We start from the raw sequence: 72089 nt of genomic DNA, 5'->3' as shown, positions 1-72089 counted from the left end.
ATTATCCCCAATAGCCTCTCTGTGAAAGTTGAATGTAGAAGTGTGACCAAATAGCCTCTGTGTGAAAGTTGAATTTAGAAGTGTGCCCAAATAGCCTCTCTGTGAAAGTTGAATTCAGAAGTGTCCCCCAATAGCCTCTCTTTGAAAGTTGAATTTAGAAGTGTGCCCAAACAGAACTTAGAAGTGTGCCCAATAGCCTCTCTGTGAAAGTTGAATTTAGAAATGTCCCCAATAGCCTCTTTGCGAAAGTTGAACTTAGAAGTGTGCCCAATAGCCCCTGTGAAAAGTTGAATTTAGAAGTGTCCCCAAATAGCCTCTCTGTGAAAGTTGAACTTAGAAGTGTCCCCAATTGCCTCTCCGTGAAAGTTGAACTTAGAAGTGTGCCCAATAGCCTCTCTGTGAAAGTTGAATTTAGAAATGTCCCCAATAGCCTCTTTGTGAAAGCTGAATTTAGAAGTATCCCCAATAGCCTCTCTGTGAAAGTTGAATTTAAAAGTGTGCCCAAATAGCCTCTCTGTGAAAGTTGAATTCAGAAGTGTGACCAAATAGCCTCTGTGAGAAAGTTGAACTTAGAAGTGTGCCCAATAGCCTCTCAGTGAAAGTTCAATCTAGAAGTGCGCCCAATAGCCCCTGTGAAAAGTTGAATTTAGAAGTGCCCCCAATAGCCTCTCTTTGAAAGTTGAATTTAGAAGTGTGCCCAAACAGAACTTAGAAGTGTGCCCAATAGCCTCTCTGTGAAAGTTGAATTTAGAAATGTCCCCAATAGCCTCTTTGCGAAAGTTGAACTTAGAAGTGTGCCCAATAGCCCCTGTGAAAAGTTGAATTTAGAAGTGTCCCCAAATAGCCTCTCTGTGAAAGTTGAACTTAGAAGTGTCCCCAATTGCCTCTCCGTGAAAGTTGAACTTAGAAGTGTGCCCAATAGCCTCTTTGTGAAAGCTGAATTTAGAAGTATCCCCAATAGCCTCTTTGCGAAAGTTGAACTTAGAAGTGTGCCCAATAGCCCCTGTGAAAAGTTGAATTTAGAAGTGTCCCCAAATAGCCTCTCTGTGAAAGTTGAACTTAGAAGTGTCCCCAATTGCCTCTCCGTGAAAGTTGAACTTAGAAGTGTGCCCAATAGCCTCTCTGTGAAAGTTGAATTCAGAAGTGTCCCCAATAGCCTCTTTGCGAAAGTTGAACTTAGAAGTGTGCCCAATAGCCCCTGTGAAAAGTTGAATTTAGAAGTGTCCCCAAATAGCCTCTCTGTGAAAGTTGAACTTAGAAGTGTCCCCAATTGCCTCTCCGTGAAAGTTGAATTTAGAAGTGCGCCCAATAGCCCCTGTGAAAAGTTGAATTTAGAAGTGTCCCCAAATAGCCTCTCTGTGAAAGTTGAACTTAGAAGTGTCCCCAATTGCCTCTCCGTGAAAGTTGAATTCAGAAGTGCGCCCAATAGCCCCTGTGAAAAGTTGAATTTAGAAGTGTCCCCAAATAGCCTCTCTTTGAAAGTTGAATTTAGAAGTGTGCCCAAACAGCCTCTCTGTGAAAGTTGAACTTAGAAATGTCCCCAATAGCCTCTTTGTGAAAGCTGAATTTAGAATTATCCCCAATAGCCTCTCTGTGAAAGTTGAATGTAGAAGTGTGACCAAATAGCCTCTGTGTGAAAGTTGAATTTAGAAGTGTGCCCAAATAGCCACTCTGTGAAAGTTGAATTCAGAAGTGTCCCCCAATAGCCTCTCTTTGAAAGTTGAATTTAGAAGTGTGCCCAAACAGAACTTAGAAGTGTGCCCAATAGCCTCTCTGTGAAAGTTGAATTTAGAAATGTCCCCAATAGCCTCTTTGCGAAGGTTGAACTTAGAAGTGTGCCCAATAGCCCCTGTGAAAAGTTGAATTTAGAAGTGTCCCCAAATAGCCTCTCTGTGAAAGTTGAACTTAGAAGTGTCCCCAATTGCCTCTCCGTGAAAGTTGAACTTAGAAGTGTGCCCAATAGCCTCTCTGTGAAAGTTGAATTTAGAAATGTCCCCAATAGCCTCTTTGTGAAAGCTGAATTTAGAAGTATCCCCAATAGCCTCTCTGTGAAAGTTGAATTTAAAAGTGTGCCCAAATAGCCTCTCTGTGAAAGTTGAATTCAGAAGTGTGACCAAATAGCCTCTGTGAGAAAGTTGAACTTAGAAGTGTGCCCAATAGCCTCTCAGTGAAAGTTCAATCTAGAAGTGCGCCCAATAGCCCCTTGAAAAGTTGAATTTAGAAGTGCCCCCAATAGCCTCTCTTTGAAAGTTGAATTTAGAAGTGTGCCCAAACAGAACTTAGAAGTGTGCCCAATAGCCTCTCTGTGAAAGTTGAATTTAGAAATGTCCCCAATTGCCTCTCCGTGAAAGTTGAACTTAGAAGTGTGCCCAATAGCCTCTATGTGAAAGTTGAATTTAGAAATGTCCCCAATAGCCTCTTTGTGAAAGCTGAATTTAGAAGTATCCCCAATAGCCTCTCTGTGAAAGTTGAATTTAAAAGTGTGCCCAAATAGCCTCTCTGTGAAAGTTGAATTCAGAAGTGTGACCAAATAGCCTCTGTGTGAAAGTTGAACTTAGAAGTGTGCCCAATAGCCTCTCAGTGAAAGTTCAATCTAGAAGTGCGCCCAATAGCCCCTGTGAAAAGTTGAATTTAGAAATGCCCCCAATAGCCTCTCTGTGAAAGTTGAACTTAGAAGTGTCCCCAATTGCCTCTCCGTGAAAGTTGAATTTAGAAATGCGCCCAATAGCCTCTGTGAAAAGTTGAATTTAGAAGTGTGCCCAAATAGCCTCTCTGTGAAAGTTGAATTCAGAAGTGTGCCCAAATAGCCTCTCTGTGAAAGTTGAATTAGGAAGTGTGCCCAATAGCCTCTCTGTGAAAGTTGAATTTAGAAGTGTGCCCAAATAGCCTCTCTGCGAAAGTTGAACTTAGAAGTGTCCCCAATTGCCTCTCTGTGAAAGTTGAATTCAGAGGTTTCCCCAATAGCCTCTTTGCGAAAGTTGAACTTAAGTGTGCCCAATAGCCCCTGTGAAAAGTTGAATTAAGAAGTGCCCCAAATAGCCTCTCTGTGAAAGTTGAAATTAGAAGTGTCCCCAATTGCCTCTCTGTGAAAGTTGAATTTAGAAGTGCGCCCAATAGCCCCTGTGAAAAGTTGAATTTAGAAGTGTGCCCAAATAGCCTCTCTGTGAAAGTTGTATTTAGAAGTGTGCCCAAACAGCCTCTCTGTGAAAGTTGAATTTAGAAGTGTGCCCAAACAGCCTCTCTGTGAAAGTTGAATTTAGAAGTGTGCCCAAACAGCCTCTGTGAAAGTTGAACTTAGAAGTGTCCCCAATAGCCTCTCTGTGAAAGTTGAATTCAGAAGTGTCCCCAATAGCCTCTTTGCGAAAGTTGAACTTAGAAGTGTGCCCAATAGCCCCTGTGAAAAGTTGAATTTAGAAGTGTCCCCAAATAGCCTCTCTGTGAAAGTTGAACTTAGAAGTGTCCCCAATTGCCTCTCCGTGAAAGTTGAATTTAGAAGTGCGCCCAATAGCCCCTGTGAAAAGTTGAATTTAGAAGTGTCCCCAAATAGCCTCTCTGTGAAAGTTGAACTTAGAAGTGTCCCCAATTGCCTCTCCGTGAAAGTTGAATTTAGAAGTGCGCCCAATAGCCCCTGTGAAAAGTTGAATTTAGAAGTGTCCTCAAATAGCCTCTCTTTGAAAGTTGAATTTAGAAGTGTGCCCAAACAGCCTCTCTGTGAAAGTTGAACTTAGAAATGTCCCCAATAGCCTCTTTGTGAAAGCTGAATTTAGAAGTATCCCCAATAGCCTCTCTGTGAAAGTTGAATTTAGAAGTGTGACCAAATAGCCTCTGTGTGAAAGTTGAATTCAGAAGTGTGACCAAATAGCCTCTGTGTGAAAGTTGAACTTAGAAGTGTGCCCATTAGCCTCTCTGTGAAAGTTGAATCTAGAAGTGCGCCCATTAGCCCCTGTGAAAAGTTGAATTTAGAAGTGCCCCCAATAGACTCTCGATGAAAGTTGAATTCAGAAGGGTCCCCAATAGCCTCTCTGTGAAAATTGAATTCAGAAGTGCGCCCAATATCCTCTGTGAAAAGTTGAATTTAGAAGTGTGCCCAATAGCCCCTGTGAAAAGTTGAATTTAGAAGTGTCCCCAAATAGCCTCTCTGTGAAAGTTGAACTTAGAAGTGTCCCCAATTGCCTCTCCGTGAAAGTTGAATTTAGAAGTGCGCCCAATAGCCCCTGTGAAAAGTTGAATTTAGAAGTGTCCCCAAATAGCCTCTCTTTGAAAGTTGAATTTAGAAGTATCCCCAATAGCCTCTCTGTGAAAGTTGAACTTAGAAATGTCCCCAATAGCCTCTTTGTGAAAGCTGAATTTAGAAGTATCCCCAATAGCCTCTCTGTGAAAGTTGAATTTAGAAGTGTCCCCAAATAGCCTCTCTGTGAAAGTTGAACTTAGAAGTGTCCCCAATTGCCTCTCCGTGAAAGTTGAATTTAGAAGTGCGCCCAATAGCCCCTGTGAAAAGTTGAATTTAGAAGTGTCCCCAAATAGCCTCTCTGTGAAAGTTGAACTTAGAAGTGTCCCCAATTGCCTCTCCGTGAAAGTTGAATTTAGAAGTGCGCCCAATAGCCCCTGTGAAAAGTTGAATTTAGAAGTGTCTCCAAATAGCCTCTCTGTGAAAGTTGAATTCAGAAGTGTGCCCAAATAGCCTCTCTGTGAAAGTTGAATTAGGAAGTGTGCCCAATAGCCTCTCTGTGAAAGTTGAATTTAGAAGTGTGCCAAAATAGCCTCTCTGCGAAAGTTGAACTTAGAAGTGTCCCCAATTGCCTCTCTGTGAAAGTTGAATTCAGAAGTTTCCCCAATAGCCTTTTTGCGAAAGTTGAACTTAGAAGTGTGCCCAATAGCCCCTGTGAAAAGTTGAATTTAGAAATGCGCCCAATAGCCTCTGTGAAAAGTTGAATTTAGAAGTGTGCCTAAATAGCCTCTCTGTGAAAGTTGAAATTAGAAATGTCCCCAATTGCCTCTCCGTGAAAGTTGAATTTAGAAGTGCGCCCAAAAGCCCCTGTGAAAAGTTGAATTTAGAGGTGTGCCCAAATAGCCTCTCTGTGAAAGTTGAATTTAGAAGTGTGCCCAAACAGCCTCTCTGTGAAAGTTGAATTTAGAAGTGTGCCCAAACAGCCTCTCTGTGAAAGTTGAATTTAGAAGTGTGCCCAAACAACCTCTGTGAAAGTTGAACTTAGAAGTGTCCCCAATAGCCTCTCTGTGAAAGTTGAATTCAGAAGTGTCCCCAATAGCCTCTTTGCGAAAGTTGAACTTAGAAGTGTGCCCAATAGCCCCTGTGAAAAGTTGAATTTAGAAGTGTCCCCAAATAGCCTCTCTGTGAAAGTTGAACTTAGAAGTGTCCCCAATTGCCTCTCCGTGAAAGTTGAATTTAGAAGTGCGCCCAATAGCCCCTGTGAAAAGTTGAATTTAGAAGTGTCCCCAAATAGCCTCTCTGTGAAAGTTGAACTTAGAAGTGTCCCCAATTGCCTCTCCGTGAAAGTTGAATTCAGAAGTGCGCCCAATAGCCCCTGTGAAAAGTTGAATTTAGAAGTGTCCCCAAATAGCCTCTCTTTGAAAGTTGAATTTAGAAGTGTGCCCAAACAGCCTCTCTGTGAAAGTTGAACTTAGAAATGTCCCCAATAGCCTCTTTGTGAAAGCTGAATTTAGAATTATCCCCAATAGCCTCTCTGTGAAAGTTGAATGTAGAAGTGTGACCAAATAGCCTCTGTGTGAAAGTTGAATTTAGAAGTGTGCCCAAATAGCCTCTCTGTGAAAGTTGAATTCAGAAGTGTCCCCCAATAGCCTCTCTTTGAAAGTTGAATTTAGAAGTGTGCCCAAACAGAACTTAGAAGTGTGCCCAATAGCCTCTCTGTGAAAGTTGAATTTAGAAATGTCCCCAATAGCCTCTTTGCGAAAGTTGAACTTAGAAGTGTGCCCAATAGCCCCTGTGAAAAGTTGAATTTAGAAGTGTCCCCAAATAGCCTCTCTGTGAAAGTTGAACTTAGAAGTGTCCCCAATTGCCTCTCCGTGAAAGTTGAACTTAGAAGTGTGCCCAATAGCCTCTCTGTGAAAGTTGAATTTAGAAATGTCCCCAATAGCCTCTTTGTGAAAGCTGAATTTAGAAGTATCCCCAATAGCCTCTCTGTGAAAGTTGAATTTAAAAGTGTGCCCAAATAGCCTCTCTGTGAAAGTTGAATTCAGAAGTGTGACCAAATAGCCTCTGTGAGAAAGTTGAACTTAGAAGTGTGCCCAATAGCCTCTCAGTGAAAGTTCAATCTAGAAGTGCGCCCAATAGCCCCTGTGAAAAGTTGAATTTAGAAGTGCCCCCAATATCCTCTCTTTGAAAGTTGAATTTAGAAGTGTGCCCAAACAGAACTTAGAAGTGTGCCCAATAGCCTCTCTGTGAAAGTTGAATTTAGAAATGTCCCCAATAGCCTCTTTGCGAAAGTTGAACTTAGAAGTGTGCCCAATAGCCCCTGTGAAAAGTTGAATTTAGAAGTGTCCCCAAATAGCCTCTCTGTGAAAGTTGAACTTAGAAGTGTCCCCAATTGCCTCTCCGTGAAAGTTGAACTTAGAAGTGTGCCCAATAGCCTCTCTGTGAAAGTTGAATTTAGAAATGTCCCCAATAGCCTCTTTGTGAAAGCTGAATTTAGAAGTATCCCCAATAGCCTCTCTGTGAAAGTTGAATTTAAAAGTGTGCCCAAATAGCCTCTCTGTGAAAGTTGAATTCAGAAGTGTGACCAAATAGCCTCTGTGTGAAAGTTGAACTTAGAAGTGTGCCCAATAGCCTCTCAGTGAAAGTTCAATCTAGAAGTGCGCCCAATAGCCCCTGTGAAAAGTTGAATTTAGAAGTGCCCCCAATAGCCTCTCTGTGAAAGTTGAACTTAGAAGTGTCCCCAATTGCCTCTCCGTGAAAGTTGAATTTAGAAATGCGCCCAATAGCCTCTGTGAAAAGTTGAATTTAGAAGTGTGCCCAAATAGCCTCTCTGTGAAAGTTGAATTCAGAAGTGTGCCCAAATAGCCTCTCTGTGAAAGTTGAATTAGGAAGTGTGCCCAATAGCCTCTCTGTGAAAGTTGAATTTAGAAGTGTGCCCAAATAGCCTCTCTGCGAAAGTTGAACTTAGAAGTGTCCCCAATTGCCTCTCTGTGAAAGTTGAATTCAGAGGTTTCCCAAATAGCCTCTTTGCGAAAGTTGAACTTAGAAGTGTGCCCAATAGCCCCTGTGAAAAGTTGAATTAAGAAGTGCCCCAAATAGCCTCTCTGTGAAAGTTGAAATTAGAAGTGTCCCCAATTGCCTCTCTGTGAAAGTTGAATTTAGAAGTGCGCCCAATAGCCCCTGTGAAAAGTTGAATTTAGAAGTGTGCCCAAATAGCCTCTCTGTGAAAGTTGAATTTAGAAGTGTGCCCAAACAGCCTCTCTGTGAAAGTTGAATTTAGAAGTGTGCCCAAACAGCCTCTCTGTGAAAGTTGAATTTAGAAGTGTGCCCAAACAGCCTCTGTGAAAGTTGAACTTAGAAGTGTCCCCAATAGCCTCTCTGTGAAAGTTGAATTCAGAAGTGTCCCCAATAGCCTCTTTGCGAAAGTTGAACTTAGAAGTGTGCCCAATAGCCCCTGTGAAAAGTTGAATTTAGAAGTGTCCCCAAATAGCCTCTCTGTGAAAGTTGAACTTAGAAGTGTCCCCAATTGCCTCTCCGTGAAAGTTGAATTTAGAAGTGCGCCCAATAGCCCCTGTGAAAAGTTGAATTTAGAAGTGTCCCCAAATAGCCTCTCTGTGAAAGTTGAACTTAGAAGTGTCCCCAATTGCCTCTCCGTGAAAGTTGAATTTAGAAGTGCGCCCAATAGCCCCTGTGAAAAGTTGAATTTAGAAGTGTCCCCAAATAGCCTCTCTTTGAAAGTTGAATTTAGAAGTGTGCCCAAACAGCCTCTCTGTGAAAGTTGAACTTAGAAATGTCCCCAATAGCCTCTTTGTGAAAGCTGAATTTAGAAGTATCCCCAATAGCCTCTCTGTGAAAGTTGAATTTAGAAGTGTGACCAAATAGCCTCTGTGTGAAAGTTGAATTTAGAAGTGTGCCCAAATAGCCTCTCTGTGAAAGTTGAATTCAGAAGTGTGACCAAATAGCCTCTGTGTGAAAGTTGAACTTAGAAGTGTGCCCATTAGCCTCTCTGTGAAAGTTGAATCTAGAAGTGCGCCCATTAGCCCCTGTGAAAAGTTGAATTTAGAAGTGCCCCCAATAGACTCTCGATGAAAGTTGAATTCAGAAGGGTCCCCAATAGCCTCTCTGTGAAAATTGAATTCAGAAGTGCGCCCAATATCCTCTGTGAAAAGTTGAATTTAGAAGTGTGCCCAATAGCCTCTCTGTGAAAATTGAATTTAGAATTGTGCCCAAATAGCCTCTCTGTGAAAGTTAAATTTAGAAGTGCCCCCAATATCCTCTGTGAAAGTTGAACTTAGAAGTGTGCCCAATAGCCTCTCTGTGAAAGTTGAATCTAGAAGTACACCCAAAAGCCTCTGTGAAAAGTTGAATTTAAAAGTTTCCCCAATAGCCTCTCTTTGAAAGTTGAATCTAGAAGTGTGCCCAATAGCCTCTCTGTGAAAGTTGAATCTAGAAGTACACCCAAAAGCCTCTGTGAAAAGTTGAATTTAAAAGTGTCCCCAATAGCCTCTCTTTGAAAGTTGAACTTAGAAATGTGCCCAATAGCCTCTCTGTGAAAGTTGAATCTAGAAGTACACGAAAAAGCCTCTTTGAAAAGTTGAATTTAAAAGTGTCCTCAATATCCTCTCTTTGAAAGTTGAATTTAGAAGTGTGCCCAAATAGCCTCTCTGTGAAAGTTGAATTCAGAAGTGTCCCCAATAGCCTCTTTGCGAAAGTTGAACTTAGAAGTGTGCCCAATAGCCCCTGTGAAAAGTTGAATTTAGAAGTGTCCTCAAATAGCCTCTCTGTGAAAGTTGAACTTAGAAGTGTCCCCAATTGCCTCTCCGTGAAAGTTGAACTTAGAAGTGTGCCCAATAGCCTCTCTGTGAAAGTTGAATTTAGAAATGTCCCCAATAGCCTCTTTGTGAAAGCTGAATTTAGAAGTATCCCCAATAGCCTCTCTGTGAAAGTTGAATTTAGAAGTGTGCCCAAATAGCCTCTCTGTGAAAGTTGAATTCAGAAGTGTGACCAAATAGCCTCTGTGTGAAAGTTGAACTTAGAAGTGTGCCCAATAGCCTCTCTGTGAAAGTTGAATCTAGAAGTGCTCCCAATAGCCCCTGTGAAAAGTTGAATTTAGAAGTGCCCCCAATAGCCTCTCTGTGAAAGTTGAACTTAGAAGTGTCCCCAATTGCCTCTGTGAAAGTTGAACTTAGAAGTGTCCCCAATAGCCTCTCTGTGAAAGTTGAATTCAGAAGTGTCCCCAATAGCCTCTTTGCGAAAGTTGAACTTAGAAGTGTGCCCAATAGCCCCTGTGAAAAGTTGAATTTAGAAGTGTCCCCAAATAGCCTCTCTGTGAAAGTTGAACTTAGAAGTGTCCCCAATTGCCTCTCCGTGAAAGTTGAATTTAGAAGTGCGCCCAATAGCCCCTGTGAAAAGTTGAATTTAGAAGTGTCCCCAAATAGCCTCTCTGTGAAAGTTGAACTTAGAAGTGTCCCCAATTGCCTCTCCGTGAAAGTTGAATTTAGAAGTGCGCCCAATAGCCCCTGTGAAAAGTTGAATTTAGAAGTGTCCCCAAATAGCCTCTCTTTGAAAGTTGAATTGAGAAGTGTGCCCAAACAGCCTCTCTGTGAAAGTTGAACTTAGAAATGTCCCCAATAGCCTCTTTGTGAAAGCTGAATTTAGAAGTATCCCCAATAGCCTCTCTGTGAAAGTTGAATTTAGAAGTGTGACCAAATAGCCTCTGTGTGAAAGTTGAATTTAGAAGTGTGCCCAAATAGCCTCTCTGTGAAAGTTGAATTCAGAAGTGTGACCAAATAGCCTCTGTGTGAAAGTTGAACTTAGAAGTGTGTCCATTAGCCTCTCTGTGAAAGTTGAATCTAGAAGTGCGCCCATTAGCCCCTGTGAAAAGTTGAATTTAGAAGTGCCCCCAATAGACTCTCGATGAAAGTTGAATTCAGAAGGGTCCCCAATAGCCTCTCTGTGAAAATTGAATTCAGAAGTGCGCCCAATATCCTCTGTGAAAAGTTGAATTTAGAAGTGTGCCCAATAGCCTCTCTGTGAAAATTGAATTTAGAAGTGTGCCCAAATAGCCTCTCTGTGAAAGTTGAATTTAGAAGTGCCCCCAATATCCTCTGTGAAAGTTGAACTTAGAAGTGTGCCCAATTGCCTCTCCGTGAAAGTTGAATTTAGAAATGCCCCCAATAGCCTCTCTGTGAAAGTTGAATTTAGAAATGCGCCCAATAGCCTCTGTGAAAAGTTGAATTTAGAAGTGTCCCCAAATAGCCTCTCTGTGAAAGTTGAACTTAGAAGTGTCCCCAATTGCCTCTCCGTGAAAGTTGAATTTAGAAGTGCGCCCAATAGCCCCTGTGAAAAGTTGAATTTAGAAGTGTCCCCAAATAGCCTCTCTTTGAAAGTTGAATTTAGAAGTGTGCCCAAACAGCCTCTCTGTGAAAGTTGAACTTAGAAATGTCCCCAATAGCCTCTTTGTGAAAGCTGAATTTAGAAGTATCCCCAATAGCCTCTCTGTGAAAGTTGAATTTAGAAGTGTGACCAAATAGCCTCTGTGTGAAAGTTGAATTTAGAAGTGTGCCCAAATAGCCTCTCTGTGAAAGTTGAATTCAGAAGTGTGACCAAATAGCCTCTGTGTGAAAGTTGAACTTAGAAGTGTGCCCATTAGCCTCTCTGTGAAAGTTGAATCTAGAAGTGCGCCCATTAGCCCCTGTGAAAAGTTGAATTTAGAAGTGCCCCCAATAGACTCTCGATGAAAGTTGAATTCAGAAGGGTCCCCAATAGCCTCTCTGTGAAAATTGAATTCAGAAGTGCGCCCAATATCCTCTGTGAAAAGTTGAATTTAGAAGTGTGCCCAATAGCCTCTCTGTGAAAATTGAATTTAGAAGTGTGCCCAAATAGCCTCTGTGAAAGTTGAACTTAGAAGTGTGCCCAATTGCCTCTCCGTGAAAGTTGAATTTAGAAATGCCCCCAATAGCCTCTCTGTGAAAGTTGAACTTAGAAGTGTCCCCAATTGCCTCTCTGTGAAAGTTGAATTTAGAAATGCGCCCAATAGCCTCTGTGAAAAGTTGAATTTAGAAGTGTGCCCAAATAGCCTCTCTATGAAAGCTGAATTCAGAAGTGTGCCCAATAGCCTCTCTGTGAAAGTTGAATTTAGAAGTCTGCCCAAATAGCCTCTCTGTGAAAGTTGAATTCAGAACTGTCCCAATAGCCTCTTCGCAAAAGTTGAACTTAGAAGTGTGCCCAATAGCCCCTTTGAGAAGTAGAATTAAGAAGTGTCCCCAAATAGCCTCTCTGTGAAAGTTGAATTTAGAAGTGCGCCCAATAGCCGCTGTGAAAAGTTGAATTAAGAAGTGTCCCCAATTGCCTCTCTGTGAAAGTTGAATTTAGAAGTGCCGCCAATATCCTCTGTGAAAATTGAACTTAGAAGTGTGCCCAATAGCCTCTCTGTGAAAGTTGAATCTAGAAGTACACCCAAAAGCCTCTGTGAAAAGTTGAATTTAAAAGTGTCCCCAATAGCCACTCTTTGAAAGTTGAATCTAGAAGTGTGCCCAATAGCCTCTCTGTGAAAGTTGAATCTAGAAGTACACCCAAAAGCCTCTGTGAAAAGTTGAATTTAAAAGTGTCCCCAATAGCCTCTCTTTGAAAGTTGAACTTAGAAGTGTGCCCAATAGCCTCTCAGTGAAAGTTGAATCTAGAAGTACACGAAAAAGCCTCTGTGAAAAGTTGAATTTAAAAGTGTCCTCAATAGCCTCTCTTTGAAAGTTGAATCTAGAAGTGTGCCCAATAGCCTCTGTGAAAAGTTGAATTTAGAAGTGTCCCCAATTGCCTCTCCGTGAAAGTTGAGTTTAGAAGTGTGCCCAAATAGCCTCTCTGTGAAAGTTGAATTCAGAAGTGTCCCCAATAGCCTCTTTGCGAATGTTGAACTTAAAAGTGTGCCCAATAGCCCCTGTGAAAAGTTGAATTTAGAAGTGTCCTCAAATAGCCTCTCTGTGAAAGTTCAACTTAGAAGTGTCCCCAATTGCCTCTCCGTGAAAGTTGAACTTAGAAGTGTGCCCAATAGCCTCTCTGTGAAAGTTGAATTTAGAAATGTCCCCAATAGCCTCTTTGTGAACGCTGAATTTAGAAGTATCCCCAATAGCCTTTCTGTGAAAGTTGAATTTAGAAGTGTGCCCAAATAGCCTCTCTGTGAAAGTTGAATTCAGAAGTGTGACCAAATAGCCTCTGTGTGAAAGTTGAACTTAGAAGTGTGCTCAATAGCCTCACTGTGAAAGTTGAATCTAGAAGTGCGCCCAATAGCCCCTGTGAAAAGTTGAATTTAGAAGTGCCCCCAATAGCCTCTCTGTGAAAGTTGAACTTAGAAGTGTCCCCAATTGCCTCTCCGTGAAAGTTGAATTTAGAAATGCGCCCAATAGCCTCTGTGAAAAGTTGAATTTAGAAGTGTGCCCAAGTAGCCTCTCTGTGAAAGTTGAATTCAGAAGTGTGCCCAAATAGCCTCTCTGTGAAAGTTGAATTAGGAAGTGTGCCCAATAGCCTCTCTGTGAAAGTTGAATTTAGAAGTGTGCCCAAATAGCCTCTCTGTGAAAGTTGAACTTAGAAGTGTCCCCAATTGCCTCTCTGTGAAAGTTGAATTCAGAACTGTCCCAATAGCCTCTTTGCGAAAGTTGAATTTAGAAGTGCGCCCAATAGCCCCTGTGAAAAGTTGAATTTAGAAGTGTGCCCAAATAGCCTCTCTATGAAAGCTGAATTCAGAAGTGTGCCCAAATAGCTTCTCTGTGAAAGTTGAATTAGGAAGTGTGCCCAATAGCCTCTCTGTGAAAGTTGAATTTAGAAGTCTGCCCAAATAGCCTCTCTGTGAAAGTTGAATTTAGAAGTGCGCCCAATAGCCGCTGTGAAAAGTTGAATTAAGAAGTGTCCCCAATTGCCTCTCTGTGAAAGTTGAATTTAGAAGTGCCGCCAATATCCTCTGTGAAAATTGAACTTAGAAGTGTGCCCAATAGCCTCTCTGTGAAAGTTGAATCTAGAAGTACACCCAAAAGCCTCTGTGAAAAGTTGAATTTAAAAGTGTCCCCAATAGCCACTCTTTGAAAGTTGAATCTAGAAGTGTGCCCAATAGCCTCTCTGTGAAAGTTGAATCTAGAAGTACACCCAAAAGCCTCTGTGAAAAGTTGAATTTAAAAGTGTCCCCAATAGCCTCTCTTTGAAAGTTGAACTTAGAAGTGTGCCCAATAGCCTCTCAGTGAAAGTTGAATCTAGAAGTACACGAAAAAGCCTCTGTGAAAAGTTGAATTTAAAAGTGTCCTCAATAGCCTCTCTTTGAAAGTTGAATCTAGAAGTGTGCCCAATAGCCTCTGTGAAAAGTTGAATTTAGAAGTGTCCCCAATTGCCTCTCCGTGAAAGTTGAGTTTAGAAGTGTGCCCAAATAGCCTCTCTGTGAAAGTTGAATTCAGAAGTGTCCCCAATAGCCTCTTTGCGAAAGTTGAACTTAAAAGTGTGCCCAATAGCCCCTGTGAAAAGTTGAATTTAGAAGTGTCCTCAAATAGCCTCTCTGTGAAAGTTCAACTTAGAAGTGTCCCCAATTGCCTCTCCGTGAAAGTTGAACTTAGAAGTGTGCCCAATAGCCTCTCTGTGAAAGTTGAATTTAGAAATGTCCCCAATAGCCTCTTTGTGAACGCTGAATTTAGAAGTATCCCCAATAGCCTTTCTGTGAAAGTTGAATTTAGAAGTGTGCCCAAATAGCCTCTCTGTGAAAGTTGAATTCAGAAGTGTGACCAAATAGCCTCTGTGTGAAAGTTGAACTTAGAAGTGTGCTCAATAGCCTCACTGTGAAAGTTGAATCTAGAAGTGCGCCCAATAGCCCCTGTGAAAAGTTGAATTTAGAAGTGCCCCCAATAGCCTCTCTGTGAAAGTTGAACTTAGAAGTGTCCCCAATTGCCTCTCCGTGAAAGTTGAATTTAGAAATGCGCCCAATAGCCTCTGTGAAAAGTTGAATTTAGAAGTGTGCCCAAGTAGCCTCTCTGTGAAAGTTGAATTCAGAAGTGTGCCCAAATAGCCTCTCTGTGAAAGTTGAATTAGGAAGTGTGCCCAATAGCCTCTCTGTGAAAGTTGAATTTAGAAGTGTGCCCAAATAGCCTCTCTGTGAAAGTTGAACTTAGAAGTGTCCCCAATTGCCTCTCTGTGAAAGTTGAATTCAGAACTGTCCCAATAGCCTCTTTGCGAAAGTTGAATTTAGAAGTGCGCCCAATAGCCCCTGTGAAAAGTTGAATTTAGAAGTGTGCCCAAATAGCCTCTCTGTGAAAGTTGCATTTAGAAGTGTGCCCAAACAGCCTCTCTGTGAAAGTTGAAGTTAGAAGTGTGCCCAAACAGCCTCTCCGTGAAAGTTGAATTTAGAAGTGTGCCCAAATAGCCTCTCTGTGAAAGTTGAATTTAGAAGTGTGCCCAAACAGCCTCTATGAAAGTTGAACTTAGAAGTGTCCCCAATAGCCTCTTTGCGAAAGTTGAATTTAGAAGTGCGCCCAAATAGCCTCTCTGTGAAAGTTGAATTTAGAAGTGTGCCAAAACAGCCTCTCTGTGAAAGTTGAATTTAGAAGTGTGCCCAAACAGCCTCTGTGAAAGTTGAATTTAGAAGTGTCCCCAATAGCCTCTCTCTGAAAGTTGAATTCAGAAGTGTCCCCAATAGCCTGTTTGCGAAAGTTGAACTTAGAAGTGTGCCCAATAGCCCCTGTGAAAAGTTGAATTTAGAAGTGTCCCCAAATAGCCTCTCTGTAAAAGTTGAACTTAGAAGTGTCCCCAATTGCCTCTCCGTGAAAGTTGAATTTAGAAGTGCGCCCAATAGCCCCTGTGAAAAGTTGAATTTAGAAGTGTCCCCAAATAGCCTCTCTGTGAAAGTTGAACTTAGAAGTGTCCCCAATTGCCTCTCCGTGAAAGTTGAATTTAGAAGTGCGCCCAATAGCCCCTGTGAAAAGTTGAATTTAGAAGTGTCCCCAAATAGCCTCTCTTTGAAAGTTGAATTTAGAAGTGTGCCCAAACAGCCTCTCTGTGAAAGTTGAACTTAGAAGTGTGCCCAATAGCCTCTCTGTGAAAGTTGAATTTAGAAATGTCCCCAATAGCCTCTTTGTGAAAGCTGAATTTAGAAGTATCCCCAATAGCCTCTCTGTGAAAGTTGAATTTAGAAGTGTGACCAAATAGCCTCTGTGTGAAAGTTGAATTTAGAAGTGTGCCCAAATAGCCTCTCTGTGAAAGTTGAATTCAGAAGTGTGACCAAATAGCCTCTGTGTGAAAGTTGAACTTAGAAGTGTGCCCAATAGCCTCTCTGTGAAAGTTGAATCTAGAAGTGCGCTCAATAGCCCCTGTGAAAAGTTGAATTTAGAAGTGCCCCCAATAGACTCTCGATGAAAGTTGAATTCAGAAGTGTCCCCAATAGCCTCTCTGTGAAAATTGAATTTAGAAGTACGCCCAATATCCTCTGTGAAAAGTTGAATTTAGAAGTGTGCCCAATAGCCTCTCTGTGAAAATTGAATTTAGAAGTGCGCCCAATATCCTCTGTGAAAAGTTGAATTTAGAAGTGTGCCCAATATCATCCCTGTGAAAAGTTGAATTTAGAAGTGTGCCCAAAATCCTTTCTGTGAAAGTTGAATCTTGAAGTGTGCCCTATAACCTCTCTGAGAAAGTTGAATTTAGAAATGTGCTCAATAGCCTCTCTGTGAAAGCTGAATTTAGAAGTGTGCCCAAAATCCTTTCTGTGTAAATTGGAAATCGAAGTGCACCTAATACCCATTCTGTGCAAACCTGCACATGATATCCTTCCTGTGCAAACCCAAACCTAAAGTATACCCAATATCCCCCCGTGCAAAGCTGACCTTACAACTGTGCAAAGTTTAACTCAGAAGTTCTGTCTAATTACCATCTCTGTGTACAGTTGAATTTAGAAGTCTATCTAATGGCCCAACATCATCCCTGTGTAAAGTTGAATCTAGAAGTGTGCCTAAAAGCGTCTCTATGAAAAACTGGAATTTAGAAGTATCCCTAAATACCCGCTCTCTGCAAAGCTAAATTTAGAAGAGGACCTAATAGCGCACCTTGCCCGAATTTGGAAGTGTGCCTAATAACCTGCCCTAACTAAATTCAGAAGTATCCCTAATGCCCTCTCGGTGCAAATTGAACTTGGACGTTTGCCTAATCTCCTCTCCGTGTACATAATATCCCTCCCTGAGCAATAGTGTGCCCAGTAGCGTTGAGTTACTAGCTGAATACTGAAGCATCCCTAATATCCTATCTGTACAAACCTTAAATTTAGAAGTGGGCCTAACAGCGCCCCTATTTTGAATCTAGAAGTGTGCCTAATAGCGTGCCCGTTGAATCTAGAACTACAATTAGAAAGCCCTCCTTAACTGCACTTAAAAGTCGACCTAAAACCATACCTGGGGTGTTACTATATTCAATTTCTCCCTAACAGCTTACCTGTATTCCAGTTTACTAGAAAAGAGCCTACCCAACAGCGTAACTGTGCTGTACTTGCAACTAAATAGACCGCCTAATCAGCATATCCTAAGGTCTAGCTACACTTCAAAAAACGGCCTAATATCTGCAACCTAGTACAAACTAGTACACTAAAACCTAGAATAAGTGAATAATATCACCCTGCTTAGTGGAACCCTGAAACCAAGACTAATCTCACTTAGTGATAGCCGAACTTATAAAGTACAATAAAGTGTAAGCTGCACCTGAAACTACTCCCAATAGCTCGTGCTAACCATGAGTGCACCCGCTCCACCAGGGTTTGCCGGAAACAGCCACCATGGACCGCCTCCACTCTCCGGTCCGCCTTGCCTCCCGTCCCGCCCTTCCCAAATCATCCCACCCTCCTTCCCATCCCGTACCCTTCCCCTTTCCAAACACCAAGCCAGAGGGGCACAATAGCGAGTCAACCACTCTAAGACCACTGATCCCCTGAACCCCATCACCCACCAGCCGACATTGATCATGCCCGCTCCCCTCACTATTATACTGGGCACACCCGGCCTGCAATCATCCACCCTCCGCCTTTCCCACAAACCCCCACCATCTTCCCCTCCCGACCACACCCTTTCCCCTCCCTAAAAACTGCACGCCTAGCCCTAGCAAGCACAGAAGCCTCAGCCCTCTCCCCCTCTGGCCCCCCTACCCTCTCTCACACGCCAATCACAACAAAGTCACTAAAGCGGAAACGTACCTGGTCCCCCTCAATCTCTCAGCACTCTTCGCCTCCCCTGTCTCGACCCACCACCTCTTTCCCCCAATCACCACCTTCCCCCGTGGCTCACCCTTCCTGAAACCCCTCTCCCTCGATTTCTCACCAACTGCAACTGAAACCCCTAACCGCCCACACCCCTCCTTCAAATCCCCCGGTCCAAACCCAATCATCCTAACACACTCATCCACCCACTCCCACCCGAAACCCGCCAACCTTTCTGCTCGCCCACTTTTTCCATCGATCATCAACCACCCTACCCCTCTCCCCCCTCTCCAGTTTACACTCTCTCCGCCACCACCCCCATCGCTGCAGCTCCGACACCATCCTCACCTTCCGAAGTGAATTGCATCCTATTTAATGCTCAATCCGTAGCAAAAAACAGACACTGCATCTTTGACCCCCTCGCCTCTGACAAACCAGACCTGGTTTTCATCACCGAAACTTGGTTCTCCGATGACTTTGCCCCAATCGCCAATGAAGCCTTCCACCCTGACTACTCCCTCATCCCACTTAACCGTCCCTCCAGAGGAGGGGGAGTAGCATTCGTCTTCAAGTCTCACTTCCACGCCTCAATCATTGACAACCAACCCTGCATTCCTTCCTGTGAATCACTCCTCCTTAAACTATCCCTCTCCCCGTCGCTCTCACACAGCTTCCTAATAATCTACAGACCCCCTGGCTATGATAGACAATTCTCAAACAACCTCTGCGACTCTATTGCCACCCTTCAACTAAACCACCCCAACCTCACCCTTCTTGGAGACTTCAACATATGGCTCGACATCCCCACCAACCCTATGACACACTCTCTGGTTGACGGTCTAGACGCAATTAAAACGCAACACATAAACAGCCCGACTCACTATAAAGGACACACTCTTGATGCCATTTTTAGCACCCACAACCGGATACATCTAAACCCCCCACCCTTATCATCTGGTCCGATCACTTCATTGTTTCCTTCGCCATTCTCTCACCCGACCCCCTTCCCCATACTCGAATCTGAACCTCCGAAGCTACGCAAATGTTGGAAAAAACTAACAATCGTTCCTGACCTAGCCGACGCACTCCTCCAATCTCCACCATCCACCTGCCAACTCAATAAACAACTAACCCCCGATGCCTTTGACTCATGGCTCAACACCTCACTAATGCGGCGCACACCCTCTTGTAAACCATCTGCCCGCCGTGGCCTCTCCCCTAGATGGTTCACACCTGAGCTTAAGATCACTAAACAACTATATAAATACCTAGAACGCAAATGGCAGAAAGACAAAACCCAGGAGAGCAGTGCCACCTTGGCCCGACACCTTCATCAGTACAAGTCTGAAATCTGGAAAGCAAAAAAAGCCCACTACAACTCCCAAATCCTAAACTGCAAAAACCCCAGCAAAGAACTTCACAAAATCATCTCCGAATTCACCAAACCAGCATGCACTACGACTGTCCCTACCCGCTCGCAATCACTGTGCGACTCACTCTCTCTCTTCACTTTTACGCCACGGCTCTCAAAAGAACAAATGCTCTAACCATCAAACTGGCTCTCTTACATCCACCAGGCAACCCTGCCCCCATTCCGGCCAACCCACCGCCTGCGACCACTATGCAACCAACGTTTGAATCCTTTAGTCCAATATCACCAGACCAATTTCTCAAACTTCTATCTGCCCACAAACCATCCGGCTCTCCCCTAGATCCTTGCCCGGCCACAACCCTCAAAGAAATTTTTGCTTCCACCTGCGCAGGAGAACACACAAGATCCATCATAAATGACTCCCTTTCCTCGGGTATCTTTCCCGACGCATTCAAAATGGTTCATGTCAAACCTCTATTAACAAAACCTTCCCTCAACCCTCTCGAGCCCAAAAACTACCGCCCCATCTCAAACACCAGGTTCCTTGCCAAACTCATTGACCGAACCGCCTACTCCCAACTAAATGCCTTTGTCGAAGCCAACAATCTCCTAGACCCCGCACAATCAGGTTTCAGAGCCCGTCACAGAACAGAAACCACCATAACCTCATTCTGGGATGACATTAAAATAACGGCTGACTCCGCGGGATGCGCCGCATTAATCTTTCTTGACCTATCTGCCGCCTTCGACACGATCAATCACTCAATCCTCCTTGACCGCCTCCACTCCTTAGGAATTCATGGAACCGCTCTTAAATGGATAGCTTCATTCCTCAAAGATAGGTACCAAATAATGATACTCTCCACCTATTCCTCCCAAGCCCGTTCAGTCGACACAGGAGTCCCACAAGGAGCATGCCTATCTGCCCTCCTGTTCAATCTCTACTTGATCACCCACCCACCAATAATTCGTTCACACAACATCCTGTGTTACAACTACGCTGATGACACTCAACTAATTCTAAAACCCCTGAACTCAAAACCCAACTCCCGAACCAACCTCGCCTCCTGCCTCCTTGACATAGAGCTCTGGATGACCCAAAGCCACCTCTTGTTAAAGCCCTCCAAAACTGAAATCATGGTATGTGGCAACTCCGAACTTCTTCCACACCCATTACCCTGGCCATCCGCCATGGGCAACTCACCGACCCCCTCTAACGCAGTGAAAAACCTTGGATGCACGCTTGACTCTGACCTAATACTCTCGCGCCAAGTCAATAATGTCTCAAAGTCATGCCACTACCACATCAAAACCCTTAGGCGCATCTTTCCATATCTCTCCTTTCCCAACAGACTCTCTGCGGTCCAATCAATTGTTATCTCAAGACTCGACTACTCAAACCCCCTCTACCTCGGACTCCACGCTTACCAACTGAATAAACTTCAAAGGGCACAAAACGCTGCAGCCAAATTGCTACTTGCGCTCGGCCCAAGAGACCACATCTCCCCAGCCCTTAAGACTCTGCACTGGGTTCCAGTTGCCAGAAGCGTGACTTTCGCAGTGCATAAAACCAGACCTCAATATCTCCAAGACAAGCTAAAACCCTATCACCCTCAACGCACTCTAAGATCAAGCTCAGCCGGCCTCCTAGTCATACCTAAGACAAACTCAGTCAGGTTAGGCGGATCATCATTCTCAGCCTTGGCCCCCACGCTGTGGAACGCACTCCCACCCCATATCGGCCTAACTGAAGATCTAATGTCTTTCCGCAAACTACTGAAAACCTGGCTCTTCCCCTAGAACCAACCCGTACGCAAAATAACCCAAACAGAATAAAAGCATCTCAATGACACCAATCCAACAACCTACCAGATGCAAGAAACCGACATCTAATAACCACTAATATAAACGAAAAATACAAACAAATTAGAAGGAGTAAAGTAGATCAAAGCAATGAAGTGGATAATAAGAATAAATCGTACAAAAACAGTAACGAGATTTAAATCAATGAACTGGATGTAATGCATGATGAATGAACGAGGTGAATGGAGTGGATGAAATCGTTAGAATCGATGAAACGTGTGAAACGGATGAATGCGCTGAGCGGATGAATGCGCTGAGCAGATGAATGTGTAGATCGGATGAGTATGTAGGTATGAGGAGTGTATAGAACAGATGAGTATGTTGAGCGGATGAGTGTGTAGAGCGCTTGGTGTGTAGAAAGGACGAATGCGTAGAGCAGATGAGTGTGTAGACCAGGTGAGTGCAGAAGAGTGTGTAGAACGCTGGAGCAGATGAATGTGCAGACCGGATGAGTGTATAGAGCGGATGAACGTGTAGAGCGGATGAATGTATAGAGTGGATGAGCGTATAGAGTGGATGAGCGTATAGAGCGGATGAGTGTATAGAGCAGATGAAGGTATAGAACAGATGAGTGTAGAGATGAATATATAGAACACGATATTGATGTTGAATGCGTGGAAAGCACGAGTACATAAAGCAGATGAGTGCATGGAGCGGATGAGTGCGGAGAACAGATGAGTTCAGGGAGCGGATGCGTGCAGGGAGCGGATGAGCGCGGGGAGCGGATGAGCGCAGGGAGCGGATGAGCACAGGGAGTGGATGCATAGAGCGGATGAGTGCAGGGAGCGAGTGAGTGCAGGGAGCGGGTGAGTGCGGGGAGCGGGTGAGTGCTGAGAGCGAATGAGTGTGGAGAGCAGATGAGTTGTGGAGAGCGGATGAGTGTGGAGAGCGGATGAGGGTGGAGAGCAGATGTGGGTGAAGAGTGGATGAGTGTGGAGAGCGGATACGCGCAGGGAGCTGTTGAGTCAGGGAGCGGGTGAGTGCGGGGAGCAGATGATTGAGTAGGGTGGGTGAATGCGTAGGGCAGATGAAGGTGTAGTGCACGCGAGGGGTTAAAGTGGACAAACGCCTAGAGCGGATGAGTTACACAGACCGGGTGAGTGCGTAGAACGGATAAGCATGTAGAACGTGTGAGTGCGGATGAGTTACACAGACCGGGTGAGTGCGTAGAACGGATAAGCATGTAGAACAGATGAGTTCATAATGCATGCAGAGTGCGAGGAACGGATAGATGAGCAGAGCGGGATGGAGGAGCTGAGAGGAAGAATGTGTAGAGTGGAGGACTGCATAGAACAGACTAGTAGGTAGGGCCGGCAAATATATAGAACAGAGTAGTGCATATGAGCGAATGAGTGCATATGAAAAAAAGGGGTACATAGAGGGGATGAGTGCATAGAAGGGATGAGTGAGTAGAGGGGATGAGCGCGTAGAGGAGACGAGTGTGTAGAGGAGAAGAGTGCGTAGAGGAGATGAGAGCGTAGAAGGGATGAGTGCGTAGGAGGGATGAGTGCGCAGAAGGGATGAGTGCGCAGAGGGGATGAGTGCGCAAAGGGGATGGGTGCGTAGAGTGGATGGGTGCGCAGAGGGGATGGGTGCGCAGAGGAGATGGGTGCGCAGAGGGGATGGGTGCATAGAGGGGATGAGTGCATAGAGGGAATGACTGCGTAGAGGGGATGTGTGCTTAGAGGGGGTGAAGGCATAGTATGTGTGAGGGCATAAAGCGGATGAGTGCCTGGAGTGAAGGAGTGCCTGGAACAAAGGAGTGCCAGGAGCGAAGGAGTGCCTGGAGTGAACGGACGTGCTGCATAGAGCGGACGAGTTGCGTAGAGCGGATGGGTACATAGAGCTGCTGAATGCGTAGAGCATGGTGCAGACAGGAGTGCATGCGTGGGGCTGACAGGAGCGCATACGTGGAGAAGACAAGAGTCCATGCGTGGGCCAGACTGGAGCGCGCGGGGAGGACTGGAGCGCGCAGGGCGGACTGGAATGCATGAGTGCGTAGAGCGGACCGGAATGTGGGGAACAGACTGGGTGCATGGAGTGGATATGAGTGCCTGGAACGGACCGGAGCGCATAGAATTGCGTGACGTACATAGTATGGTTTGGAATGCAGAAAACATTTCGAATGACCATATAACCCATCATATCACACCACCACGCTTACTCTCTCCTTTACACCACTCAACTAGAACACAGAGATACTATGAAACCATTCGGTATAACTGTTCTCATACCAACATCCGCCGCATACTCCACATCATTCTAAGTAAACACTGCTGGTTACACACCCCCAGCCATGCGTTCTCCTCAGGCTTAACGCAGCCACATCCGGTCTGGATAAATCCTGCCAGAACGAACACATACTCCTGATCTCTCAACCACCACACCTACTGCTAAGAAGCAGCTATTACATGAATACCGCACAAGCTGCACACATACCCGGTACCCACACGCCACGCACCTTTGAATCTCTCTACTCCTTCTACTGATCTGCACTTCGGTTCCCAAGGGTGTTCAACCTACCAGCGCCTTCAGACCATACCAATGGTATATAAGGCGCTATATAAATGCAAAATAACATAACATAACATATGCATACAGGCCTTCTGACACAACACAATCTCCTTAGTGGTGGTCATTCTTCTGCCATGGATCATATGGCTGCCAATCAGGCAGCCGTGAAGTTAGTAATCGATATGTGCATCATTGTACGCGAGGAAGAAGATGCACTATCAGTTTTATTTTACAGTTGGTGAAGGGAGTAACTGTGGTACTTTTCTGGTATCTTTTTTAGATTATAAGGTTCCCCCTCTCTTTTTCTCTTTTTTATGTTGCAGGTTTTTATGACATACGATTGTTGACGCTTTTTGACCCCTGCCACACGTTGTTGAAGAAACCTTTTATAGAAAAATGTGTTTCCCTGAAGAAAGTTCAGCCATTCAAGGGCAAGAAGAACTGAAACATGTTGGGAATATGTGGTTTTATGACACGTTTATTATGTTTGAGGTTGTAATGTATTGTCATCAGTGTCTGTTTACTGATTTAATGTTGGTGGTTTTATGAAAAATGAAGTGATTAATATCCATTAGAGATAGCCACTTTGTGTTATGTAAGGGTCGTTATAGAATTTATAAATGTTTATGATTATTAATAAATGATCAGTGATAAACACTGTTACATACTGCACTGGATCCATTATTTCAGGATACTAGCGCCGGATCATCAATTGGAGAGGGAGACCCGATCTATGAGAATACTAGGATTTATTCTAACAATATTTGAAATAGGGGAAGTGTTTTGAACCTATTAAAAATCACGTGAGGAAGGTGACCATTAACCCTTGTGCACACTTTTAGAATGAATGATGACTGATACATTGATGGATGACACGGGTATGTCTGATTCCAAGAATTCCATTAAGTGGAATTCTACTAAGTTAACGAGAGCAAATGAAATGCTCTAAATGGATTCGGAAAACATTTGCATGTAAATCACATTGGTAATTTCAGGAGGATGGAATTATTCAAAAATGTTTTATATGAAATAAGTAGGAAGATGGACGAGAGCAGGAAAAACAAGAAAATAATACATGGCTGGCATTAGCAGGCCACGCTCAAATCTAGGCTATTCTGGGGGAATTGTCGACGCTAGAAGAGGAAGGACCTCTACAATATGTGGCGTGCCTAGAGCTGTCTGGGAGGAACACGCCACTAACTCCTTGTTCTACAATATGTGGCGTGCCTAGAGCTGTCTGGGAGGAACACGCCACTAACTCCTTGGGGAGTAGCCAACATTCACTTTTGCTGGATGCATGATGGGAATGTCAGACCCCCATTATAGAATTTTAAAACATTGTAAGCTAGGAGAACAGCAAAGAGAACAGCTCTCGAGCTGTAGGTTCAAGAACCTACTAGATAAAAGAATATTATTATTCGGCAATTAGCCAATATGTGAGGGAATAGGAACTTTGCTGGGTAGATAGCCTTTGATTGTACCAAAGTTCCACAGCACGTTAAATGTGGCTGCATGGAAGGCCTGCAATTAGGAGCAAACCACTGGACATCAGTGCCGGGGCTGCCTTATTTTCATCTCACCCCTAGAGCTTTCAAGGGCTTGGTGAAAAGACTGGTGAACAGTTATGACACGGAACAAGCAACTGTTTGTTTAGCCACAAAGGTCAATAGTGGGGTGTATTTGGAAGATTATATGGGAATGATGGGGTCACGCCAATTCATTAGGAACTTGCTACTTGTCGAGACCAATGAGCTAAAAATTCTGGGGGCTCAAAGGGATGCTTTGCCCCAGGACTGGCAGTGCCCCCCTCGGACCACGGTGGCAAGTCAGCTGGAAGATTCCCGGGACAAATCATCAATGGATCTAATAAACCTCTCTACGTATTCCATGGAGGAAGGCAAAGCCTGAAGCCCCGAGACTGAACGCTCCCCAAGTAATGGTCCCCGAGGACATGAAGCGACAAGGGCAGCCCGTAACTCGATAGAAGCCATGGCTAAGGAGAGTGGCCGGCAAGTGGAATATCCAAAGGGCCAGGCAAAATGGCCATCAAGAGTCACTGTTCCGTAAAAGGCCTTGAGGATCACAGGCACCTAGATACCCCTCTGGAAAAGAGGCATGGCGATGATGGATCAAATTTGGGCCAAAGTCCTTATGGAAGCCCTGTGGTCGCATTGAATTCAAAACACTGGAAGAGAAAAGATCCCTGTCCAGTAATGCTATAAAAAGTGGGACCCAAGCTAAATATCAATCGTCATTCCGCCAAGTCAAGTTTCAATCTCCATCGGTAAAGGCGGATTGATACGCACCTCCAGCATCAAAGGGATTAACTAAAACTCGGATAAGTGACCTCAGACTTTCGCTGGAGGAAATATTAATTATTAAGGATGAACGAGTCCTGAATAGAGCAAATGTTATGCGTCTTATGAACACTATCCGGGCCCTTAATGAAATAAACTCTAAAGATCTACTGCTGGTGGAATTCTCAGACGAACACCGGCTGGACAAAATCTTACTCCACGTCTCATCAGCGAGTAAATAAGACATTGTATTAAGGCAATGGGCAAAGTTGTTACCACTAGGTTTTAGACTATTGGATTAAGACCAAAATAGCCAAAAACGTACTGATCTCCCCCAAAATAACTCAAGTAAACAACCTCAAGGGGAGCGGGTTGCCCAATATCGGAATAGCCCCGCTCGCCGTATGAAAAAGACAGGTCCAGATGAAAGATTCTTCTCCAGATAGAGCTCGCGGGTGACGCCTCCTCGTCTATCGACTTCCTCCCTGTCCTATAATTTTACCGTTAACAAGGACAAAAGAGACCGTCAGTCGACCCGCCACAATTTGGGTGAGGATTGGGGCTGGCTTGTGGGTGTCCTGGCTGGTGGAAATACCAGCTCATGGCATGGGGAATTTGGGGGTATGAGCAGATACAGGCCCCGATCAATCAAGTGAGAATTTGCAGCTGGAACACACAGGGCTTCCTGCACTTGTTCGGAGAGGGTTTCCCAAACCTCCAGGAGCTGGATATATTTTGCTTTCAGGAGACGTGGCTGAGGTCCCCACCACTCTTGGAGGGATTTTCAGTAACATTTAACCTGGCGGAAAAGGGCCTGAATGGGAGACCAATGGCTGGTCTTCTTATAGCCCTCCGTGTAGAAAGGGGCTATGCGATCATCTCCGAATTTCAACCTTTCCCTTTGATCCAGTCAATAATAATATGGATAGGACCGTCTCCAGCTGGAAGTATCAAGAACATCTTGGTGGTGAATCTGTATTGAAATATGGCATCCAAGTGGGGTGATAGGTTCATGGGTACAGTCTTCAAATTAGAGGTCCTAGTGTGCGGAGACTTGAATATCCATTGCTTCGATAATGTCTTTAACCTTATTGAAGACCTTCCGCCTTTGGCCCCTTAGCAAGTGGTGAGAGGGTTATATTGGAGGAGAGAACTGGCTGAAAGGAACATACATCTGGTGAACGGCCACATTATGGAAGACTGCCCCCCAAGGCCAACATGGAAGAGAGGCTTGGAAGCTAAAGTTCTAGACTAAATGTTTGCCTCAGAATCACTATTTTCTGATATATCAAACTTGGTGGTCTGGGGAACTGTGAAGAGTGACCATAACATTGTAGTTATAACAGTGACTAACTGGCAAACAAAGGATTGCAAGTGGCAAAACGACAACCTGCAAAGTGAACCGGGAAGAAACAGGCTGAGTTCGAGATCGCTTCCATCTGCCGCTCCTAAAATTCTTGCTACCAACCAAGCTCTATCCTAAGAACCATTTAAAGCTTACAATACTACGAACTTAACATAAAATAAACATGGTTCTAGCATACGTTATAAATATGACCCAGAAGTCACTAAAAGGAAAAAGGCCTTGACTAAGGAAATAAGATCAAACTCTAAGTCAAACGGCAGAGGCCAGGGGAACGCCTGAGTTGACTCAAACAAGTGTTTCAGAACTGGCTTAAGTCATACAAACATCTGATGCTGCAACAGGAGGCGGAAAGTATGTTACAACCTTTATCCTCGAAAAATACAGCTGAGATATGAAGACTTATAAACCACCTTGTGATCACCCAAGATGCTCTGCTGCTTAATCCGATATCAGCCAAAAGAATTGAAGATTCATTTCAAGCAAGTATTTGCCGGCCCGGAAGAGAGCCAGCCACAAGCTAATCCAGGCTCAGGGGGTGCTTGGGACTTTTTCAACAACCCAGAGTGAAATCTATGACCAGATTTTGAGGGACAGTAATTCAAGAGCGGCAGGCCCGGATCGAGTGTCGAATTTGCACCTGAAAGAAGACCTGAAACAGTGGGCCGTTAAATTGGGGCTCTGGTTCGAACAAATTAAAAAGGATAAGAAAATTCCACCATGCTGGACATTCTCAACCATTGTGCTGATCTTTAAAAAGGGCGATAGTGCGCTTCCAGCTAACTATAGGCCCATCACTCTTTTAGTCTTCAGTGGCAAAATCTTTGGGTCACTGCTTATTAAAGCCCTTTTCAACTGGGCCACATTAACATATCATTATGTCCTTTGGCAAACAGGATTGATTAGGGGCATGGGGACATCTGTAAATCTCTTCATTCTAAACATCTTTAAATCAAAGGCAAAGGCGAGGAATGTCCAAGAACTGTATGTGGCATCAATTGACTTGATACTATTGACCGTCATCGCCTGTGGACAAAGCTGGAATATTGGTGCTGCCCATCCGACATATGAGAGCCCCTGAAATGACAACACTGCCGAACTACACTTCGAGTGAGACTTGACCAAAAGGGCCACTTGAGTGACCCAATTCTAATTTTCAACTGTTTAAAACAAGGATGCCCACTGGCGCCAGCTATCTTCAACCCGTTCATCTCGGACGTAGAGTCCGCTTTTGACGTGGTGAGATGTTTTCCACCTACTCTGGCTGGGGTCCCAGTTGGAAGATTGCTCTATGCCGATGATCTAATCTTGCTTGACCAGACAAAGGTAGGCCTGCAAAGACAGCTGGATGCCCTATAAAAGTATGTGGAGCTGAATGGGCTTAAAATCAATGCCAAATAATCAAGGATTCTTATGTTCGGCCGAAAGAAGAAGAAAGGTGGTGCCTCAGAAGCATGGTTCATCAAAGGTAAAAACATCTGAGAAGTTTCAGCACTCACCTACTTGGGGCTCTGCTTAAATGATAGTGCTGTTGATGCTCAAAGGGAACTATCCCTGCAGAGCAAGACAAAGAATGTAGCCGCCCAAGCCAGTATCATTCTGAATAGATACTATACATTTTCCTTGACCCCGGCAATCGTTTTTTTTCACTTAAAAGTGACTCCGATTTTGACTTATGGGGTGGAAACACCCTTCACACTATTTGCATTAGTGTGGGGAAAACTTGAAGGCTTATTTTGGAGGAAGGTACTACGGTTGACGAACTGTGTGCCAATTCAGGTCAGGGTGGATTTGGGGTTGACATCCCTATATTCCATTGCGGTTTGAAAACCCTTTCATTGTATAAGAAATGTTGTATTTGTATTTGTTTATTTGTAACGCGCACATCAGGCCCGGAGGCAACAGGGCGCCACTTATGCAACGTTACATATAGAGCATATATACATACATAATTTACACAGGACGTGGATATAGGATGGAAAGCAGCTATGGCAAGGCCTTCTGACGCCCTATTGACCACTTGGAGTTCCCTCTGTAATTACATTCTAGCTGACCTGGGGGAAACAGGGGAGTCGTTATGGTTGCACCCAGCCCGTGTAAAAAGAAAGCTCTACGACTTCGACTGGATTCAAGCGTTGGAGACCAGACCCAAGTCAAAGATCTATGGCAACAATTTCAAGGACGTTAGAGCATGGGGCTCATTGCCACCTTACATTTAAAAATGTCCTTGCAAACATAAGCGTGATAATTTCCTGTGGGTGAGAATGAATTAATACCCTACCAAGGAAGCTACAGAGGTCAGGAAATCAGCAGACCTGCAGGTGTTTCGATGTCGACTGTGTGACTGTGATCGAGAAAGATTATTCCATCTTACACTAACCTGCCCTGGTTACAATGAGCTCCAGTCAAAAAGCCTGGCTAAGCACCTCTGCAAATTTACAACTATTTCGACTGGGGATTGGTGGGGAATACTGATGTTGAGTACACCAATTTCACTGACTTTAGCTTTGCTGGCCTTCTTGAAAGAACTTTTTGAACGATTGGCTGTCAAGTAAACCAAAGTTGAGCTGTTCATTGAAGTTGAAGGTACCCCTAATTGAATGGTGACCTTGAAGTTTAAGATATCTGCTACAACCCCTCGACATTGAGTATAAGCTCATATGGTTCGGTTTACTTAGGAAGAGAGATGGAGGTCATGAATCGGGAACCAGTTTTCAATTTTTTACGACTTTTTACAAACTTCATTTCTCTTTTATTTTAAAATGACATTGTTTTTTTTTTTACTCTGTTTTCTTGTAACTAAGGTTTAAGTTTGAAACCAAATGCTAAAAATTTAAATATGTAATGGTCCCACATATATTGCGGCATATCCTCATAGTTATATTGTGGTAAGCTACATCCCTATTAAATGTAACTAAGTGGAAACTCTAGAAAGTATAGCTGCTCGAAGGGGCTTGAGCAGGTCATCCAGTGGCTGTAGTTTAAGTGGTGATTGTATGCCTGAGACTATCAAGCATTTGTTGATGCAATAATTTAGAAGTTATACGTCAACAATTTATGAGTAAGTACTCCTTGGTATCAAGGTACAAAAGTATTGATGACCTATGGGTGGATTCTATGACTGGTAATGATTGTAACTTAATATATTACATGGTTAAGTTTTATGACTTTAAAAGGGGTATTTTTAATAATTGAGCACTCGCCAACCAATGGATTTGGCACACAATAAAATGCTTTTTATTTTGAATCCACTAGGGATTCTTTTGCGTAGGCGTCCAACCCGTCTCGCACCCAACCTCCACAAACACCCCGTGTCACAATGGACTAGGAACCAGGGTGGTGTCTATCAATAAGATATTTATTAATTTATAATATAATTTAAAGAAAAAGAAGATCAAACATTTTCACAGCCGCCAATGATGTGGCAACACAAAATGCAATCATCTCTACAAAACCAGATATACTGTTACAGTGAATTCCACTTTTTTAATGGCAGAACAGAAAAAGAACAATTTACCACAAAGAAGTGATAGCACCAGCAGTTAAGCACCCCCCCCCCAAACATCAATTAACTTGATTCCTTTGAATGGAAGGCAGTGGCAAGGAGTAGGACTACAGGGGGAAATCGGATTTGGGTGAAGCCCACCACCACAAGATGGAGAGCCAGCAAAGAAAAGGAAAACCCATTTTTGGAGCAAAATGGAAGTATGGGATTTTGCTTATTTCTCACAACTGCTACCGGACAGAATAGAAGAACATTCATATTGCTTACACTTATGAGCTAGGCAAAGTTTTAGAACATACTAATAAATACACCAGGGAAAAATAGAAATGAAGTAGGAAAATCGGTTTTGGGAGAAAGCAAATGCTAAGGGAAAATACAGTGGCAAATGGAAATTTGTTTATACTGAGGCTTACAATAGCAGGCAGCGCAGGGAAGGGGTTTAACTTACAGCAGGCACCTCCGTTTTCAGTGAGATTCAGTGGCTCATAACAGGTAGACTTCTAGGCAAAAGGGATTGCTCACAATGAGAACAATGATTTGGGTTTAATAAAACAGTTTAATAAGACAGATGCAAATAGGAATTTGTTTGGTAATGCACACAATACATGGACAAATTCAGTTTTTAGTTACAAGGAGATTAATTCTTTTGAAGCAACACTTTAATGACTATAATAATTAAATTAAAAAACAGGAACAAGATGGTTGATTTTGAATTGCAACAATCTTGAACTGTGGATTCCAATGGGGGAATTAATTGATTTACTTTTATAGAGGAGGTCCCAAATACAGCCCGCACTCCAACCGTCCATTGTGAAGTACCAAGAACGTTCACACCGAGATATGCGACATATGATGAGCAAATAAACCAGCAGAAAGGCGCAGTGGGGCTCTGTCCAGTACCTATCAGAAGAACAGCACCTATTGAAGTACCAGTACCAAAGAAACCATGGATAGTAAGGTACCCTTTGAGGAAGCCATATCAACCAATACAACAAAATGAAGATCGTCTAAGGACAGTCCCGGAAGAAACCAAAAAGGTCTTAATGAAAGATGAATGGCGACGTCACGAGAACCCGGACCCACATATATAAGAAAGGACGAACAGAGAATGAGGTAAAGAGACGAAACGCCATGAGACAAGGAAATAGTGAACCTAAAGTGAAAGGACAATGTCAAATGTAAGAAGCTTAAACCACGAGCAAAATGAAGCTATTCAACCAAGGTTACACGTGTACATATGCTTGGAACCGCAAGAAAGCTAAGAGAATCGGGTGGCTTGCTATGCTTAGAAGAAAGATAGTGTGGCAAGCGCCACCATACATAATCTACCTCAAAGAAGTACGTTATATAAGTATACTTATAAGAAGCACAAGAAGCAGAATCAACCAAAAGGTTACTAAAAGGCCACATGAGAAGAGTTTCATGTTTCATGAAATCGAGACTACAGCTGTCAAACTAGAAATTATATCGTGCCTCCTATTGCTATGAATATATGTATATTGGCCTAGCCAAGCTGCTAACAAGCTGCTTATAAACTACATGTGAATAAACTCGCATTGCAAGGGCTGAACTTAGAAACCATGTAAACTGTCATTTTGGGTCAAGCCGCCATTTTAGGTTTTCTTGCTCTATAAAGACACCATGTGAGCTAAAATGGTAGCCTATGTTATTCAGAACAGAACTCGATTGTCATGACCTCTGTACTGCTAATGTATAACTTGCCTGCAGGCCACTTGTTAGGGTCATGAGCTGAGACCTTGTCTTTCTGCTGATCTGTGTGCAATGGATTACCTGTATCACCGAAACTGATCTATAATTGAATGAGAACACCTGCTTAACTATATTGTATAAATTAAGTCCTGCATTGTAATGTTAGGCCTAGATCATACACTAATATACATATAGATGAGCAGATGAACTAGATTTGACCTGGCAAGGGACCCTAGAGCAGTAACTTATTTATGGAATGGTTAACCCAAAGGAGGGCTGAACAGCAGGCTTGAAATGTATAAAAACCTGACTGTTTCAATGAATATTTGCACTTACTGAGCACACCTAACCACGCCGGAGTTCGCTGTGTAGTACTGAGGGTCGATAGCTATCTGAATTTTGTTCTGTTCTTTTGTAACTGGATTCAGTATAAAATAAAGTACTTTGTATGTTCCTTTGTAACCTGTGTTTGGTGTGTTTCCTTTTTGGTTACCCTGCCTCATATTATTTCCTTGTTTTCACAGTTGGCGCCCGGAATAGGAACCCTCAAGATTGATGCCGGATTATTGAATGTTGACGCACGCTATCGGACCGGGATCGGACGGTGTGACATAACGGGCCCGACTGATCGAGACGCAACACCTCAACAGTGCTGCACGATCCGTTCCCTGGACGATAGCCGTGTGGTCTGAGACGGCATCTTGACGAGGGTCAATTTTTTGAGGCGGGCAGATTTGCCGAAATCACCATACACAAGGTAAAATTTGTTAGGTAAGTCCTTTGTAAACCGATCGGTTCTCCTTAGGTTTGGTCAGGTGAGTCGTTACCCGACTCTTAATTCAACCCTGACAATTTGAATTTGGCGCATTGTATCTGCAGACACAATTATTGACCAGGTAACACCGAGTATTTGAGAAATGCCTGGGAAATGGTCTAGCTGCTTTAGGGCATTATTCCGCAGCGATAGACAATCTTTGGAATTTAGCCGTCCGGCACCACAGGAGGGGTCACCGGCATGTACTATGTACTGTAAGCATGGCATTGGAAGTGTAGTATTTAATAAAATTTGGCACAGACAAACCAGACATGCCTCTGAACTTCAGTGGCCAGTCAATGGTAGTTTTGAGATCCCTCGTATTGAATATTTAGAGTCAGTCTTGTTAAAAAAGAAGGCCAGACCTGCAGCATTTGATGTTTTGCAAAATTGGAAAAGAGAAGCGTTGCAGCAGCTTAAAAGTAGGGAAAAACATGTGCGCCGTCATAAAACAAATGTTTCTGATGAGTTTATCGACAAATTGTTAAATGAACGAAGGCCTGGTGCCTCTGCACCACCTCTGTATGTTCCTCTTCCTCCTGCTGTACCTCTTCCTGCTGTTATTCCTGCTCTTCCTGCTCAACTTGTTGCTCCTCTTCCTCCGGTTGTTGTTCCTCCACCTGCTCCTCTGCCTCTTCCCATTGCACCAGTAATAGTACCTCCATTGAATTTGCCTGCACCCTCACTCCCAAGTAGTTCTGTACCGCTTGTAGTTGATCAGGGTGCAGGATCGAGGATTGTTACTCGTAATACTGTTCCTACAGAAAAGAAACAGGATTTGTTTGCATGGGCTAAGCATTGTATGGAGAGAGATGATCGAGCTAATGTTCTTGCCACACTTTCTAATATGGATAATTGTCCTGAGAAAAATGTTTTCATTGAAGGTTTAGGGATTCATTTATGTGTAATGTGGGGTAAATTAAATAATGCAGACCTCCCACAAGGGTTGAGAGACCTGAATACTTTAGCGTTTTCAAGAGACACTGTGGAGAAGGTACATGAGCATGTTGAGAGGATATTTGAGTATAGAAAGAAGTTGGAAAGGTTACGGAATGAGGATGACGAAGAAGAAAGTATGTATGTACACAAACGATTTCTTCCGTGTCGTAAATCGACATCTGAGGAGGCACGAATTTGTACAAAAGATGCGATTAGATGGATTTCAGACATATCGATAACTCCAGTTGAGGTATATGACACATACAGTCAATATACGCTAGAAATGCAGAGGAAAGTGATACAGGTAATGGTAGAGTATCTGCAGGATGAATGTTTAAAGAGAAAGGTTAGTTGTCCCACAGAGTTATTGAGCATTTATAAGAGAGCTTTTTCACTTGACACTTCTTCAACTGCTTTAGCGCTCGACTTAGCTCTGTTGCTTAGTAAGCGTTCGGAGTTGCCTACATCTCAGTTGCCTATGGGAGAGGTTCCTCCGACATTTGTCCCAAAGGTTGAGATTCCTGCTAATGCTGCAGCAGGTACACCTGCTGTGGACATTCCTGCACATTATGTATCGCAGTTTGTTCACGTCCCGTTTTCACGACAGGAAGTGAATACTATTAGACAAACTATTCCTGACATTAGGAAAAATCCGACAGGGTTCTATAAAGAGATAGAGTCCGTTTTGCAGTCCTCAGTGTTTACCCTAGGTGACATTGATTTGCTATTCCCTGTATTCCTGCCTGTAGATTTGTGGAAACAAGTTAGAACTATAGACGATGTACCAGGGTTGGGAGATACATGGGCTAACATAGTTAGGCTTGATTGGGAAAGGCCAGCTGGTGAGAGAACACCTCAAGTGATACTAACTTTGCCTGACAGAATCATTGAAAAACTGAAAACTATAATCCCCGAAAAGAGAATTATTTGGGACAAGCTTACGGCCTGTGTCCAAGGAAAATCTGAGGGTGCTACCGAGTTCTTTAATCGGTTCGAACAGGTATTCTCGGATTTCAGTGGACAAGACTTAGGCACAAAGTCTGGGAAAAGATTATTTGTGGACAAATTTGTACGTGGATTGCTGCCTGACATCCAGTCACAAATTATGTCTTTTGAGAGCGCTTGGCAGGCGAAATCCCAATCAGAAGTACTGCACATGGCTCAGTACTACGACAACCGTGTCAATAATGAAAAAGATAGAGTCGAGAAGAGAAAAGGTGATTTGAAGATTAAAGTATTGTTACAGCAAATTGTTAGAGGCCCCAGAGGGGGTAGTTCGCAGATTAGAGGTCAGTATGTTCCACAAGGGAATGTGCCCTTGGGTCCTTTGAATATTAACCAGTGTGCCTATTGTCGCCAGGAGGGTCATTGGCGTGCACAATACCCCGTCCTTCGACAGAGGTCGAATAACACATTTGGAAATATGGGTAGACGATCCAGAGGTCGCCCGGGTGTAGGGGGCCCTGGTAGAGGCCAGTTTTCGCAGGATCCCCAACAACCTTTTTCACAGGATAATCAGACTTCAAGTGTGGATACAAGAAACATATTTGATCATCCTTCTGCTGCATATCTATCTGAAGAGCTTACTTTTCATGATATTTTGTTTCATTAGGATTGCCCGAAGCAGGGTTTCGAACCTACACCTATTCCCGTTAATCAGAAAGGTCCCTACATTGAAATGGTAGTGGGAAATAAGAAACATCAATTTTTGATAGACACTCATTCTCGGGTTCCAAATATTCCACTGTCAGGGCAAACCAATGTTTCTGTAGGGTTTTCTGGCACACCAGTTGTTTGTCCGGTTTCTTCACCGGTACCTATTTCTTTGGGTCCCTTTACGGACCACTGTCCATTTCTCTTGACTTCGAATTGTGGAGAGAATTTGCTGGGGTTGAATATGTTGAAGGAATTAAATGCAGTAATTCATTGTTCTTCTGATGGAGTGCGTTTGACGATTTCACCACAGCAATGTTCTGTTTCGCAATTCTTGACTAGACCTTTGCCGCCAGAATTCAGTAATGTACCAGCGTGTTTGTGGGCAGTTGATGACAATGATGTCGGTGTTTTGCAGATTGAGCCTGTTAAAATAGTTTTGAAACATGGAATTAAGCTGCCCCGTATTCTACAGTATAAGATCTCAGTTGATGGCGAGCGAGCTTTGAAGAGCATTGTTTCCGATTTTGTGCATCGTGGGGTGATTGAGGAGATTGCAGGAAGTTTGTGCAATAGTCCGATTTTACCCGTGTACAAAAAAGGTGATAATGCAATTCCATTTCGTTTTATAATTGATTTACGTGCCATTAATAAAGTCGTCGCTCCGCAATTTCCAATTGTGCCTGATGTGACGACAATATTAACCATGATTCCAGCTACGGCTACTCACTTCAGTGTTGTGGACCTAAAGAATGCTTTCTTCAGTATTCCTATACATGAGGATAGTAGATACTTGTTCGCGGTCACCTTAGGGGACGCTCATTCACATTTACTTGTGCACCTCAAGGTTATACTGAGAGTCCTAGTATTTATAGTAGGGCTTTGAAAGAGCAGCTTGATACCCTTGGATTGCCCCCTACTTGTACGTTGCTTCAATATGTTGATGATTTGCTTTTAGCCGCTGACTCTGAGAGCTCTTGTAAAGAGGGCACTGTGTTGTTGCTCATCCATCTAGCTAAGCATGGTCACAAAGCTTCGCTTAAAAAGTTTCAATATTGTTGCCAGGAGGTCGCCTATTTAGGCCATCTCCTGTCAAAGGAGGGAATAAGATTGACACCTGAAAGAATAAAACACATTTCTGGCATGTCTGTCCCAAATACAAAAAAGGAAGTTAGAGCCTGGATAGGTATGGCTTCTTACTGTAGGTTATGGATCCCAAACTTTTCACAAGTGATAAAACCGATGTTGGCCTTGACGAAGAAGGGTATTTCTTCGCCATTGCCATGGAATATGGAGCATCAACATTCATTTGAGTTGCTCAAGACTGCATTATTTTCGGCGCCAGTTTTGGGCACACCGAACTATGAGAAGGCCTTTGTGTTGTTTGTGCATGAATGTGATGGATGTGCTTTGGCTGTATTAACGCAGGAACATGGAGGGAAGAATAGGCCATGCGGTTACTACTCTTCTGCCCTTGATCCTGTTGCATGCGCTTTGCCAAGATGTTTGCGCGCTGTCGCTGCTGCGTCTGTAAAACAGAGTGAGGGAATGGTCCTAGGCCATGATTTAACCCTGATGGTGCCTCACTCTGTAGATATTCTATTGAACAAAACCCAAACGCAACACCTCACTTCCGCAAGACTGACAAGATATGAATTAATCTTGTTTGCTCCCCACATTCAAATTAGGAGGTGCTGCATTCTTAATCCGGCTGAACTCCTACCTTTCCCGCAAAATACTGTTTGTGGTGACGAAGAGTCACATGACTGCCTGTATACTACTGAACAAGATACAAAAGGCAGAGTTGATTTGAGGGACACTCCTTTGGATAACCCACAAGGGGAGATGTTTTGTGATGGTTCCTGCTTCAAACTACTGGATGGTACATCCACAGCTGCTTATGCAGTCACTACATTGAGTACGGTTGTGGAGACCAAGAGAATTACGCATAACTCTGCGCAGGCCGCAGAGATTATAGCATTGACTCGAGCTTGTGAGCTTTCCGAAGGGCTAACAGTAAACATATATACTGATAGCCAGTATGCCTTTGGGTTGGCTCACAACTTTGGGAGACTTTGGTCAGAGAGAGGGTTTTTAACTTCGCATGGCACCAAGATCCAACATGGCTCCCTGATAGTACAATTGCTTTCAGCGCTTGCGCTCCCTAGTCAGTTAGCAATCATTAAGTGCGCAGCACATCGCAAGATTATAGATGATGTAGGGAAAGGGAATGCTTTCGCTGATCAAATAGCTAGGTAAACTGCCTCTGATCTCTTCACGGAGATGTATGTTTCAAGGGAGACTGTAGATGCCTATGCAATGGATGAGGGTGTTGGGTCTGTACAGGATATCCAAGACGATGCCACATTAGAAGAATCCAAGAGGTGGGCTGAGGGCTTGGGGAAACTCGATGATGATGAGTGTTGGGTGGACATGGTTGAAGGGAAATGGTTGCTTCCTAATGCCTATATAGTAATGATGGTTACCATGGCACACGGTCCCACACATGTGTGCGCTCAACAGATCACGAGAATGTTAGAGAAAGTGTGGGTAAATGATAAGATTTCAAAAATTGCCCAGCATTATGTCCAAAATTGCATGATTTGCCAACAACACAATGTGGGAAAGGGGACAGCAACTCCAAGAGGTAGCTTTGGGCCTCCTTCTGTCCCGTTTGAAGTGATCCACTTTGACTTTATTGAAATGGAGCGATGTAACAATCTAAAATATGTCCTTGTGGTAATGTGCGCCTTTAGTAAGTGGGTCGAGGCTTTCCCTGTTAAAGACGCTACAGCCATGACCACTGCAAAGACCATGTTAAAGGAATTCTTCCCACGGTTCGGTTTGCCGAGAGTTATCTGGTCGGATAATGGTCCGCATTTTATCGCTGCTGTAATTCTACAGATATGTACGGCATTGCAAATTGACAAACGATTCCATTCGGCCAGACAGGCTCAGAGCGCCGGATTAGTGGAAAGACACAATGGTATCATAAAAAACAAGCTCGCTAAGACGTGTGCCGGCACCAAACTAAAATGGCCGGATGCCTTACCGATCGTGTTACTTTCAATGCGGACAACCCCTCAAACTAAGACTGGGCTCTCTCCCTTTGAGGTGGTAATGGGGAGACCTGCTAATATTTGGGGTTTGCCTAAAAGCTGCGCATTGCGCAATGTAGAAAATGTACTTCACTCCGACTACTGTAACCAGTTAACTAAAAACCTGTATTTCATTTATCACCAGGTGTTTTCAGCTTTACCTCTACGGTTCACGGTCCCAGGACATGATATACAGCCTGGAAGTTGGGTCCTAGTGAAGGCCTACGAAAGGTCTTCCTGTCTCGCTCCTCGTTGGAAGGGACCCTACCAGGTGCTGTTGGTCACTCGGACAGCAGTGCGGGTGGCTGGAAAGAAACACTGGACCCACGCGACGCATGTCAAGAAACTTCCTCACCGGACACCACACGTTACAGAAGAAGCAGAACCCCTCGCTGATGCTACAGTCCCTGATCTTGGAGTAGCAAACAGCGCTGTGAGTGCGTCAGAGAATTTCTCTGAGCCCGTGGAGCTTGGGGAACAGTCCATTTCATCTCCGCACTCTTTTGAAAAATCACTTCCAGAAAATACTGTTTCAAGCTCTGCGACTTCCGTTGCCTCCGATATGTCGCTTCCCTCAGGAAGTGACGACACCTTATTTTCGGACCAAACAATCTTCGGTACCACCAGGTACAACCTTCAACGAAGAAAATAGAACGGCACAGGTTTTTCCGTGCATTTGAGAAAGAGAAGTGATCGAAAGTTTTTCCTTTGTATAAGAAAGTTTCTGTTGAACAAAAGGGAAAAAAAGGGATTCTGCTGGCTAGGGTTGGGAAGGACTAAGAAATCGCGCGACCGTAGCGTCGCCAGCAACGAACATTGGGGTCGTCGATTGAGGAACTACAATGCCTGCCACCTCCACTGCTGCTCCCCGCACTGGACTTGTGAATAAGGGGGTGACCAACTTGGACAATGAACAATGTGCCTGGGCACCCAAAACGTACTGCTGTGTTTTGATAACGATAATTGTTATTTTTGCAATTACTGCTGTAGGACTTTGGTACTTTGAAGAAATCTATCCTCTAAAACCTTTACTACCGACAGAGATTGTACCGACTGCTTTGACTCCCTCTGTACACCTTCACACTCTGTCCCCTAGAGACTCCCAACATAGACAAAAGTATCATAATAACACTCTAATGATAGTAATGAATGCAACGCATGCCATTTTTAATAAGAGTAATTGTTGGGTTTGCACCCATTTACCGCAACATGGGAACAAGGGACTGGGATGGTATATTCACCCTTTACCTTTAACGACTGCTTGCTATGCCTCTCTTAGAGCACTATTCTTTGGCCATTGGAATGATAGCATCTCAGGGAACTTTGATGGAGCTAATTTGAATGATTTAGAGAAACGTGAATTAACTCCCCTGGGATGCTCGCTTTTTGCAAATAGAAGTAAACCTAATGTCGCTTCTATTAGGCCGTCTGATAAACTGTCTCTTCCTTTTCAAACTTTAATTTCCTTTAAAATGGCTCCGATAGGCAATAAGGAAGCTGTGCTTCCTTCTTACTCTATAAATCATAGCCCTGACTCGGTCCCCTTTTTGTGTACCAAGAAATGGCACTCGACCAATGGGAGATTTTGAAGGTTGTATGAACATTGTAAATTTGACTGGAGAAAACAGGCCTCTGTATGTAGGGGGGCCGGTTTATTTTGTTTGTGGTAGTTTAGCATTTCCCTGGTTGCCCAAGGATTGGCAGGGAACCTGTTATTTAGGTATCCTGTTACCCGGGGTATTTGTAGCTAGTACATTGGAGGTTTCTAAGGCTCGCCCACGGCGGGACAAGAATGGAGATACCCCTGGGCAAGTATTGGGAGATATAGCAAAATCAGTTGTGCCCTTTTGGGGACAAATAACAAACTCTGAGAACATTAGGGGATTAGCAAGGGTACTGGAGAGAACGATCAACCGGACCACGGACATACTCTACAATATGACACTAGAACAAAAAGCAATAAGATTCGTAGCACTCCAAAATCGGATGGCATTAGATGTCATTCTGGCAGAACGAGGTGGAGTATGCAAATTAGTGGGGTCCGCTTGCTGTGTTTTCATACCAGATTCCTCGCCGACAATTTTTGAGGCAATACAGAATCTGCACATTCTTAGTTCAGAAGTGCATGTTCCCGAGGGAAATTGGGATCTTAGCGCTTGGTTCTGGGACTTCTTGCGGTCTTGGGGTTGCAAAGTGCTTTCAGTCTTGCTGATTATTTTGGGAATTCTGCTATTTCTTTGTTGTTGTATCCAATGTCTACCAAGTATATGTTCAATGCTAGGGGGATGTTGCGCTCAGGCGATAGGTACAATAGGACATAAAGTGTATGCCCCGGATAAAACCTCTAAGGAGTATGTACTGAAAGAGATCTTAGTAAAAGATCTAATGGTGATAGATATTTCTGACAGCTATTCAGGGTGTATGGACGATGACACATGGAGTTATTTGCAGGGAGATCAGAAGTAGTTTAGCACTTGGCATAGGCCAAAAGGAGGGTTTGTCAAACTAGAAATTATATCGTGCCTACTATTGCTATGAATATATGTATATTGGCCTACGCCAAGCTGCTAACAAGCTGCTTATAAACTACATGTGAATAAACTCGCATTGCAAGGTCCTGAACTTAGAAACCATGTAAACTGTCATTTTGGGTCAAGCCGCCATTTTAGGTTTTCTTGCTCTATAAAGACACCATGTGAGCTAAAATGGTAGCCTATGTTATTCAGAACAGAACTCGAATGTCATGACCTCTGTACTGCTAATGTATAACTTGCCTGCAGGCCACTTGTTAGGGTCATGAGCTGAGACCTTGTCTTTCTGCTGATCTGTGTGCAATGGATTACCTGTACCACCGAAACTGATCTATAATTGAATGAGAACACCTGCTTAACTATATTGTATAAATTAAGTCCCGCATTGTAATGTTAGGCCTAGATCATACACTAATATACATATAGATGAGCAGATGAACTAGATTTGACCTGGCAAGGGACCCTAGAGCAGTAACTTATTTATGGAATGGTTAACCCAAAGGAGGGCTGAACGGCAGGCTTGAAATGTATAAAAACCTGACTCTTTCAATGAATATTTGCACTCACTGAGCACACCGAACCACGCCGGAGTTCGCTGTGTTGTACTGAGGTTCGATAGCTATCTGAATTTTGTTCTGTTCTTTTGTAACTGGATTCAGTATAAAATAAAGTACTTTGTATGTTCCTTTGTAACCTGTGTTTGGTGTGTTTCCTTTTTGGTTACCCTGCCTCATATTGTTTCCTTGTTTTCACACAGCGACAGAAACAAAACTCAGCAGAGGCACACCGTGCCTAATCAAGGTCGTATCTGTCAAGATGGACGGACAGTGGCCACAATTTATCGAAGCAAATAACAGAATATACTGCTCTGAAGGGCCAAGATAAGAAGCCAGAGGCAGGAGATGGGTGAAATGAAAGTCAAACACACAAATTATACAAAGAAGAGACAAATTCACGATGTCTGAACCACGTGACCAGCCGAGCGAGCAGAAGTAAGCCTTTCACACCTACGCATGGAGCCTTATCTTACCCATCCTCCTTAAACTTTCTCAGACCAAGAGGCAGACATAAGGCCAAACTACAAGGCAGTAATTGACACATGGCCACTAAGGTGATGAATGGCTGTAACATAAATTGAAGGAAAGCTGGGGTACAGGCTTACTTCTTCACCTGGCCTCATTATTCTGCATGCTGCTAAGCGAAGTGAAAAAGTACGGGGTGGGGTTGGTGCCAACCCAATCACAAGGGACCAAGTAATCTAGGACCCTATAGTCAGTAGAACCAATGAGACGTCGTACTTTTAGTGACGTTTACAGTAACTAGGTTGAAGGTGGGGCTTAGATGCCCCACCTGGCAGTGTTTACCCAATCCCCTTACTCCATTACCATATACAGATATAGTACCTATATAGTTACCTTTCCTGAACCAATAGAATTGTATGGCAACTTTTAAGCATTACACATCAATGATGATGAGTTTTTAGTATAAATATTATGATTTTTATGAAGTTCGTTGGGGTTGTGAAGCGAGAAGGAAGATCACGCATCCGCTGATGTTCATGAGTTTCCCCGTTTCTTGTACTTGTCATTAAACGGACTCCCTTTACCAAACCGTCGAGTTGTCATTTTAATTTGGTGTTGGAGTATTGAATCTGCACCCCCATCCATCTCATGGGTGCTGCTATCTTGTCTTAAAGTGCTTCTGGGCAAACCCTGACTCTATGGGCCAGTTGGGGGTCCCGGAGCACACTTTAAAAATACTAAGGATTTACACAGACAACTGAGAGGTTTTTCAAAGGAGATATGCTGACATACACAGGCAAACAAGAGATTCTTCTATGGGGATATGACTGAATTACACTGGCAATTTGGGGTTGTTCAATGGGGAAATCTAGGATGCACTGCTGCAAAAGTGAAGGGGTTATGCAATTTAGGGCTGGGGTTTTTGCTACTTACACAGCAAGCCTTGGTTTAAGAATCCAGAAAGCCAGCTGCATCTCAGGACACTGGAAAGAAAGGGCAGGAGTCTGATCACTGCCCTCTTAAAGATGGTAAGGTTCAGCAGCCTTCTCTCCGTCCTCCTTTTCTGTCTCCCCAGTTTTTGTGTGTCCTGAGCCCTAGTATAGTCCGCCTTATATAGCAGAAATGACATCACCAATTTTATAATCTAAGGGGAGTACCCTGTAATTAATCCCTGCCGCTTGGATTGGACAGTTACCATCCACTTCTCCGTCCTCTGTCAGGATTGGAGGAGGAGAGCACCATCTGTCTGTTTGCATTTATTACCATCTTTTGTTTCCATTACACCTTTTTGGCAAAAACTAGTTATGTATCATAACTTCATAATTATACTAGCCACTGCCCTATGAAACAGATATGCAGTTTTAGTTGATCATGGGGAATTAGATAAGCCGATCACCAAATCCGTACAATGGCCATGTGGCACATGTTTGTCATTTTTATAAAATGTACAACAGTTATGAATATGTAAGTGCTCAAGCATGTTCCTAATTTCATTTTTCACCTTTTTTCCAACTCTCACATTTGTAATATGTTCATATCAGCCAGAAAACTAGTCTAACTGGCCATTACAGTCCCCAAAGTCCCAGGTAAATGCAATTTATATCCCCAAAACCGCCTGGAAATTACATGAAAGATGGCATAAAAACAAAATTAATCCTCATTCTGATTGCTGCCTAAAATGCGTAAAAACAAAATCAGTCTTTTAATATCAATTGGGAGTGTCTGTTCAACATGTGGGAGGTCTGCTTCATCCCCCACAGCCATCTGCCTTCATCTGGGCTCAGCCTGTGACCAGAGATATTTATAATTCCCTTTGAAATGAGTGTGGGCTCTTTGAAGTGGGTGCTACAATGACTCACGCCTTCTTGTCATGCTTCAGCCACATTCTGCCTTCTTTGAACTCCTAGGGCCAGCCAGTCTGCAGAATAAGGAATTCTGACGCCTCCAGCAGCATCACATTTTATTGCGGGTGGTTAGAGGAGAGGTGTGATATCCATCTGGAAGTGGGGTTTATCATTGTGAAGTTCCTGCCTCCGCTAGAACAGGTTTCCTGAAGTAAGTGTCTCTATAAAATGTGACGGGAGTTTTGTGGGTGAAACATAATATACATTTGCTTTGGTCACCACCACATCCTGTTCTGCTTCCCTGACATTTTCTGTATGAGCAGTGATATCTTTTTACATGGTGGCTTTTTAAAGCCATTTTTATTTGCAACTAGATGTGCAGGCCGTTTTTGCCTTTAATGTTTAAAAATCCTGTTTTGCAGGTCACAGGATGCTCTGATTCCTCCTTTTTGGGTGACTTTACATTGTTGCTTGTCCATTGATAATGATGGGTAGGCCCCCTTTTCCCATGGTTCTTTAATTTTACATAAGCACAAAAGAAAAAGCCAGATTGGTGTTGGTTGCAGTGTTTAAAGGGCTGCTGTTCATGTGAAAGAGAAAGGAAAAGCCAGGTCCTTTTTATTGCAATGTTGAAATTCTTGCCACTCATGTGAAATAAAAGTAAATCAAGGCTGTTTTTGGTTGCAGTGTTGAAATTCTGGCTGTTCAGGTGAAAGGGACTTCTGTTTGGGGCCTTCAAAGGAACCCTACAGTCCACAAGTCGTCAACACCCTTGACGGAACATCATGCTGGAAAACGCACCCACCGTACGTATTGACCACTTTTGTAGCTCCACGTGTCCCTCAGATACAGTGGAAACATGCCTCCTTGTGCCCGCCACCAGTTGAGAAAAACAAGCTCCAGCACAAAGCTCGGCCCCACCTGCTGACTTGTCCCACTAGCCGCCGTACAACCGGCCACCAACTCCCACTCCATGACTCACTGGCTAACACCTACGCCGGCACCAGCCACTCCTGAACTGCCAGCTCCCATGATCGCCTCCTTTCCAGTAACTCGCTAGCTGCTGGCACTCTAGATCACTGTGCAGATGCCACGGCCCTGCACTATCCAGAGACCATTCCCACTCTGGGTCCCGCCTTCTGCCGGCTCCTGTCACACGGCTCAGCTGGACTTAGGCTTATCCACCGCTTTGGGCAAAATCACCACCAAACAGCATGGTACCTGCACCACCCAGCCCTGCAAGCTCAAGACCGTTCACTAGGTCCTGATATCAGCTGGCACCTTTGGATGGATGTGTGGTCTGGAGGGCAGTGTCCTGGTGTCAGGATCCCATGGCACTTTTCTACATTTTCCAAGAGACATTTCACTAGAAAACCTTCAATTAGGAGATTTCATCATCACAAATATATGTAGGAGTATGTTTGAATGATGTTTGAGTATTTGATCTGAATTTAACATCTTACTATTTACATAAGTTTCCTTAATGTTAAAAAATTCAGGAAGTGCCAATTGTTCCAAGCCAAGATGGAGGGTCAGTTCCACAACAGGGATTGGAGGAGAAATGCTGTGAGGTAGTTTGGAACATTCACCAAGATTCTAAACTGCTTTCATTCCAGTTTCCTTAGAGGAAGGTTGCAGTTATTTAGTTCTGTAGAAAATGTAACTTTAATGATCTATAGAAACTTATTATAAGAAAAATACTTCAGAGAAGACAAGATACTTCAAGAAGGACTCATTCAGTGTTCAAAGGACAATATCTTTACAGATGAAGCAAGCTAAGTCAAATTGAGAAATCATTTTTATTCTGTTGTCAAGAAACTATTATATCTACAGATTGAGTCAAGAAGTTAATCGAAATGAATTTTGAAACTGTTTCTTTTACAAGTTAAGAACTTTCATGTGCTCATTTTCTCGTGTTATTTACCAGCTGGTAATAGTAACGTTCGTTTTTCTGTAATTTCGGCTGCACTTGCATTTGTGTTTCTTTAATAGAAATTGAAATTTAGAATAAGGTTTATTTTGTGCTAACAATGTTATAGTATTTCTTTAACAATACTAACTAAACAAAATCTTTATTTTAATGCCTCGCGTGCGCGTGAGTTTCGTTATAGTTAACTTAAGAGTAAAGGACCTGTTGGTGTGTATCGTATTTCCTTCAGTGTGTTGCTTTACTTCCTGGTTGTGACGTATCGTATCCACGTCTTTTTCGTGTGTGGTTTCATGAATCCTTACCGAGCGTCTGAGGGTTTAGGTTTCAGCGTTGTCGAGTCTGCAGTAATTAGTGCGCGGTTCATCTGAAAGCGCGGTTCTTCATCAGAGATCGCGGTTCGGTCATCTGAGTGCACGGTTCATCTTCAAATAGCACGGTTCGGTTTTCTGAGTGCGCGGTTCATCTTCTGAGAGCGCGGTTCATCTGAAAGTGCGGTTCTTGATCAGAGAGCGCGGTTCTTCACCATATTGCGTGGTTTCCTTCTAGTGCACGGATTCTGTTGGCCTTGTGTTTATTTTTGTTGCTATTTTTGAGAGCACATCATCATTCAAATATTTTTCGTATCTTCATTGGAGTTGAAGGTATGATTACGCTATTTCCTGATGACTATAAGTAGCGTGTTTCAAATCAACATGGGTTCATCAACTAATTGAACTTGCTAAAGAAAAAGAAGAATTCAGAGAAGATTATTAAAGATTCAGAAAGAAAAAATACTTAGCTACAATTATTAAGCCTATCAGCTATCAAGCATAGGCTGCAGGTATATACCTTTTTTCAATTAAGAATTTATAAAGAATCAGTAGTTTAAGGCTGTGAATAGTAATATTAAAAGAGTAATATTTGTGTTTAGATTTTCACAGACACTACACTGATGAATCATCTATCCAGTAATCAGTTCCAGATGGAAAACCAGTAGTCGAGAGATGTACATAGAAAACCAGTGAAAATCTGCTGTTGTTTTGTTATCCATTCCCCTTTCCCCTTGGGTTTGCCAGTTTAGCAATTATATCTTTTGAGAGATTGTTGAGTTGGCACACCTTGGGGGTCTGGTGGGCCAGCATCACTCCTGCACGAAGCTTCAAGACTGGACATTGACACCTGGCCACCTGCTGCCCCCTCCTCAGCAGGTAAGACCAACTTGTCACCAAAATGTAGTAGCCTCGTTGAGGAATTCGTGGTGGCAACAGTAAGACAGCAGACACAAATTATCACAGTTCAAGGGTGTTTATTTAAACAATATGCAGGTTGGAAAAACACCTAATCTAAACCTAAATCTAGGATGGGAGCAATCGTCGACCATCAAATGAAAAATAAAGCAGTCCTAGTGTTAGAACTGATATAATATTGTTTCGTCCTCATCGTATATGTTGGCCTATGCCCAGTAGCTTTGCGAGGAAATCCGTATTACAAGGTCATGACCTTAAGTGAATCAAACCTCCATTTTAGGTTAGAGACGCCATTTTAGTTAACTGTACGAAGTCACCCTGTGGCCTAAAATGGCCGTCTTGTGTTCTCTTGTTCTTGCTTTAACCTCTTCAACCTCCGAAGGAGAGTTAATGTCCAACCTGCCTTCAGGCTACATGTTAGGGTCATGTAGACCTTGTCCTTTGTTGACCTCGGGATCAGGGGATTACTTGAATTGGCGATGTTAACCTACAAGTATACAAGAACAATAACGCTATCCAAATACGACATGCAAGACATTTGTTTGACCTGTATTAAGGCAATGTGTAAAAAGTGTAAAGTAAAACTTGGAGAATAATAATGTTTTTTAGTAAATATATTTTATAAGTAAACCGCATGCACAAGATATGTAAATTAGGAACGAACCTGGCGTGACCCTAGCCCAGTACATGATTAACTTGGAAGAGGCTGGACATCGTTATAACGAAAATGTATAAATACGCTGATGTCCAGCTAGCAAATCCTGCTCACTGCTCACATTGAACCCTGCTGGTGGTCTCTGTGATGTATTGACAGCCAAATAGCTATTTGTGTACTTTGTTTCGTAACTGTTCAGTTTTGTAATAAAGATTCTGTGAATCTTTACAAGCCTGTGTCAGTGTATTTCTCTTTGCATGGTGTAAAAGCCTTAATATTGTATTTTTCTGATTCCACAGATGGCGCCCGAATAGGGACCTTCAAGATCGACTTCGTCTCGTTGAAGGTTGGCTCGGCTACCAGACTGGGATCGGACGGTGCCAACAGAAGTGGCCCCTCTGGACGAGAAGTGAATTCCTCAACAGTACTGCACGATCCGATCCCTGAACGGTGAGCTGTAGCCCGAGACGACGTCTTGACGAGGGTCCATATATCGAGGTGGGTAAATTTGCCGAAATCGTCAGGCATGTGGGTCCTTAGAATTGTCCTTAGTCACCCGATCGGGCCTCCCAGTCCTTTGGTCAGGTGAATCGTGACCCGATTCTTAATTTAACCCTAACAATTTGAATTTGGCGCATTGTACTAGCGAGCACAATTCCTTGACCAGGTAAAACCAGAACTTTGATATGCCTGGGAAATTGTCTGCCTGCTTTAGGGCATTATTCCGCAGTGACAGACAATCTTTGGAAGATAGCCGTCCCGCACTACAGGAGGGGTCGCCGGCATGTACTATGAACTGTAAGGAAGGCTTTGGTAGTATAGCATTTAATGACATTTGGCACAGACAGACCAGACATCATTCTAATCTTCGGTGGCCAACCAATGGTAGCTTTGAAATCCCTCGTATAGAATATCTAGAGTCTGTATTAGTAAAGAAAAAGGCTAGACCTGCAGCATTTGACGCATTGCATAGTTGGAAAAGAGAAGCTTTACAGCAACAAAAGAGTAGAGAGAAACATATGCGTAGATGTCGAAAAGGCAAAGTTATATGATCAAAATAAACAATTGGAGTCAGTTAGGAACACGGACAGGGCGTTTCAATTAGGCATTCAGAAAATGTACCCTTCAAAAGATTTTCATACGTCAGATGAATTGATTAATAAACTTTTGCATGAACGAAGGCCCGGTGCCTCCGCGCCACCTCCATACGTCCCTCCTCCTGAAGCTTTGCACCTTCCCGTTGTTATTCCCCCTCATATAGTTCCTCCGGTCCTCCCTGCTGTTCTTCCTGTTCTTCCAGCTGTCGCTCCTTTGCCTGCCCCCTTGCCTCCACCTGTTGATATTCAGAATGTGCCTGTTCTTCCTCTTCCAAGTGATTCTGTATCGCTTGTAGTAGACAAGGGAGCGAGACCAAGGGTTGTGACTCGTAATACTGTGTCCCCAGAAAAAAAGAATGAATTGATCGCTTGGGCTAAACATTGTATGGAGAAGGGTGAACAAGCTGATGTTTTTTCCACACTCGAAAATCTAAAAGGTATTCCTGAGAAAAATGTTTTTATTGAAGGATTAGGGACTCATTTGAGTATAATGTGGAATAGATTAAATGATGTAGATTTCCCACAAGGGTTACGGGATTTGAACGCATTAGCGTTGTCCAGAGATACTGCGGAGAAGGTATATGAGCATGTTGAGAGGATATTTGTGTATAGGAAGGAGTTGGAAGAGTTACAGAATGTGGAAGCAGAAGGTGATAGTTTAGGTATTATGTTCTTACAGAAACGGTTTTCTCCTCGCCGTGAATTAAAAGGTGAGGAAGCACGAATTTGTACAAAGGATGCGATAAAATGGATTTCGGATATGTTGATAACTCCAGATGAAGTATATGATACATATAGTCAGTATACGTTAGAAATGCAAAAGAAAGTGATACAGGTTATGGAAGAGCACCTGCAGAATGAGTGTGTAAAAAGAAAGATTTGTTGTCCTGCAGAATTATTGAGTGTTTATAAGAGAGCCTTTTCGATTGATACTTCTTCGACTGCCTTAGCGCTTGATTTGGCTCTGTTGCTTAGTAAGCGCTCAGAGCTGCCTACTCCTCAGTTGCCTATGAGAGAGGTCCCTCCGACATTTGTCCCGAAGGTTGAGATTGCGGCCGATGCTGCACGAGGAATACTCACGGTGGACATCCCTGCACATTACGTATCGCAGTTCGTTCACGTCCCATTTTCAAGACAGGAAGTAAACACCATAAAGCAATCTATTCCCGATGTAAGAAAGAATCCGACCGGGTTCTATAAAGAAATAGAGTCGGTCTTAAAGTCATCGGTATTCACCTTAAGTGATATTGATTTATTATTTCCCGTACTCCTGCCAGTTGATTTGTGGAAACAGATTAGGACAGTAGATGATGTACCTGGGTTAGGAGATACATGGGATAACATGGTTAGGCTAGATAGAGAAAGACCAGCTGGCGAGCGACCGCCTCAAGTGATATTAACCTTGCCTGATAGGATTATTGTAAAATTGAAAACTATAGTTCCTGAAAAAAGAATCATTTGGGACAAGCTTACGGCCTGTGTCCAAGGAAAGTCTGAAGGTGCTACCGATTTCTTCAATCGGTTTGAACAGGTATTTTCAGATTTCAGTGGACAAGACTTAGGCACAGAATCAGGGAAAAGGCTGTTTGTCGACAAATTTGTACGTGGATTACTGCCTCACATCCAGTTACAGATTATGTCTTCCGAAAGCGCTTAGCAGGCGATGTCTCAATCAGAAGTATTGCATATGGCTCAGTAATATGAAAATCGTGTGAATAATGAAAAGGAAATACTTGAGAAAAAAAGGGGTGACCTGAAAACAAAAGTCCTATTACAACAGATTGTTAGAAACCCTAGAGGGGGTAATCAATTTAGAGGTCAGTACATTCCACAGGGAAGTATGCCCTTGGCTCCGGTAACCATTAACCAGTGTGCCTATTGTCGACAGAAAGGCCACTGGCGCCACAATGTCCGACCTTGCAACAAAGGTCATTTGGGAACATGGGTAGACGATCTAGAGGTCGCCCAGGTGCAGGGGGCCCTGGCAGAAGTCAGTTTGCACCAGAATCACAGCAACCTCCTTCACAAGATAAGCAAGTTTTGAATGTGGATAATAGAAACATTTTTGATCACCCTTCTGCCGTGTACCTCTCTGAAGAGCTTCCTTTTGATAATATTCTGTTTTGCTAGGATTGCCCGAAGCAGGATTTGGAACAGACGCCTATTCCCGTTCATCAGAAAGACCCCTGCGTTGAGATGGCGGTGGGAAATAGGAATCATCTATTTTTAGTAGATACGGGAGCACAGAAATGTTCCATTGACCATTCACAGGTTCCAAATATTCCCCTGTCAGGGCAGTCCAACGTTTCCGTAGGGTTTTCAGGCACACCTGTAGTTTGTCCGGTCTCTTTGCCGGTACCGATAACACTGGGTCCCTTCACGGAGCAGTGTCCATTTCTACTTACCACAAACTGTGGGGAGAACTTGCTGGGGTTAAATTTGTTGAAGAAATTGCATGCAGTAATACATTGTTCTCCGGACGGATTTTGGTTAACAATTTCACCTCAGCAATCACTCGCCTCTCAGTTTTTGACTCAACCTTTTCCGCCAGAATTCAGTAATGTTCCGGAAAGCTTATGGGCAATTGATGATAATGATGTGGGCATTCTTCAAATTGAACCTGTTAAAATTATTCTGAAACATGGAGTAAAATTGCCTCGCATCCCGTAATATAAGATCTCAGTTGAAGGCGAGCAGGCTTTGAAATGTATAGTCTCTGATTTTGTACATCGTGGAGTAATTGAGGAAATTACGGGTAGCCTATGTAACAGCCCCATTTTGCCAGTATACAAAAAAGGTGATAATGCGATTCACTTTCAGTTTATAATTGATTTACGTAGTATTAACAAAATTGTGGCTCCTCAATTTCCTATTGTACCTAATGTTACAACGATACTAACCATGATTCCGGCTTCTGCCACTCATTTTAGCGTTGTTGACCTTAAAAACGTGTTTTTCAGTATTCCCATACACAAAGATAGTAGGTATTTGTTCGCTTTTACCCTAGGTGGACGCTCGTTCACATTCACTCGTGCACCACAAGGGTACACTGAGAGTCCAAGTATTTATAGTAGGGCATTAAAAGAGCAGCTCGATACTCTCAGGTTGCCTACTACTTGCACGTTACTACAGTATGTAGATGATCTCCTCTTGGCTGCTGATTCTGAGAGTGCCTTTAAAGAAGGCACCGTCTTGTTGCTTTGTCATCTAGCGAAACATGGCCACAAAGCTTCACTCAAAGAATTCCAATATTGTTGTCAGGAGGTCGCCTATTTAGTCTATCTCCTGTCAAAGGAGGGAAGACGGTTGACACCTGAATGAATAAAGACTATTTCTGGCATGTCTGTCCCAAATACGCAGAAGGAAGTTAGAGCCCTGATAGGTATGGCTTCTTACTGTAGATTGTGGATCCCTAACTTTTCGTTAACGATTAAACCAATGCTGGCTTTGACAAAGAAGGGCATTTCTTTACCATTGCCATGGACTTTGGAACACCAAACAGCATTTGATTTGCTCAAATCCGCGCTGTGTTCAGCGCAGGTTTTAGGAACTCCGAATTATGACAAGGCCTTTGTGTTGTATGTGCATGAACATGATGGATGTGCTTTGGCTGTGTTAACGCAGGAACATGGAGGGAAGAATAGGCCGTATGGCTATTTGTCATCTGCCCTTGATCCTGTTGCATGCGCTTTGCCGAGATGTTTGAGAGCTGTTGCTGCTGCCGCTGCGTCTGTAAAACAGAGTGAGGGAATGGTCCTGTGTCATGCATTAACCCTAATGGTACCTCACTCTGTAGATATTTTATTGAATAGAACTCAAATGCAACACCTCACTTCCGCACGATTGACAAGATATGAACTGATCTTGTTTGCTCCCCACATTCAAATTCAGAGGTGTTGTGTATTAAATCCGGCTGAACTTTTACCTGTCCCGCAAGATACTGTTGATGGTGACGAAACGTCACACGATTGCCTTTATGCGACAGAACAAGAGACTAAAGGACTAAAGGTAGAATCGATCTGAAAGACACGCCTTTGAATAGCCCACAAGGAGAGCTATTTTGTGATGGCTCTTGTTTTAAACTTCCGAATGGTACATCCACGGCTGCTTATGCCGTTACTACTTTAAGCACGATTGTGGAAACCAAAAGAATTATGCATAATTCCGCGCAGGCCACAGAAATTATAGTGTTAACTCGAGTTTGTGAACATTCTGAAGGGTTAACAGTAAATATATATACCGATAGTCAGTATGCTTTTGGGGTGGTTCACAAAATCGGTAGACTTTGGACAGAACAAGGTTTTTTGACCTTGCATGGCATGAAAATTCAGCACTTTAATAGTGCGATTACTTTCAGCACTCGCACTCCCTGTTCAGCTAGCTATCATAAAATGTGCAGCACATCAAAAAGTTACTGATGATATAGTAAAAGGGAATGCTTTCGCTGATCAGATAGCTACTATAGAGGAAACTAAGAGATGGGTCGAGGGTGCAGGAAGGTTGGATGATGATGGGTGTTGGGTGGATAATGTAGAAGGAAAATGGTTACTCCCTGACGCCTACATTACAATGATGGTTATTATGGCTCATGGTCCGACACATGTTTGTGCGTGTAAATTGACTAAAATGCTACACAGTGTATGGGCCAATGATAAGATTTTCAAAACTGCAGAGCGCTTTGTTCAAGGGTGCATGGTCTACTTGCAGCATAATGTAGGAAAAGGTACCTCGACTCCTAGAGGAAGTTTCGCTCCACCTTCTGTTCCGTTTGAGGTTATTCATTTTGATTTTATTGAAATGGAACGTTGCAATAATCTTAAATATGTGTTGGTTGTTATTTGTGGTTTTAGTAAGTGGGTTGAGGCCTACCCTGTTAGAGATGCAACGGCCATAACCACGGCAAAAACTCTGTTGAAAGAGTTTTTTCCTAGGTTCGGGCTGCCAAGGGTCATCTGGTCGGATAATGGGCCACACTTTATCGCTGCTGTAATCCTACAAATATGCAAAGGATTACAGATTGATAAACGGTTCCATTCGGCCAGACATGCCCAAAGTGCCGGATTAGTGGAAAGGCATAACGGCATTATAAAGAACAAGCTCGCTAAGACGTGTGCTGGCACCAAGTTAAAATGGCCGGACGCCTTACCGATCGTGTTGCTGTCGATGAGAACAACCCCTCAAACTAAATCTGGGCTCCCTCCTTTTGAGGTGGTAATGGGGAGACCTGCTAATATTTGGGGTATGCCAAAAGTAGCTCGTTGCGGGATATAGAGAATGTGCTTCTTTCAGATTACTGTAACCAGTTGACTAAAAATCTGTTTTCAATTTATCACCAGGTGCGAGAGGCATTAGATGTACGATACGAGGGTCCTGGTCACAGTCTACAACCGGGGGACTGGATCCTCACGAAAGTTTTTGAGAGGTCGTCTTGCCTTGCACCTCGGTGGAGGGGTCCCTACCAAGTCCTGCTAGTCACCCAGACTGCTGTGCGGGTAGCGGGTCGTAAGAATTGGATCCATGCGACACACACCAAACGGATCCCGCAGCCTGCACCATACGATACAGAAGACACAGAATCCCTTCCCACTGCTGTAACCAATGTGCCTGAAACAGTAACAACCGACAAGAGGGTATCGGAGACCGTTCCAGAATTCGCAAGGCCAGATAAAACGGCCATCTTGTCTCTGCACTCTCCAACAGTGGAACTTCCGGATAAATCCTTTTCTGATCCCATTACCATTTACTCGCCACCTCCAGTAGGAAGTGACGACACTTTGTTTTCTGATCCTTCAGCACCAGAAATTGTGAAATATAATTTATGTCCAAGGAAATAGACGTACAGCACGGTTTGACTGTGCGATTGCGGAAATCATTTGAGGGCTTGCCTTTTAGCCCGACTGTACCGAAGGATTCTGTTGGCTAAGGGTTGTGGGAAAGACATTAAGGAGACGCGCAACTGGAGTCGCCAGCAAACAAACAATTGGTGTTTTTTCGATTGAAGACTACAATGCCTGCACCCGCTACCGCTCGTACAGAACTTTTAGATAAATATGTGACTAGCAGAGACAATGATCAAGCATGCAATGGGAACCTCAAAGTGTATTGTTGCCTTTTTGTAATAATAACTGGATTTTTAGTAACTGTTGGTTTTGGGTTATGGTATCTGGATGAAGCATATCCGCTAGAGGACTTTTTACCTATTGAAAATGTATCTGTTATCCCCACTCCTTCCGTGCAATTGCATACTTTATCACCTAGAGATTCTTCACCTAGATGGAACTATCAGAATAATACCCTTTTGTTAATCATGAATGCCACTCATGCGATTTTAAATAGAACCAATTGCTGGATCTGTTCACATCCTTTACCTTTGACAACTGCTTGTTATGCTTCTCTTAGAGCACTATTCTTTGGCCGATGGAATGACAGCATCTCAGGGAACTTTGATGGTACAAATCTGAATAGTTTTGAAAAACGTGTTTTAATGCCCCTGGGATGCTCGCTTTTTGCAAATAGGTGTAAACCAAACTTTGCTTCTGTTAGGCCCTCTGATAGATTGTCTCATCCTTTTCAGTCTTTAATCTCTTTCAAAATGGCTCCTATAGACAATAAGGATGCCACACCTCCATCTTATTCTGTTAATCATAGCCCCGATTCAGTATCCTTCTGCATGCAGAGGAATGGAACACGGTCAATGGGTAATTTTAGAAAATGCGCCAACGTTGCGAATTTGACTAGTGAGAACAGACCTCTGTACGTAGGCGAACCTGTCTATTTTGTTTGCGGTAATGTGGCATTTCCATGGTTGCCCAGGGATTGGCAAGGAACCTGCTATTTAGGGATTCTATTACCTGGGGTATTTTTTGCTAGTACTGCAGAAATTTCGAAAACTCGTCCACGACGAGGTGTGAAAGGGGATACTCCAGCGCAAACTCTAGGAGACATCATGAAATCCTTTGTGCCATTTTTTGGGCAAATTACGAATTCAGAAGATATCATGGGACTAGCGAGAGTATTGGAGAGAACCATCAACCGGACCACTGACATACTCTATAATATGACGTTAGAACAGAAAGCGATAAGATTAGTGGCTCTTCAGAACCGGATGGCATTAGATGTCATTCTGGCTGAGCGTGGAGGAGTATGTAAATTAGTGGGGTCCGCTTGCTGTGTTTACATACCAGATTCCTCTCCAACGATCTTTAGGGCTATCCAAAATCTACATGTTCTTAGTTCAGAAGTGCATGTTCCTGAGGGAAACTGGGAACTTAGTGCATGGTTTTGGGACCTCCTACGGTCGTGGGGATGGAAGTTGTTTTCGGCCCTGCTGATTATCTCGGGAAGTTTTCTATTCCTTTGTTGTTGTATACAGTGTCTCCCTGGTATATGTTCAGTATTAGGAGGGTGTTGCGCGCAAGCAACAAGTGTATTAGGGCATAAAATATACGCCCCAGATAAAGTTTCCAAAGAGTATGTGTTGAAAGAAACTCTAGTGTCTGATCTAATGGCAATAGATATGTCTGACAATGATTCGGGTGTATAGACATTGAAATGTGGAGTTAATCGCAAAATGATTGAAGGTAGTTTAGCGCTTGGCATAGGCCAAAAGGAGGGTATGTTAGAACTGATATAATATTGTTTCGTCCTCATCGTATATGTTGGCCTATGCCCAGTCGCTTTGCGAGGAAATCTGTATTACAAGGTCGTGACCTTAAGTGAATTAAACCTCCATTTTAGGTTAGAGCCGCCATTTTAGTTAATTGTACAAAGTCACCCTGTGGCCTAAAATGGCCGTCTTGTGTTCTCTTGTTCTTGCTTTAACCTCTTCAACCTCCGAAGGAGAGTTAATGTCCAACCTGCCTTCAGGCTACATGTTAGGGTCATGTAGACCTTGTCCTTTGTTGACCTTGGGATCAGGTGATTACTTGAATTGGCGATGCTAACCTACAAGTATACAAGAACAATAACGCTATCCAAATACGACGTGAGAGACATTTGTTTAACCTGTATTAAAGCAATGTGTAAAAAGTGTAAAGTAAAACTTAGAGAATAATAATGTTTGTTAGTAAATATATTTAAAAAAGTAAACCGCATGCACGAGATATGTAAATTAGGAACGAACCTGGCGTGACCCTAGCCCAGTACATGATTAACTTGAAAGAGGCTGGACATCGTTATAACGAAAATGTATAAATACGCTGATGTCCAGCTAGTAAATCATGCTCACTGCTCACATTGAACCCTGCTGGTGGTCTCTGTGATGTATTGATGGCCAAATAGCTATTTGTGTACTTTGTTTCATAACTGTTCAGTTTTGTAATAAAGATTCTGGGAATCTTTACAAGCCCGTGTCGGTGTATTACTCTTTGCATGGTGTAAAAGCCTTAATATTGTATTTTTCTGATTTCACACTAGTAGCGTCATGTCAAATAAAAGGGCCAATACTAAGGTAAACCTATTGCCGATCCTTACGCTAATTAAAGAAAGAGTGTGGGATAGGGTTTTTGTTCTCAAATCATATGTTAGGATGGGCTTTAACCAGGGGTCTCCCTTCCCCAAGGTTTTGAGCATGGCATAAGGTGGTAGTCCTGTGCACAGCATATGCGCAAGCTTTCCCAGCACAAGCTGACAGTTCCTTTGTAAGTATCAGGTTCCTAGGACCGCCGAAGGTCAAGTCTTGTTTCTCTTGAACGTCTCTTGCCTTTGAAGGCCTTACATATTCAAATAACAAAACATATGTTCCTTTAACCGAATGAAAGTTCTTTAGGGTGATAACGACCCCCTCTTCTTGGGCTGTCCCTTCTGGTAGACAAGCAGGACAGTGTACTTCTCCTGTCCCCCCCCCTGCCCCTTTAGTATCTCAATGTATTTTCAAACAGTTCATAGTGGACATTCCTTGCCTTGTCGACATATTGTTTCTCTGGACTTTAGATTTTTCCCCTTTCTTGTTAGCACCCCTCTTCTGGGTTCACTCTTGCCAACTTCACTTTCACTTGTAATGTTCATGGGATTCACTTTCTCCTTTTACTTTCACCAGGCGGGATTCACTTCCCAGTTACTTTCTCAAGTTTGTGGATCAAACTCTTTTGATTGTACAAGGATTTTACTTGACCTCTTCTGATGGCTCTCCTACGGCCTTCTGGTTTCTGTAGTTTCCTTCAAATCAAAGGGGGATCAGCCATAGTCTTTCACACAAGCACCCATGTGGTGCCGGAACACTCTGCAACTGGTCCTGAAGGTTTGATTTGAGGCTTATAGCTTCACCACTGGGTCTCCCTCTGTCGGGCTTGGAACCTTCTTAATGCTCCTCAAGGTTCTCCCTTGGTCGGGCTCGGAACCCTTTCTAGCTTTACAAAGCCTGTCCTCTTCCGGGATGGACTCTGCTTGCAAAAGTCACAATTTGAACAAAAAAAACAAAACAAAAAAAGTTTGTGGGATTTCTAGTCCCAGAATGCACTTGGCTGATTTTGCTCCCACTTCCTTTGTTCCCCAAAATGGCATTTTGTCATTAAGAGCTGTAGGAGCTAAAAGGGGATGTTTGTAGGAGGTCAGGGTCTCTCCCTCTGCCCCTCAGAGTCCTGCGTTTGCCTGCCTGGCCCAGGGGAGGAGTTTAACTGTTGGTACCTCCAGGCCACCCCAGCTGTCTCTGGTCTTGCCTTCTGGAAGGATGGTTTCCTCCTCCACACTGCAATCTCCTCTCTGGTAGCAGGGCCAGTATATATGGGCAGTGTTTATGTTTATTTATGTTTATTTAGTTTATATAGCGCTTTAAGCCAAACCACTTTACAATATAACAACAAGATACAATAATGGTAGAAGCAATTTAACAATCATGATACAAACAACAATTTAATATGTAGAACCGTTTCCTTGGAAGTGGAGGTGAGGGAACGGAGAGAAGAAAGGGAGAGGAGGTAGAAAGGAAGAGGAGCAATAAAGTCAGATATGAGATATAAGATCAAGTGGATGTGAGAAGGGAGGAGAAGGGAAGGTATGAGTGACAGGGAGATGGAGAGGAGAGATGGTAGATGGTCAAGGGGGGAGTGAAGAAGAAGGGCTTTCAAGGAGGTGCAGAAGGAGGTGTAGGTGGGGATAGAGCGGATAGAGAGAGGTAAGGAGTTCCAGTGTAGGGGGGCCAAGAGCTGAAAGGAATGGAAGCGAGAGGCATGAACATGGTGACGGGGGTACAGTGAGCAAGAAGAGGTCAGCAGAGTGGAGAGGACGAGAGGGAGTGTAAAATGAGAGAAGAGAAGAGAGATAGGGGGAGCAAGGTCGTGGAGTGATTTGAAGATCAGACAGTATTCTCCTCTCCTTGTCCTCCAGTCCTCCCAGGGTCTCTTCAGCTCACATGGGCTCTCCTCTGTTCTCTGGTACCTTCCACATCCACAACTCACTTACAATGCTGTTCCTGGCTGCTGATTTTATACTCCCAGCTAGAGTTAATTGGAGTCAGGTGTGAACAGTTGTCCCTCCATGCCTGACTCTGCCTGACCTCATTATTGGGACATGGAGACTGCCCATACTGTTGGAATTGAAATAATATTATGCCTCCTATTGCAGTAATTGAATGTGTATTGGCCTACGCCAAGTTGTCTAAAATATCATGTAAATAGACTCCGCGGCAAGGTCTTGACCTCAACGAAAGTAATGTAAGTCGCCATCTTGGATTTAGCCGCCATTTTAGGTTCTCTTGTAATGTGGAAGTCACCCGTAACACCAAAATGGAGGCTGAATAACATTCTGAGTGAGATTCTGACCGTTGTGACCTCCGCACACACTAATAATTAATATGCCTGCAGGCCACTTGTCGGGGTCGCAAACTAAGACCTTGTCCTATCACTGATCTATGTGTAAATGAACAACTGTATCAGCGGAACTGATCAAAATGCATACATTATAGGATTGACCTGGAAAGGAACCCTAGGCCTGATCCCAAGAATGGTTAACCCGCGAGGGGGGTTGGCCAAGGGCTGGATAAAGGATATAAAAGCCCCAGTATTCCGAATGTACGGTCTCTCTACTAATGCATCAAACCCTCGTTGAAGTTCATTACGTTACTCAGAGCCAATAGCTATCCATTTGTCAATTGACTTTGGTAACTGTTGTAGCTTTTTAATAAAGCACTTGTATGTCCTTTGTAATCTGTGTTGGTGTGTTTCTTTTGGGCTTCCCAGCCTCATATCAATTTTTATGTTTTCACAATACGAATCCATTGCCCATTGATTCCAATGGGTAATCCTCATGACTCCTATCTGCCTCTTCCTTTTCCCAGTCCTTGTGCATTTCAATGGGGGAATGGGATTATGAGAGTTGTAGTGTTGTGGGAGATAACATTTTTTGGGGGTTTTAGAGATAATTTGGAGTTCCCCTGTTGTTTTCTCTCTCTTTGCCATGAAGGAAAGTGCTGGGGGGGTGGGGATTTTGGTAATAACATCTCATTAAGACTGCTGGAATATCAGGTAGGAGTGCATTGTAAAAAATTAAATACTGCGTCTCGCTCAAGGGCGCTCCTCTCGCAGTCTCCAAGGACCCCCTACGCAGGTGATCCTTCCGCGCTCGTCCACCCCCAGGGTTGGGATCCAAGAGCGATGGCCCTCACTTGGCCACCTGAACAAAGGATCCTTGGGAATAAACTTGGAGGTTTCTCACAGTCACATACCTCCATTCCCTCTCAGGGATGCTTCCTCCGTTCCTCATGCCCTGATGGCATTTTGCAACACTGTCCCTCAACCATATACCAGATCTACGTTAAGTAATCTCCAACATGACAAAGAACAATATATCAACCACTGAGACGAGGAAGAGGCAGGGCGCAGTAATGATCACTCCCTAAAGGTTCCAATGCCAACTTCCTCAACATCACATAAGGAACGACGTGATCACAACTGAGACATGAAAGGGGGATGGAACAATGAAGACCGGTAAGCGCACACAGGGGTCTAGTCTTTGGAAACTATTCAATCATGCCGAGAAGATTACAACCAGCGCAGCTGATGGCAAGCAGAGAGAGCTGCACACACTGAGCTGCACGGCAACTTGCATGGACACCAACCAGTATGCTTAGGGAGAGAATGCCGCAGGAAATGGTGTTGATGCTGACCCAGAAAGAAAAAGAGGAAACTGGATCACAGACAGCTCACCGCCCAAGAGACATGGCGAGGGCACAGCGGCTAAAGGGATGCACGCCAAGCTAGCAACCCGAAGGGAACTGAAGCAGAGAAGTGCGAAGGACACTAAAAGCACCCGGTAATCCCAGGTAAATGGAAGGGTTGTAAGCAATGCCGTAAAGGGGTTGTTGAACCTGCACCTTAAAAGAGAAAGGAAAGTAATTGTGAAAGAAAGCCAAGTAAAAGTGAAGGCACTGGGAAAATTGACAGAGGCCCATTGTAAGAAAAAGAGATGCATGAAACAAGCTAGGTACAATATGCGAACAGTGGGAAAATATTGTTTCATGGATAAAAGAAAACATCCATGCCCTTGAGATTTTAAAGTGTCATACAACTAATTGTGTGAAAGTCCTGGCAGGAGAGTATACCAGGTAAAGATAAGTGTTTGAAATACAGCAAAGTAGTCCTGGCCGGAGACTATACCAGGCAAAGTCAAGAGTGAGGGGAATTCCGATAAAGTCACATGCTCTTAGGATTCTAAATTATTTGAAATGTGAAGAGAAACCTGGGGAAGGGAGTTATTTCCCTGAGAACTGTGAATGCGCTAAAAGAGGAGGTTGCTATCCTCTTGGGGTTCTAAAGAAGTTGGTTATTCTTTGTTTGAACTTTTCATATTGGTAAAGGAAACCAGGGGATGGGAGCCATTCTCTGGAAATGTGAATCTTAACCACCTAGAACTTTTTCATAGGATTTACATCTTTATATTGAAGTCGAACATTTGTGCATCTTGAGATCCAGAGACCCTATCCTTTGTACTTTAGAGTTAGTCTTTAGCGTGTGAGGGCCAGAATAGGGGTGAGGACACAGGACATATTTTTACTTTGGACATCTTGACAAAGGACAGACACCTTAGTTTTTGGTCGAGGTAGGGAAATACCTCCTAGATTAGGGATAGTGAGGCATTTCCCAACCCCTTATTGTTTGGAATAAAAGTGTATAACAAAAACCACGAGTCCTATGTGCCTGTGTCTCATTCTGGGATACTCACAACATGCATAGATTAAGGACAACAAACAGACATTTTGAAGTGCAGGTAGGAGGTATGGCCACCGTGTTAGGGATGTGACCATGATGGATGAAGTGCTAGACTGCAAGAAGAGAAAGGGAGGGACAGAGGCAGGGTGGAGGCTAGGGAAGCATTTTAGCTAGCAGGCAGATGAGAGGTAGGTTAATAGGGTAACTCGGAGGCGAGGAGGTAGGCTTTTAGTTTGGTTTTGAACAGATGCGTGCAGTCTGTTTCTTGGTTGTCCATGGGAAGCGAATTCCATACAAGTTGAGCAAGAAAAGAGAAAGAGCAGAAGCGAGAGGAAGCACAGGGAGGGAGAGGAGTCACTATGGTAGTCAAGGAGGCATAGCAGAGATTATGAGAAGGCTGTAGAGTTGGATAGAGGAGGATAGATACAGTAGTGCTTTACCATGGATAGAATTCTGAACCAGCAGAAGACATTTTAATCTGGCTCCTGTTTTGCACCCTCATCCATCCAGCATGGCAGCAGTACTAAGAAGTAAGTGTGAAATGAGGGAGTTCAAAGAACAACCTGGTTACAAAGTTAAGGTTCTTGCAGAGAGGACAGAAAGCATAGTTGGGGAGGCCAAAAAGGATGCTGGCACAGTAGTCCTGTTTAAAGAAGACAAGAGTGGTTCAGAGATGCTTGGCAGTGTTGAAAGGAAGTGGAGGAGAGCTGCTGTTCCAGTTTTAGAGATGAAAGTGGAGAAGGTGTGAGAAGTGTCATGGATGTGAAGTGGGAGAATGGAAGAACAGGCTCCAGCCCTTCCCCTCTCGCGCTTGGCCTAGAGGATCACGGCCTAGACACCCGCCACGAGAGGAGTTTGCCTACCTACCAGATGACCAAATACCCTGGTACAGGAACATACGGATGTGTCCACCTACCTGCCCAGCAGCCCGCCCTGCCCATGCCGACACCTGCGGCATGGATCAACTCGACTAAACCTACACGTCGTTAGAGATGCCATGACGACCTAGCCAACGGTCAGCACACCTGTGCAAACATGCACACCGGACACTCCCACACCAATCCACACGAAGAACATACTCAGTGCTATGACGTAGGCGACAGACATACCCACGGACGTGCATCTTTATTATTTTCCATATAGGCTCTCAAAATGCAGAAACGCAAGACGCATAATGAACTTATCTAAAAAGGCTTGCTCACGCTTCTTCCAAAAAACCATGTACTATAATGAAGAATATAACGGAGACACGATACTGGGGATAGAGCAATATGATACCGTAACCTAAAGCGCTCTACATCAAACAGTTCCACCTATGCACCAGGCCCAGGTAGGCCGCAAGCAAAAGCTTCCATGAACATTGAATGAGCAAGAGCTTGGTTTCTGACCCTGCAGAATGAGCACAGCCAAGGGCACGATGTTGCAATCTCGCACGCCGCAAGCCAACGCCAAGGTCGCACCTGCAAGATAAACAAGGCACACAGTGGGAAAAACAATATTAATTGTGCTGAATTCTGCCTCAAACACGGTCCCACCTCACGTGACAAAGCCAAACCTGACAGGATGCCAAGCCCAGGAGGAAGGAGACGTCTGAATCCCACGTTTCAAGACACAGGCAGATACAATTAAAAGACTCAATGAACATCTGCAGCAGTGGGAGTAGTCGACCTCCCAACATACGAATAAATCCTCACATTGTTTACACCTGCCCATAGTAAAACATTGTTGCAAATGACAGGTGCACCGCGAGCTGGGAACAGCGATAGTCCCAGACTGGGAGGCTCGCGAGCGGGCCAATCAGAACATGGGGCTCTTATGACTGACGCCATTAACATTGACCAATCCTCAGAGGTCTTCATGTAACAATTTTCATGTATCAAATTGAAGGGACAGCCCAAGTATATCACCTGACTAACCCTCAACCACTAACACCGTTCTCTATATATATGCTATACTAACCCTACCACTCGAGTAACCAATCCAGAGTGGAAATAGGTTTTTTGCTAAACTTTCTAAGGTGACGCAAGTAGCGCGTCATACTAAGGTAAAAAGGGCCTGCGAGCCCCACGATTGTGTGTGTGTCAGGACGGACGCGTACGATCCTTGACCCATCCCTGCCGTTTTGTCTAATAAACAGCAGAATCACCTTGCTTCTTGCGTGTGTGTCATACTCTATCTCTTTTGGGATATACGGGAGGAGTTGGGGCCTCCCTGCCCGGAGGTCTGCGGACGGCCCGGCCGACCCCGGCAGAATTTCCCCCCGACAAGTTGGAGACACTGCTGAGATCTGTTTAAGATCTGCTTTTTTTAATTTTTTTTTTATTTTTATTTTCCAGGTACTCCCGTTGCGAGGAGGCCCGGCGGCGCGGCCCCCTCTGCCCCCTTCTGAGGACTACAGGACCATCGCGGAACTGCGAGAAGACCGGACAGCGCAATCCGGATATTGGCCTTCGGGAGCCGGTTGAGAAGTATCCCGCCCGCGGTTGGCGAGTGTCCAGACGTGGTCCAGACGAGGGGAGGTGGCGAGCCGCTTGGAGGGGTGCACGCAGTCGAGCGGCCCCACATCAAGAGAACTTGGTGAGCATGCCACGCACAACAAGCAATGTGAAATTGTGAGGGAGGGGGGAGGAATTAAATACGGGAGGTGGGAGGTGTTGAACAGGTGCGTGACGAAGGTTTGACAATTTAGTGTTGGCAATGAAATGAATGGTAGCCGAACGAGTGCGAAGAGTAGTCGGCTACGTTACGCGAGAGAGGGGGGTGGAGCACGAAAACATCACTCGCGGCCGCTCGTAGACACTGATTGGCCTAGGTCGCGACTACGTGTAAGGGTGTGTGTGTGTGGTTTCCTACGATTTGGTATTTACTGATCAATGAGTAGATGAGGATCCCTATTATTCGAGCAAGAAACTCGATAGGTAGATGACGTTTCCCTGTAGGCGGTAGCTAGTTAGTTGCCCAATACGGAAGATAATTGGCAGGTTAAGCCCTCCTGTCGAGGGGCGTATCACACGCGAGGCGACGCAGCATGCGCAGTCCGATTATATTTTCCACCTTGTTCCAGGAGTGACAGGAAGACAGCTGTGAGGTTAACGGGGGTAGATTTCAAGTGTATTTTGGACTTAAAGAATATATGAAGAACTTACCAGTAGCTCGAAGAGATCGGTGACGTCACCAGTAGGGCTTTCATAGGATATCCAGAGCACAAGGCATCTTTCTTTCTGAGAGTGGTGGGGAAGAGAATTGTGGTAAGGGAGTGGAAACGGAGATAAACGGTAATGAGTTGATCGGGGAAAGGCGAAACGGGGGACGTGGCTGCGCACGGAGAATACCGGCCACGGCAAGTGTAGAAGAAGGAGGAGGAGCAAATGAAAATAGGACGACTGTATAAGAACGTCACAAGGGGTACGCAGCCGCAGGGGGATACGTGCGCCTCGGCCGCAGGGGGCCGTAAGGGTGTTGTGTAAAGGAAGAAAGAAAGAAGAGAATATACAAATGTAAATACTATATTTTAATAATTTTCCTTAGCGGACTATCGCAAGTCCCCAAACTCACGGGGCCAGGTAAAGGTATAAGGCTGTATTGTAAGTGTTAGTAAGATAATAGCTACCAAATAGGGGAAGGATAACAAGTGGAGCGCTACTATGTCAAACGGGACAGGATCGGGAGGGTGGGGGAACACCCTCACTACCCCACTACAACACATATGTACAACACTGTTACACCATAGGGAGAAACTGATCAAGTATAGCATAGAATGGACACAGGGGACAGACAACAAAATGACAACACCATGGCCGCCTAATGGTAGCTTCGATCCATATACCCAACATTCACTATTAAACCATCTGCATAATACATACAAAGGGAAGAAGTTGACACACCACGTGGAGGTGTTTAACTTATGGAGGATGTTCCAAGGGTCCCGACCAGGACCAAATGGAATGTTCACTGTGGGGGAAATACCGGAAGAAAAAGAAATTAAGGAGGAAGGAGAGAATGGGGAAAAGGGGAGTGAAGACCCAAAGAACACGGGGAACGGACAAGAGGGAGGAGAAAAGAATAATAACTCAAAAGAAAACGAAATAAAAAAGGAACAGAGCAACGATATACCCCTAGGAAAGGTAGTGAAAACAGAGGGAGGGGGGTTGTACCCTTTAAGAGAATTAGGAGAAATAGAAAGAGGACAGTTAAGGGCGGCTGAGGGGTACTCGAACCCGGCATACAGCCCGCCACCATATGTGGCTCATAGGAAGATGCCAGCAGGGGAAGGGAGGACTGGAGAAGAACAAACTGTGGAAATAGGACATGATGAGTGGGTAGCTGCGCAGATACTATTAAAATTACGAGGTTCATTAACAGGAGAAGAGAAGGAGGTAGTAAGGAAAATAGACGAGGATAATACCAGGGAGAGTGGAATGAGAGGGAAAGAGCTGTTACGACAAAAGGAAGAGACTTTGGAGGAACGACTAGCAGAGTTAAGGGATGAGCAGAATGAACTGATCAAACAGCTCGAGAGGGAGGAAAGAGAGAGAGCGAGGGAAAGGAAAGAAGGTAAGAACGAATTGGAAAAAATAAGGAAACGAACTGAGGAGCAAAGGAGGGAAGCCGAAAGGGTAAAAGCAGCAGCAGAAAGGGTATCAAGAGCAGTACTACGAGAGAGAAAAAAGGAAGACGAAGAGAAAGAAAAAGAAATGGCAATATGGAAGAAGAGATTACTATCAGAAACGACTAGGAAATACGAAGAAGGGAGGGTGATAGAGAGTATATTAGAACGGGAGAGGGTGAGATGGGAAAGGAAGAAAGAGGATGAAAGGATATTGGAAAAGATGAGTAGTGAAGTAATGGAGGAATTAAAAAGGAAAAGGGAGGAAATTGGTAGAGAGATGGAGGAGAGAAATGAAGGGGAACGAGAAGATAGGAAAGGGGAGAGTGAAGTAAGGGGGTATGTATATAGAGACACAGAAGTAGCAACAACATCAGCGCAAAGGGGAGTGGTTGGTAAAGGAGAAAAGGGAGAACCAGACCTAATAGACTTAAAAACAGTAACAATCAAGGGGAAAAAGACAGAGTGGGGGCTGCCATTTACGAATGACTTTTGTAGTGAGGAAGAAGAAGGAATGGAGAAGGAAGGAAGAAACAGTGAAAGGGAAAGCCTAGATAAACTATACACCACCCGGACCAATACAGACTCACCATGGATCTGTAGGAGAAAGGATGAACTGGAGAGAAGTGAGGAGGAAGAGCAAGGAATAGCGGAAAGACAGACATATGAAGCCACACCGTCACCATCCCACCCTCTCTCATCACACCCTACATGCTCAACCCCCTCACGCTCATTACGTACAATCAAACTCGCGCCCTTCACAAACGAACTGACACCCTATGCAGGTAGGCTTAGAGACCTCCCTAGACGCAGGCAGGAAGGACGAATAAACACGCCCACATTAAATACAGGAAATAATGGAAGAAGGGGAAAAGATGGAGAAGAAAGAGTTACAAGCAGGGGAAATACGGACGAAATTGACTATGTAGGAGAGAGGGAAGAAGAGGAGGGGTGTGAGGACTCGATTTTATGGAACCCAAGGGGTAAAACGAGACACAACTTAATGCCACTTCTGGAGAGGGGAGGGGTTAGACCACAATATGTCCCTTGGAAGCATACAGACAAAGAAAATATAAAGTGCAGGCTCCCATCATTAAGTGGAGGTGCGGGTAAATGGATATATGAAATGGAAAAACACACCGCAGGACAGAAACTGGCAGTGGGAGATATAAAGGGCCTTCTAATATCGATATTAGGGGATGCAGCGGATGACATTTGGAAGAGAGCGGGATTCACTGGGGTAACAATAGCAAACACATCGCACGATGGGGCACCATTCGCAAACTGCAGACATGCACTATGGCAGGCACTGAGGGTACAGTACCCAGACACATCAGACATAGGAGCAATTACCTCACGCAAGATGCGTGAGAACGTAGATCCTGTTGATTATATCCAGGAAATCCAAGAGAAGTGGCGCATGGAAACTAGAGAACAATGGGACAAAACACCAGCAATATTCTATCATATACTAGTACAAGGGCTCCCAGAAGGAGTTCAGAAACAACTGAAGAAAGTAGTGGGGATGGAAGCAAAAGCATGGGCAGAAATACAACTGACAATAGTGCATCATTGCAGGACAAGGCAAGGAAAAATGAAACAAAAGGAAGAGGACAGGAAAACGGAAGAGGCTAAACTAGTACAGAAAAAACTTACTAAATACACAATGGAAGGGGCACTAATAACTACACCTACAACAATGACCCAAAGCCCCACACAAGTAGTGGCTGCACAAGATCCCTCCCAAAAACCACCCTCACAGACTATAACACAACAGGTGCCGCCACTCCAACCATACACGACCAACATGGGAGGAGGATACTCAATGCCAGGAGCTGGGTACTATAATTACAACAGGGGAAGAGGAGGAATTATGAGAGGGAGAGGATACGGATATAACACACAACAGCAGGTGGGAGGACTTAGAAATTCCTACCCCACCGGGCAACCAGTATACCAGGACAACACAGGAAGTTTTCCATGGCAGAGTAGGGAACTACCGGTGTGTTGTAGTTGTGGATTAGTAGGGCACATGTCACGCACGTGTAGAGTAAGACCAGGAACACCATCATCGAGCGAACAGGGACAACCAAGGCCCACACAGGAACAGCAGGGCATACAGCAACAGCAGACGTTGCAACAGGGAAATGAACAGCAACAATTAATAACACAACAACAGCCACAGACATATTCACTGCCACAACAACAGGTAGGGATAACACAACAACCCCAAGCACAACAAACACAACTGGGTAGGGTGACGGTCCTGGGACACAACCCTTACACAGGAAATGGTCAATCGTTGTACCCTCAATAGGACAGCCCACAGACAGCCTTGGTGTGTCCCATCCTGTCAGTAACACCGAATAGTGCGGAGGAACCACGCATAGAGGTAATGATAGGTGACAAAAAATTATCATTCCTTGTTGACACCGGGGCGACCCGGTCTTGCATAAGGGAAGGTAAATTTAAGATGTCAGGCGAAGCCATGAACACCCAAGGATTCTCTGGGGCTAGAGGGTTGGTTCCCTTTACTGATAACATTCCCTTATCAATAGGGTATCATGACATGTCAGTCCCACTTTTATATTATAGTGCCTCACCAGTAAATATACTGGGGAGAGACATCATGAACAGGTTGAATATGACGATCTCCTTTACGGAGAATGGCATAATTTGCTCTACTCCAGGAATTAACATGCTCACAGCACGACAGATTATGCAAGCATACTGCGGACAGACAGCGATTAGGGCTGAGCCAGTAGATGGCGAACTATTCCAGTATGGGACAGACATGGCATTTGCATGGATGCCAGGGATAGAGGGAAAGATCTGGAGGAGGCCAGCAGCCTATTTGTTCAGACCAGAAACACCAGCCAATGAACCAGAAGGAAAGGTGGTTTCAGTGGACATTGAGAGCATTATAGCAACAGCTGATTACATTGCGGTACATGCCCAAGACAGAGAAGGAAGAGCATGGAGGGCAGTGATAGCACTAGCAGAAGGATGTAGACTACCCAGGTGTCAGATGAGGAGCTGTTCTCAGAAGGAAAGGAGGAAGGTGAAATGGTGTTTATGATGAGTGTGGAAATATGGCTTAGAGTGGCGTACAAACAAGTGGCACAGAAAATTGCAATGGCACTTGAGGCACCCACATCCACCCCAGTCCCCTTCTTTGAGGAGGATATGACAAAAGTACCCACATCATTATGGACTACTAGCCCCTATAACGTGGGGTGCATAAAAAGCATAGGGGGAGTAAGGATAAAATTGAAAAAAGGTGCAATACTCCCCAGAGTGAAACAGTACCCACTATCAAAAGAGGCAGATGAGGGCATATATGAAACCATAACGGCCCTTATAAATAATGGGATATTGGTCCCCTCAGAATCACCATGTAACACGGCAGTATACCCAGTGCGCAAGGCTAGAGGGGGGTCTTGGTGCTTCATACAGGATCTCAGGCCCTTGAACAACATAGTAGAAGCAGAATATCCCATAGCCGCAAACCCGGCCACAATATTGTGCGGCATTCCAGCAGAAGCATCACGATTTACAGTGATCGACCTTAAAAATGCTTTTTTCTCAATACCATTGCACCCAGACTCACAAGATCTGACAAGCTTCACTTACAGAAACACAAAGTGGAAACACACCAGATTGCCACAAGGGTACTGCGAATCACCCTCAATATTTAACAGAGTAATACAGATGGATTTGGGTAACATTGAAGTGGAAAGCACAGTGTTGCAGTATGTCGACGACATAATAATTTGCAGTACAAACGAAAGAACATGCAGAGAGGACTCATTAAAGATGCTGACAATATTGGCTGAAAAAGGTTACAAGGTAGACATGGAAAAGTTACAGTACTGTCAAGAACAGGTACTTTACATTGGTCAGCTCATATCCCAACATGGAAGAAAGATTGCACCACAAAGAGCACAGGCCATTTCAACAACGCCAGTGCCACAAACAGTGAGGGAACTGCAGCAGTTCCTGGGTCTGTGCAACTACTGTAGAGCATGGGTTTTTGATTACAGCTCATACATAGGACCCCTGCTTGAGGCGTTAAAGGAAGCTAATAAAGGGGAGAAAAAGTTGGGGTGGGCAATGGAAATGAAAGAGGCTTTTGATGAACTGAAAGATCCGATATCAACTGCTCCTGTACTGGCAACCCCAGACTATGAGCGACAATTCTTTATATTTTCACATTGCGACTCAGCAGTAATGAAAGCAGTGTTGGCTCAAAAAACAAGCATGGGCTACAAACCAGTAGCATTTTACAGCGGCCACTTAGATCCTGTGATGTTAGGTCATTTCGCTTGCGAACAAGGTCTCGCCGCAGCTGCTTTTGCGGTAGAGAAAGCATCAGCAATCACCATGGGGTGCCCAACTACACTGTTTGTGGAACATGCACTATTTGCAATATTGAATAAACCTAAGTCCACCCTAACCACGCAAAGGGCATCAGGTTATGAGATCATCTTATCCAGAGCTGAACTATAAATTGTTAGATGTAGCACGGTCAACCCTGCAAGGTTCCTAGCAGAAGTAATTGAGGAAGGAGATTATGCACACGATTGTACGCAAATCACTGAAATGTACTCATGTACTAGAAAGATTGAAGAGAACGCACTAGAAGGAGGTGAGCTCCTGTTCATTGATGGGTCATCAACTATCGACCAAAGGGATGGTATAAGGAGGACTGGGCAGCAGTGGTAAAAATGATGGAGGTACCGGTGTGTGTGGCAATGAAATGTGTACAACTACCACAGCATTATTCCGCTCAAGCAGCAGAATTAATTGCACTAACCTTGGCGTTGAAGGAAAGCTTTGACAAACGAGTGACCATATATTCTGACAGCGCATATGTTATGTCCACTGTCCACTCAGGGCTGCCGAAATGGAGAAGAAGAGGGTTTAGGAGAGCTGATGGCACTCCAGTGCAACATGCCCTCCTATTGGCTGAACTAATTGAAGTAATAAATGACCCCCAAGAATTAGCTTTGGTCAAATGCACCGCACACACCAATGGTGAAGACCACATTTCAAAAGGGAATGCAGCAGCAGATGCACATGCGAAGTATGCTGCATATTTTGGTGAGATATGGAACCCCCTAGAGTCAAAGAGAGGGAGAGGGAGGGGAATGGCTAAGGAGATGTTGATAAGAGAAGGGTACACCCATCTCCCAGCCACACAGATAATGGAGCTACAAGCGGCTGCACCAATGGCAGAAAAAGAAATATGGGTAAAAAGAGGATGCACAATGTCACCAACTGACGCACTATGGCGCCAGGGTGACACTGGAAAGATTGTAATACCACTGGCACTATTGAACACCGCCCTGAGCCAACTGCACCACCCAGCCCACACGGGCAAGGAAGTAATTGCAGCACGAATTAGGGAAGACTGGTTCTGCCCCGAGTTAAATTCTCATGTGTCAAATTTTATCAGCAATTGTCTCACATGTCAACAGTTTACGGCCGGTCACACTCTGAAGGTGATAAGAGGTACTATACCCCGGCCAGAGGGACC

The sequence above is a fragment of the Ambystoma mexicanum genome, chromosome 3q (assembly GCF_040938575.1).
Source record: "Ambystoma mexicanum isolate Mex_15411 chromosome 3q, UKY_AmexF1_1, whole genome shotgun sequence".
Taxonomy (NCBI): domain Eukaryota; kingdom Metazoa; phylum Chordata; class Amphibia; order Caudata; family Ambystomatidae; genus Ambystoma; species Ambystoma mexicanum.
Note: the sequence above shows the minus strand (reverse complement) of the source record.